The sequence below is a fragment of the Halichoerus grypus genome, chromosome 7 (genome assembly GCF_964656455.1).
Source record: "Halichoerus grypus chromosome 7, mHalGry1.hap1.1, whole genome shotgun sequence".
NCBI lineage: Eukaryota > Metazoa > Chordata > Mammalia > Carnivora > Phocidae > Halichoerus > Halichoerus grypus.
This window is the reverse complement of record NC_135718.1, coordinates 42,726,715-42,798,803: the sequence shown is the minus strand read 5'-3', so window position 1 is coordinate 42,798,803 and position 72,089 is coordinate 42,726,715.

Sequence of the window (72,089 nt, the reverse complement as noted above, 5' to 3'; positions counted from 1 at the left end):
ATATCTAGGGCACTATACCAAGAAGGCATATGATAAGAAGCATGAACCAAGACATGAAGCCAACAGTCTGGAAATGGGGAGTCAAAGCCCAGGATGAACAGGAGGACATGGATCCTACGAAAACAAGCAAAGAGCTGGGGTCTGCGGTTCCTGCTGCAGTGAGCAGAGACACAGGCTGAGGCAAGCTGTTTGTCTTTGGACTGAGTCCTAGTCCATGACTCCATTTCCCACCATTGTGCTAAAAGCTTTCAAATCTATACCTCTAGCCCAGAACTCTCTCTCTGAAGACCAGGACAGAGATAGACAGCATTATCTGAGACATCTTTACTTGGCTGCTCTCCTGGCATCTGATAATTTACTTGTACGAAAGAGAATTAGCATCTTCTATCACTCTATACTCCACTGCTCCTCCTGTGCACCCTTCTTCACTTAACAGGGTCATCTTGTACGGCGAGATTTTTCTGTCATTTCAAAGAATAGTAATGCTAGATGAATGGGTCACGTAAGGCCTGGCATTGTTTTTCTCCCTGTGAATCCTCTCTGATATCAGATCTTTCCTAGGAAACAGCAGCCATTATCTCCCATTTCCTATTATTACCTCCTACCATGTTTTAACAGTTATCTGTATACTACCCACACCCACATCATTCATCTTTGTATTCCCAGAATCTATGACTGAGGTACCTTAGATATTAGATGCTGAATGTCTATCTGCTGAATTAATGGATACATGCAAATCTATGCACTAGCAGGCAAGGCCATGAATCAGAAATGAAACATTACATTTGCCAAAGAAGACATACAAATGGCTAACAAACACATGAAAAAATGTTCATCATCATTAGCCATCAGGGAAATGCAAATCAAAACCACATTGAGATACCACCTTACACCAGTTAGAATGGCAAAAATTAACAAGGCAGGAAACAACAAATGTTGGAGAGGTTGTGGAGAAAGGGGAGCCCTCTTACACTGTTGGTGGGAATGCAAGCTGGTACAGCCATCTTGGAAAACAGTGTGGAGGTATCTCAAACAGTTAAAATTAGAGCTACCCTATGACCCAGCAATTACACTACTGGGTATTTACCCCAAAGATACAGATGTAGTGAAAAGAAGGAGCACATGCACCCCAATGTTCATAGCAGCAATGTCCAAATAGCCAAACTGTGGAAGGAGCCGAGATGCCCTTCAACAGACAAATGGGTAAAGAAGATGTGGTCCGTATATACAATGGAATATTACTCCGCCATCAAAAAGGATGAATACTCAACTTTTACATCAACATGGATGGGACTGGAGGAGATTATGCTAAGTGAAATAAGTCAAGCAGAGAAAGACAATTACCGTATGGTTTCACTTATTTGTGGAACATAAGGAATAGCAAGGAGGACATTAGGAGAAAGAAGGGAAAACTGAAGGGTGGGGAGAAATCAGAGGGGGAGATGAACCATGAGAGACTATGGACTCCAGGAAACAATCCGAGGGTTTCAGAGGGGAGAGGGGTGGAGGGATGGGTTAGCCCGGTGATGGGTATTAAGGAGGGCACGTATTGCATGGAGCACTGGGTGTTATAATCATGGAACACTACATCAAAAACTAATGATGTAACATATGGTGATCAACATAACATAATAATAATAAAAGAAAGAGCCTCCCCCAGAAAGAAACATTACATTTGGCAGAAATAGAATGTGCTGAGGAATGGAGCCACCCAAGAAGGACTTAGAAGAGCCTCTTATTGTGGCCATGCCATGCAGATTCCTTATCTTGTGTTAGGTGGATCCCAGGCTACCAGTCAGGGCTCAACCAGAGAAGCAGAATCACAGAGGTATGGATGTCCTGCAGAAGCCAGGGCCCTTTGTTATGGAACTAAACATACCCCTGGCCCAAGAGTCAGAGAAGCACAGGAGGTTCCAGTGGAAGGTGGAGCAATGGCAGACCCAGTTGAAGCCTCCTGTCCACAAGGTGAGTCATTTGATTAGGAACAGTGTGTGTGAGCTGCCAGATGGCTGCTGCTTCCCTTCTGCCCCCAAATATTTCAGGAATCTTCCTGTGGCCACCCTAACTGAAAACATGAATGAAAGGGAATTTGGGGAAGTGCCGTTCAGCTTACCCACATTGACACCATTTTACAAAGTTACCACACCCAGAAACGTTGATGCTGGAGTTAAAGAGGAGGATCTTGGAAGCTCTGGGGTTTGATTACTCTTATTGTAGCTTGATTCCTGATGCATCAAAACAATATTGGATTTCCTGGGATAATTCCATGGTCAGTCCATTACTCTTAACAAGAACACTCAAGTCTTGGGCTTAAGCTGTTAAGCTTCTATTAATCCATTCAAGCTGCTGAGAAGCAGACTCAAAGTCAAGTCTCACAGAGCCCTTCCTCCCAGAATGGAAAAGGTGAAGGCCAGCTGGCCCTGGCTCAGAGGACAATCCAGTGTTACAGTGCACTGTGAAGCAGGAATAGCCAAGTCCAATCCTACTACTAGGTTCATTTTGCTATATGCACGCTGAGGAGTATCTTATTGAATAATCATAGGTAGAGAGATCGATAAATGGATCTGTATCTAATTATTTGTACAGCTCACAGTATCAGTAATATTTTAAAAATTGCCAAAAATTATGACCAGCCTTAGTTCAGAATTTTTCCTGAGTATCTTCATACAGAGAACCATATATGATAAAATTAACAGTGTCCTCAGCAACATTTTGACAGCACTCACAGTAATAAATTTCACAGGGTTAGTCCTTATAGTGTCCTTAAATTTAATCAAATGGTGCCACACAAAAGCACAGTTTAATAAAGTGGTTTATAGGGATTCAGTATGATATACCTGACTTGGAACAACATTTTAATATATTAAATGGTGTGTTTCTTTTTTTTCCTCATGCTATTTTTTATCCCCTGGCCTTCCCCACTTAAGCCTCAGAGAAAGGTTATTAGAGCCTTATAAATCTTCGAAAGCTTAATCCTGAGAGGACACAGGGCATCAGAAAAAAAAGAAAAGAAAAGCCTTTTTGGTCTGAATATGGCTTCCGCCTCCAGCCACAGACTAGACAAAGTTCCCCAGTCATGGAGAGGAAAAAGGCTAAGAGGGATATGGGCTGGAATAGAGGTTGATGAAGTTGGACTTGAGGTGACCAGACCTCAAGGGGACAAAGAGGCAGAAAAGGAAATAGTGAATCAGTCAGAATATGTTAGGACACATGCTGCAATAACAAACAACCCCCAGATCTCAGAGGCTCATATATATATTTAAATATGCCTATTAAGGGTCATTTGCCATTCCAGTTATTCAGACCTTGGCTGACCAAGCAGCTACCATCTTGAATGTGGCCAGTTACCATGTCAGAGGAAGAAAAATCACTGTTTTCAAACTGAGAATTAAATGCTCCAGCCAAGATGATATATATCCCATATATATACTTAAAACTCACTGGCCAGAACTGGTCACATAGTCTTGCCCAACCTCAAGGGTCCGAAAGTGCCATTCTCTACATGCCTGGAAAGAGGAGAGAAGTGGCTATCTGTGAGAAACATTGATGACAAACCCGGTTAGCATCAAGGAAAGTCCCAGCCTCCATCTGATCAAGAATCATGGAAGCACATCCTGAGCCCATCTGCGAGGAGTTATTGTGATAATGTTATGTGAATTTGACTGCACTAAAGATTGCCCAGATTACTGGTGAAACATTATTTCTGGTGTGTCTGTGAGGGTACTTCTGGAAGAGATTAGTGTTTGAATCTGTAGACTGAGTAAAGAAGATCCACCCTCACCAATGTGGATGGGCATCATCCAATCCATGAAGTGCCTGAATAGAACAAAAAGACAGAGGAAGAACAAATGATCTCTTTCTCTTCTTAAGTTGGGACATCCATCTTCTTCCGCCCTCAGACATCTGAGTTCCTGATTCTCTTGCCTTTGGACTGTGGGATTTATATCAGTGGCTCCCCCGCTTCTCAGGCCTTCAGCCTTAGACTGGGTTTACACTATTTGTCCCCCTAGTTCTCAGGCCTTTGGACTCGGACTGAATTATAGTGATGGTTTTCCTCGTTTTCTGATTTGCAGATGGCGGATTATGAGACTTCTCAACCTCTAAAACTACATGAGCCAATTCTTATATACATCTCTCTTTCTTTTTCTGATAAGGATATATATATATAATCTGGGTGGCTCAGTCAGTTATGCATCTGCCTTCGACTCAGGTCATGATCCTGGGATCAAGCCCCACGTTGGGCTCCCTGCTCAGCAGGGAACCTGCTTCTCCCTCTCCCCCCTGCCACTCCCCCTGTCTGTGCTCTTCTCTCTCCCTCTAGCTCTCTCTCTCTGTCAAATAAATAAATAAATAAAATCTTTAAAAAAAGAAGTATTTTATTTTTAAAAATCTCCTATTGATTCTGTTTCTCTAGAGAACCCTAATTAATACAGTTCCTTTTTGGAGAAGTGCTGTGTATTACCTATACGGAGGTGGTGCTTTAATTTCTTCCCCACTGCAATCCATGAGGGTTTCTATGGATAGCAGCTGGCAAGTTGCCTGTTGACTTTCATGCAGGGGTTACATTTACCAGTCCTACAAGATACTGTTCCATTCTCTTCAAATGTACCCCAGAATTCTAAGACCCTAGACGAGAGAGTGGGGCCAAGGGCACCGTGGCAGGAATGAGAAAAGGAAAGGTTATTTCAGGGAAAAATGGACAGATCTTCCCTGAGGTGATAACTCCATTGTTGTGGCTGTAATCATTCATTTACAAAACATTAATTCAGAGTGGATCCTATCTCTCAGGTTTCATGGTAGGCAATAAGGCATTTTGCTATACTTATTCATGGAAAAATATTCCAGTCTTTGGAAGATGTGAAATAAGGTTGTATTAATTGAACATTTCAAGATTTTCCTCAGTTATAACAATTATATGGTAAACCTGTAAATGGTACTTTCTGTATGCATGCAAGCAAGGTTGTGTGCTAATAAAATACATGGACTTCAGAGTCAGGCAGATTTGAGTTAAATTCTGTCCCTAGAGAACCAGTAATACCTCAGATAATATATTTTATCTCTTTTAACTTTTCTCATCTAAAATGAAGACAGTTGTTTTTTTTTTTTTTATTGCAAGGTTGGCTTCCCTTATTTTTAAATGGAGATCTCATTTGTATTACAGTGTTGATTCTAGGATTAGTATTTTTATATGTAAACTGATGAGCACAAAGCATGGCACATTGGAGAAGTGATTGTCATTATGTGCTGGCTATTATATTTGTTGATCTGTAAGATGTGCATTGATTAGTTTTAACAAACATGCATGCATTCTAGAATTAATGAAGCCTTACAGAGATGAATTAGATGTGGTTTGGGGAAAGTCCCAGCCTCCATCTGATCAAGAATCATGGAAGCACATCCTGAGCCCATCTGCCATCCTGTCTAGTGATGTTGGGGTAAAGAGCATGCAACACTATACCCTCCAGAACATGAACTCAAAATGGAGACGCGTCCATTAGGAGGAATTGGTGAGGATCAATCATTGATAAAAGTGGGTGAGGACAGGAGACTGACCAGGACAAGAAGGAGCTGTCCAACATTGACAGGAAGGAGCTGTCCAACATTGAAAAGAAGCTGAAGTGTGAGTGTACCTACCATGGGAAGGGACAATGCAGAGTTTGGAATGGAAAAAGAAAAAACAATCGAAAGAAATGATTAGAGAAATTTAGGTTAGCTTAATAAATAATGCAGAGACAGACACACATTGGCTTCAGTCTTTGCAACTTTATAACATAATAGGTAATTTGAGAGTTAGGGAGATCCCTGAATCTCAGTGCTATACCTAGAATGGTAGGCGTTCTAATGTATCTCACAACGTATAGGACACAATAGGTATTTAATTAGTGCTTTTGTTGTTGTTGTTGTTCTTCCTGGGTTGGCTTTGTTAGACTATGAGCATTTTACCAGTGGAAATTATGCCATTTAATTTCCTCAATGCCTTCATAAACAATATTGACAAGACATCATACATTACTTTTTACTCTGCAATCTTGCTTCTAAATATCTACCTTCAAAATGAATCATGTATGTGCCCAAAAGTTTACTGCCATAATGTTCATCTCATCCTTATTTACCAGAGCAAAACAGTTGTAAATGGTTAAAATATCCTCTAATCCAGGTGTATGCATGTAGATGGGGGGAGTGAGAGGGACTTCAATAATTGTGGTACATCCATTCAATAAAGTATTGTGCAGGTGTTAAAATCTAAGGTTGAGATATTTAGTCACGTGAAAGGTAAAACACTCTCCTCTCTCTGCCTCGATGAAAACGTGTTCTCCTAGTGTCCTTCATCCAGACCCCACTGGCCTCTCCTTTTTCTGTCTTCTTCATTGACTTTTCCTTCCCTTGCCAACTGCAGAACTCCTTCCAGGGTCTCCCCTGATCTTGTATATACTCTGTTCTCCAACTCCAATGCCAAGACCTGTGCCAAGGTCAATGTTCCGTCTTCATATATCCAGTCTGGGCCTCTCTTATGAACTCTAGATGAACAGATCTAATTGCTTCTTTAAACCTCCACTTGGGTGTTTCACAGCATCTCAAATAATAACAAATGCCCAAAATGGATATCTTGATTTCCCCATTCCTACCCCCTGGAAAGAAAGCAACTCAAAGTTAGTTTTCATCCAACCTGATCCATATTAGCAAATACCACACCCTTCTAGAAACCTTGAAGACATAACTGACCACTCACATCCAAGCCATTATTAGCACAGACATTTGGTCTACCTTCCAAAGTATATCTCAGACACATGTATTTTTCTCCAGGCCAAGCCACAGTGCATAGCTTGTGGCCTGGATTGCTGTAGCAGCCTCCTCATTAGTCTCTCCACTCTGGATAAGCCCCCTTCCCTATGTTCCCCACACAGCCAGTCAATGTGATATTTTAAAATAATTTATCAGACTATGTAGCAAACTCCCTTGCTTAAAATCCATTCATATGACCTCACTGATATGAGGAATTTGAGAAACAAGACAGAGGATCATAGGGGAAGGGAGGGAAAAATGAAACAAGATGAAACCAGAGAGGGAGACAAACCATAAGAGACTCTTAATCTGAGGAAACAAACTGAGGGTTGCTGGAGTGGTGGGGGGTGGGAGGGATGGGGTGGCTGGGTGACGGACATTGGGGAGGGTATGTGCTATGGTGAGCGCTATGAATTGTGTCACAGAATCACAGACCTGTACCCCTGAAACAAATAATGCAATATGTGTTAATAAAAAAAAAATCCATTCATGTCTTTCTGCTTTATTTAAATTAAATCCTCTTGTGGCTCACCAGGCCCTGGCCTCCCCCTCCAACTTGACCTTATATCTCTAACTTTGTAATTTGCTCTGCTCCACCACTCTGCCCTCCCTCCAGTGTGTCACACATACCAAGTTCTTTCCCACACCAAGGCCTTTGGGGTTGGGGTTGTTGTTCCCTCTACCTGGGATAGTCTTCTGATTGTCCCACCTAAAACAGGTCCCATGTGTCACATCACCTGGCTCCAGAAGCCCTGTTCCCCCTGCTAGGCTCCGCTTCAGCATCTCATTCCATTAGAATACTTGATTGTGAGATCAGTTTTAGGTTTATAGGATGCTGTGTCCTTATATACCCATTCAGTTCCAGGAGGGCTGTTGATGCCTGCGCATCCTCAAGCCTTAGAAGGGGTCTGCACGAAGAGGCTTTAGTATGTGCTTTATGAATGAATTAATTAATGCTAAAAATCAGGTTTCTAAATAGTACCATCCCATTCTACTGGTAAAACAAGAAGTACTGAATGAGTGTGTGTGTGTGTGTGTGTGTGTGTGTGTGTGTGTAGAGGGTGGGGATGTGTATGTAAAAAGATTGGAAAGATTAAAACAAAATCTTAAAACAAAACAAAACAAAATCTTAACATTGATTATTACCAAGTGAGGTATTGTGAATGATCTCAATTTTTTTCTATTTCCCAAAGATTCTACAATGCATATATTTTTTGAGTAATAAGAAAAGAATGTTATTTTTAAAAAAGACATAAATTTTAAGTAAAAGTTAAAATTTTTACAGCAGGTAGGAGCAACCTAGCTGATCTCTGGAGGTCATTGATGAATGCTAAGGTTCCTGGGAATTCCTCTTAAGCAGACATAATGAGCACATCCTAGAGTCTGGCCAATTTGTTGATTTTAATTTGCTCAGGAGTGAATCCACTTCCCCAAGGCCTGACTTCTTCCCCCTCCATTTCCTTCTTAGTAGGGTGAAGAGTTGCTGGCCTCCACCTGCCTCTCTCTCATTTGAGCTTTTTCTTATCTCTTGCAGTAATTGAAGAAAGTTAACCCAGGATCAGAGGACAGAAAGGAGATAACGCCTGGAGCTTAATTCAACCTGCATTTTAACAAGCTGGATACACCCCACTGAGGCGATTACAGAAGCCAGCCAGTCCTGCCTTGCCTCCTCCTGCTGAGCCTCTCATCTCTCCACCTGCAGGAGCTGTCCTGCCCCAATTCCCTGGGGCAGTCAGGTGGTAGGGCACTGAGTCACCCTCCCTGAGGACTGACCTAGAACACGGAGTTCCAAGCTGCCGGCCTGGCTCCTTCTCTTTCAGCAGGAAGCATGGTATGCTTCTGGAGCCTGGAGCCCGCTCAGCTTTGCATTTCCAGTTTGATCCATGGGCACTTACCCCCCACTTTAATTACACCAGGAATATTTGAAGTTCTCTGCAGCTGGCTCAGGTTACCTCATGTGACCAGGTTAGTTTTTTTGAACGCTTCTTCCTATAATATGCATAACTTCTCCCTGCTCTTGACCAAATTAAATTCTCTGCATCCTTAGGGCTCATATCGAGAAGCACCCCCGCAAGAAGCTTCCTGGTCGCCCTCTTCAGTGTCCTCCCTGTCCTTCTTGTATGCTCAACTAAAGTAAGTCATTTTGTCCTGGACCAGTGGACACAGTTGGCCTTATCACAGGCACGCTAGCTCTTGCACAGAAAAATCAGCCACCAACTAACACAGAAACAGCATGCCTTCCAAGTATGACGCAAGATGGCTCTGCAGCACCCGGCAGCTCTGTCACCTGGCGCTCCACTGCCTCATTCCCCCATCTTTCCAGTATCTGCAGTATCCCATTCCCCATGTCAGCTCTGGCCCACCAGATCTGGGGGGCGTGTGTTTGGACTGAAGGGACATGACTCCCAGGCAGACACTCAGCAACACTTGCGCTCCAGAGTTTGGAATCATACCCAGGTGACAGAAAGTCTCTGCTAAAGCCACACACATTCCCCACCTTTCTCTTGGCCAGAGGGGGGACATGTGGCACTGGGTAAAATGTGTCTATTTACACTTCTGACTGCTCCAGCATACTGGTTCCCTGAGGGCAAAGACCTGTCCCCATGGTTTGTTGTGAGCATGCCTGGCAGAGCACTTTGCAGATAGCAGCAGAAAGCTGGGGGCGTATTTGGTTCTATTAAGGAGCAAATGGGAGTTGAGAGTCCCTAGTGGTCCTTACTGGAACCCAGAGGCTGGCCCTGAGAATCCCTGTGGGTCCTTAGGCGCAACCTTCTTTGGAGTGACAGATCATCTGCTACCTCACTGTGACTGTGTGGGAAATGGAGCCCCTTTAGTCAAGCCCCTGTGCTTGACTTCAGGGGAGTGGACCTCCGTCTTGGCGTCAGAGCTAAGATCGCATTCATCTCCATGTGTACCTGCCTGTGTGTATGTGTGTGTGTATACACAGGTGCATGCATGCATGTATGTACACGGGTGTATGCATGCGTGTGTGAAGGGAGCTACTGGAGAACTGAATCCCGGGTTTCCTGCCAAAACTCTAGTTACTCTGCCTTCATTTAAACCTGTATCCACCTGTGGGCTCCCCCTCACCTTCTCCTCTAAATCTCCAATGCCAACTGCTTTCCTGGCCGTAAAGATCTTCATGCATTGACATTTTCTCTAAAATTCTCATCCTTTATATGTCAAAGTTATTTCCAGTATTAATCATGATAATAGTAATGGCCAGAAATTAAAAATACAGACAATGAAAATCTTGTATTGAATTTCAATTATGAATTTCTGGGGATAAGAATAAAATAACCATTTGTTTCAACTGTTTTAAAATTTAAACACAAATTTCAACTGAAGTAATTTGAGTTTTGTTTATCTTTAAAATTACCCTTAATTTCTAATTCATTGTTTAAATACAGGTGTATGGACAAAACAGAGGGGTTGGAGACTTAAACTGTATCAGATAGTAGCTCAAAGGATTCCAAACTTTTAAGAACTTACTCTTAGGAGCACCTGGATGGTTCAGTTGGTTAAGCTTCTGCCTTGGGCTCAGGTCATGATCCCAGGTCCTAGGATTGAGCCCCACATCAGGCTCTCTACTCTGAGGGGAGTCTGCTTCTCCCCCTCTCCCTCCCCCTGCTTGTGAGTGCTCTCTCTCTCTCAAATAAATAAAATCTTAAAAAAAAGAAAAAGAACTTACTGTTAAAATTGACGACATATAGCTTCAGTCAATGTGTCCTGGGGACCAAACGTATAACTGGTCTTTCTTTAAATTAATTTCAATGTTAAATATATTTTTATTAAAGTTTAAGTATTAAAAATTTAATAATAATCAGAGCAATTGCTTAGAACTTAGATCACAAAAAGATTTTTTGGGGGAAGAAAATGTTATTACTGAAATTGTTTAGAATTGCTGGAGCATGAGAATAATATTGTTATGGGCTGCATTGTGTCCCTTCAAAATTCGTATGTTGAAGCCCTAACCTCCACCACCTCAGAATGTGACTGTATTTTGGAGATAGGGCCTTTAAAGAGGTAATTAAGTTAAAATGAAGCTTTTAGAATGGGACCTTAATACAATCGGACTGGTGTCCTCATAAGAAGAGGAAATTTGAACACACAAAGCAGACACTAGGGGCACGTGCCCAACAGGAAAGACCATGTGAGGACACAGAAAGAAGATACCATCTACAAGCCAAAGAGGGATGCCACAGACAAAACCAACCCTGCCAACACCTTGATCTTGGACTTACAGCCTCCAGAACTTGAGGATACTGTCCTCGTTCCCCTGGGCATACTTCGGAAGAAGGAAGCCACTGTCACGGGGCATGGTGCTGAGGCCATTTCGTAAGGAATGAGGGTTTGCAGAGCACAGAGGAAGCCCAGGAAGGCACAACAAGGTTGGAAAGGCCACAGATGCTCTCTCTGCAACCTTCAACACATTCCCTGCTTTATTTCCAAAGCAAGTCAGCACTTCTCTAGGACAGAGTAGGGTTAGGAGCCGTAAGTCCTGACCCAGGTGAGGATGGGTTGCTGAGAAAGGCAAAGAATAGAAAGTGAAGGCACAGTTTATCCAGGAGGTGATAGTCGGAAGACAGGGCAGGCTCACACCTGCGGTGACCCTCTCTTTCTCTCCCTCTCCCCCGCCCCCAGTATAGCCATCCGCATCCACACTCACCCACTCACTGTCTCTCACTGATTCAACCCCCTTGTGCTCCCTACCCCTGTACTCAACTGGGGAGTCCCCCTCTTACTCTCCTTGTCCCTCTCTTCCCCTCTCTCCAGTGCTGCAGTGACAATAAGTACATTTACAGTCTGGGCCATTATGCTGCCCCTGGGAATCCTACTGCTGAGTGCTTTCTGGCTGGGAGTTGCTGGAGAGAGGCAAACACCCCAAAGGGAACTCAGACAGTTTTCAATTATAGGTCAGTAGAAAGCTCCCATGGAGAGTGCTCCTCCAGAACATCTGTGGGCAAGCTGGGGGAGGGGCTGGCAGGGGGAGGAGGGCGGGTTCAGCTTCAGTAAATGCTAAGCATTTCAGGTTTCTGTCCTACTCCCCCTAACCTCTACACCTATTTTGACTTGCCTGCAGTGGTATATAAAGGATGATGTGGCAGTGGGAGCCGATGTGTTTATGAAGAGAAGGGTTTTGTCACGGACTTTGAGTTTAGAATTGCAGGAGAATAGTGGTCATAAAAAGCAAACCAACTTTTAGTAGTCAATTTTAGCATCGTTTTTCAATTCCCTGCAGACCGTGTACCCCCTTATTGTGTCCAGCCAAGGCTGACTTCCCCACTGCCTTACCTTTGAGACACGGCTATCCACCTGGACATCAGCTACCTTGCTCATGAGTTAACATAGCCAGTCCCTGTCTTAGGATCAGACCTCTCAGATTGGCACGTCCTCCCTCTAAGCTGTGGACCACTGGGGTTACTGCAGAAAGAGAGATATCTTAAGAACAAGTTGGGGGGGTGGAGCTAAGAGCTCCTCTTCCTCATAGTATTATAGAAATCCTTCAGAAAAACAAAAACAAAGTAGGGCCAACAGCGATGTCTGATTGGACCTGGAATTCTTAGCCTCATAGCAAAGGTGATTTCTCGGGTCATATGGTCATTTTCAAACCTTCATAGGTGTTTATCTACTTACCTCTAGACCATTTCACTTGGCTTTTCCAACAGGACCAGTAAAGAACTCTTCTATATGGATGCGTAGGGCTTCACCCGACTGACTCTTCAGGGTGTCTGTGCTGGGCAAAGGAAAAGAAATGAAAACAAAGTATTGGAAGAAGTTCTGAAAGAAAAGACCGGAGACCCAGTTTGTAATCCTGGCTTGCCCCCTCACTAACTGGGTAATCATGCAAATTGCCTAAGATCTTGCTCAGCTTCAAAAAAATGGGGACAAGAATACTTGCTTAAATCACCAGCGAGTGAGAAAATAATTGACGGGACTATATTTAGAAATGCATACTATAATACCAATTAAAGAAATCACTATCATCATCGTGTAAGATTCAGAATACTAAAGTTAGCATACTTTGAGGAACCAAACCTGAAAGTTCTCTGAGCCTAATCTCTTCAATGTAGCCACAAGAAAACGGAGCATGAGAACAAAGTATCAGGAACATGGACTATGGTGTCAGAAAGACAAGTGTTCCAATCACAATCTATTAGCTATATAGTATGGTAATATTACTACACATGGCATCATTTGCTTCATTTGCATAAGGAAAATAACTCTTTTTTTTCACACTGGTGAAATAAAGAATAAAAGTAGTTACACCTCTTATTGTAGTATTCTGATTTTTCTGTTCCATGTTGTTTATGTGGGATTGTTCCCAGCCTACTCACCAGAGATAGTCAGAGGGACTAAACCTAAACCAAACATTGTTCTTCAGCTCTTTGGCCATGATGATTGGATCAAATATGTATATATAACCTAACTTGATCCAATGAAAAGCACATCTAATGGGGCGCCTGGGTGGCTCAGTCAGTTAAGTGTCTGCCTTCGGCTCAGGTCATGATGCCAGCGTCCTGGGATCGAGCTTCATGTTGGGCTCCCTGCTCAGCGGGGAGTCTGCTTCTCCCACCCCCTGCTCTTGTGCTCTCGATCACTCGTTCTCTCTCTCTCTCCCTCTCAAATAAATAAATAAATAAATAAATAAATAAAAATCTTAACAAAAAGAAAAGCACATCTAAAACTTTTAGTGAGAAAGAGAACTTCCCTTTCTTCTGTTGTTTGTGGAAGGAAGATACTCTGTAAGCTTGAAACTGTGACTACCATCTTGCCACCTCAAATGAAAAACCTACCTGACTGTGAAAACAATACAAAGGGAAACAGAGCTAGGAGATGAGACATGTGCTCCAAATGGCCCATGAGAATCCATGGATCCATCCATTCTAAGTCAGCTCTTCTCTGGTATTTTCAACTACATGACCAATAAATTGTTTCCTGTCTTTTTTTTTTTTTTTTAAGATATTTTAGGTTGAGTCTCTCTTAATTGCATCAGAAAGATAAATTATTAATAAAGTAATTAGAATCAGGAGTGGGCTATTAAAAGTGATTACCTTTAAAATAGTACTAACTGTTTCATTGGAAGATCATGGTAACCCCTCCATTACTGGATGGGAAGTCATTCACTCACATCATGTAGACACAAGCCATACAAATTCCCTTATATCCTAGTACTAAAGCTATGTATCTCCAAAGGTTAGATTTTAAGTAACTCTGAGAGAGAGAGAAAAAAGACAAGACCTTAGCCTCTGTGTGTGGTTTCCAGTCTTCAGTAGGGTTATATTTGTTTTGAATCCCCTTGGAGCAGAAACCAAAATGGAAGCCATTAAAGTCAGGCCTAAGAACACTGACACCTAAAGCTTAGGGGGCAGTAAAATCCTAGTGACAGTTTCATTTTCAAGTAGTTGTAAGAAGAGAAAAGAACCAAGAATGATGGATAAAAGTCTGTGATTACTCAGTTCATAAAAGAACTCTCAGCCTCCATGCCCACAGGCCGTAGAGGTTCCCAAAATTTCTCCTGACCAGCCAACTGCTGAAGCTTGCCAGGCAGGTCTTTTTCTAAATCCAAGTAGATGAAAGTTTTATCTTCATAACTACCACCCTGACAGGCGCACACCATACAGATACATACCATCTGTGGCCTACTCTGGGGCCCAATGGAAACAGGCCAAGATGAGTACAGGGAGCTCATTCCCTCTCAGAATGTCAGCCTGGAGATCACCAGGGAATTATGCTGAGAAGACATGCAACAACCCCCATAAGCCACAGACATCCAGTCTAAATCACTTGTGAATTTGAAATGGAGATACTTGAAATAAGTTTACTGCAGCATCCAATGAGAAGAGAAAACAAGGCGGTACAGTAAAACCATTTTTACAGGTCCACTTACAGTTAATCATGAGGACAAACCAGATGAAGTGTTCTGATCCAACAAAGCAACTTTTCTTTTTTTCCCTTTTTTGACAGCAGCACAAGGTGGGGGCAGGGGCAGAGAGAGAAGAGAGAGAGAGAGAGAGAGACAGAGAATCTTAAGCAGACATCATGCCCAGTGCAGAGCCTGATGCAGGGCTCAATCTCACGACCCTGAAATCATGACCTCAGACGAAATCAAGAGTCGGACACTTAACCAACTCAGCCACCGAGTCGCCCCCAACAAAACAATTTTTCTGGAGGACATTAATAAATATGGAGATACGATAACTGACGTGCCCCATACATTTACCTTCTGAAGTTTGGTTGTGCTAGAAAGTTGGTTGTCAGGATAATCAAGTAGAATTAGTCAGAATCCCAGACTTTGGCCACTTATTCCCACAGACTTTCCATCCTTGTGATTTGGAAGTTTCTTTACCACCCCCACATGGGTTGCATCTTCCACTGTGAGATGGTATATAACAAATACAGGCAAACTTAGATGTGTGCCTTTTCTCAGCCCAACCCCAGTGACAGGTTAGCAGAGAGGATTAGGGGGAAATATTAAGGGGCTGAACTATTGGAAGTGTGAGCATAATCCCCTCTTAGTCTTTTCAGAGAGCTGAGGGCAAGAATCACACAGAGAGCTGTGTGTGGTTTCCTTCTTGCTTCCTTGCTTCCCAAGTCCCAGGCCATTCCACGGGTTGGGTCAGGGATCTGTGTTTCTTCCCTGGTGGTATGCACAGGGCCATACCACAGATTTTTTTTTCCCCCAAATTTTTAGGCTGCACCTTTGTTTGTTTGCTTTTAATCCACTTCTCTTTGAGAAAAAAATGGCCTTAGAAACATGTGCTTTCAGTGCCAAAGGGATCAAGGAAAATCACCCAGTATAAATCTACCTTTCACTTTTGGAGCAGTAAACCAGTTTTGTACAAGTCCTGCTATGACTGTCTTGAATAATGTTGCTTACGTAGGGTCATGCTGCTTCCCCATCAGAAGGGGGTCCACTTACACTCTCCAGGCAAGGAGGGGTCCTGGCTTGGGGCCTGTGCTAAGGTCTCTGGGCCAACAGAGAAGACTGGACATCAGGTCTCGTCAGTTCACGTATCTGGAGCTGAGGGGAGCAATCTGCGCAGCCAACACAGGGAGAAATCAATCCGGACCCCAGTCCTGAAAGGCTCATCTAAAGAAGGGAAAATCTTGCTGCTGATAGTAGTTTCCAGAAAAATCCAACAGGGATCAGGGGATCCTTTGGTGCTTTTCATTCACTTCCTCAGTGAAGTGAAGGAGATGAATCTACAGCAAAGGCAAGATGTTTCCAGGCCTGCTGAAGCAGACATTCCTGCCCAGCCAGGCACTGGGAGACCCCTTTGGTTACCATGGAAACAACTATGGGAAGAGGAAGAGTGGATAGCACACTTTAACTCTGTTTAAATGCAAATTTTGCAGGTAATTAAGAGGCAAACCACAGTAAGAACATTACAGGAGATATATAGTCACTGGAAAGGTAATAAATGCCTGTCTTGAAATGGATATAATGAAAAATTTGACAGTTTGTCTCAGCAAGAGATTCCATCTTTAAAAAATCTCAACCATTTCTATCTTCCCCTCCAGTTTTGGAAATTGTCATTCTAGGGTTTTTTTTTTTTTTTTTAATAATAAAAACTCAGGCTTGCAATTGTTTTTAAATGCTTCTCATTAGCAGGTGTCTCCTATGTTCCCCAGAGCCCTCACTGGAGCCTTTCATGAGCTGGAGCTCCATCGATTTTCAGCTTCAATTTTCCTGTTGTTGTTGAAGAATCAACTGGTCTGAAGGGGAAATTTTCTCTTCTGTTCATTTTCCTTGAGTTGTCCCTTGGAGTGAACATGCATGTAGGCTCCTCAATTAAGAGCCCTCACCCACCCCAACTACCCTCCACAAGCCTCTGATACTTTCCCACATAATTGGAAGGTTCATCTCAATAAGCTCAAGTGAGAGAAAAGGAGAGGATCCAATCAGGGCATATTTTGGCTGGGAATTAAAACTTTCAGGACTTGCTCCCCTTGAGATGAATGGTCTGAATTAGTTCTGAAATGGCAGCAGGCTAGGCTTGTGTGCCTGTACTTAAAAAACGGTAGCAGCTCCTTAATTAGGGTTTCATTGCTTTTTGGCGCCTACACACATAATGAGGGGCACTTGGCTTTGAGTGGAAGGGACTGTGATTGCTGAGAGGCTTTCAGCAGAGTGGCTTCCTCCCCCACACCTCTTAGCACAGGTGTGATGCTTGTTTCCCCTTCAGCCTTTCCCCATGGAGACTTTGGCCAGTTTCTGCCCTACATGCTCTAATCCACATTTTAGATTTCATACATTGAAGCTGGCCACTTTTAGAGTCAAATCAAAGAAGTTGGTGTTTTGTTTTTTTAAGATTTATTTATTTATTTTAGAGAGGGAGGAAGGGCAGAGGGAGAGGGAGAGAGAATCTCAAGTAGACTCTATGCTGAGTGTGGAGCCGGACATAGGGCTCGATCTAAAGACCCTGAGATCATGACCTAAGCCAAAACCAAGAGTTAGACGCTTAACCGACTGTGCCACCCAGGAGCTCCGAGGTTGGGTTTTTTAAAGTTGAGTATTGATGGTAGGGATGGAGAGGAGGGTTTTTTTTTTTTAATTCCCTGCCTAGAAATCTCATTATTTGTATCTGTGTAATTAAAATTAAAAATGAATCATAGGTGGGGCACCTGGGTGGCTCAGTTCTTAAGCATCTGCCTTCAGCTCAGGTCATGATCCCAGCATCCTGGAATCGAGCCCCACATAGGGCTCCCTGCTCAGCAGGAAGCCTGCTTCTCCCTCTCCCACTCCCCCTGCTTGTGTTCCCTCTCTCACTGTCTCTGTCTGTCAAATAAATAAAACTTTAAAAAAAAAATGAATCACAGGAACTAAGAACCAGAAGAGATATTAGAGTTTATCTAGCCTGTGGTTTCTTGATTTGGGTCCATATATTAGTGTCAAGATAATCATAAACACCTTGAAAACTAGAATGCTGCTTACTACTGATGTTAGGCACTAGAATGGATCCATTACACTAAAAAAATAAAAAGATGAAGAACCAATGCTATATTATAACATCTAGTGCTAACAGGTGGTCCCTGTGTATGAACTCTGGGAGGAATGAATGACTGAAACTGTGATTAAGGTTTGTTTTGTTTTGTTTTTTAAAGATTTTATTTATTTATTTGACAAAGAGACAGAGAGAACACAACCAGGTGGAATAGCAGGCAGAGGGAGAGGGAGATGCAAGAAGCCTGATGTGGGGCTCGATCCCAGGACCCTGGGATAATGACCTGAGCCAAAAACAGTTGCTTAACCAACTGAGCCACTCAGGCGCCCCTAAAACTGTGATTAAGGTTTGACTAGGTCTTCCAAAGACAGTCCACCTAGTGCCATCTCCTCTCTCCTTACCCCTACCAGGCAGATAAATACATCATTGAATGAAAAGAGAAAGGGAAAACAAATGACAAATAAACAAGAAAACTGGAGACATGGATTTGGTTTGGGCACATCAGTGATGTCCTTCTATGATCATGACAGCTTAGGACAAAATACTCTCGTCCACAGGGTACCTGGTGGTTGGGAAAGTCCACATGGCAAACATGTATATGAAAGACTGTTGGTGCTCGGGGGCCTGGGTGGCCCAGTCGGTTAAGCATCTGCCTTTGGCTCAGGTCATGATCCCAGGATCCTGGGATCGAGTCCCACATCAAGCTCCTTGCTCAGCGGGGAGCCTGCTTCTACCTCTGCCTGACGTTCCCCCTGCTTGTGCTCTCTCTTTCTCTCTCTCTCTTTGACAAATAAAATCTTTATAAAAAAGACTATTAGTGCAATCTTCAGAGCTGGCCTCAGGAAAGATGGTTCTCCCCCCACCGCAAGTACCGAACAATGTCTTGAACTGACAGTCTCACAACCACATATATAGTAAGGTTTCCCATGTTAGGCCAGGGGCAGCACTGTTAGTGGGGAAAGCAGCAGCTTAGACAGAGCTGCAAGTGTGTCCTACTCTAGGGCGCAAATGTGTTCTACACAGAGCTTCCCCTGACGGAGCTTCTAGCCTGCCTCCAACAACAGGAGAGCATGCTCACCATCTCCAGGCACCCACACCAGAGCCTTGCTTTGCATTTCTTTTTCCAGACTTTTTTTTACCTTTTTACCTGAGAGTCCAAAAACACTTTTCACCCTTGAAACAAATGAATAGCTCCCCCATTTATATGGCATCTGTGTAATCCATCTTGGATTACATGAGCATGTACTGAGTCTTCTGCTTCCTAGAGCTAGCCTCACCTAGGGCATGGGTACACAGTCCAGCCTTCATGACCTATGCAAGCAGTGAGATGCCTGGGCTAAAGATCTTTTTAGGAAAAGAAATGCAGTGGTAATGCATCTGAAAATTATCTAGTAAAAAAACAGTTCCAGGTAAGTAATTAAAATGGAAATTAATGAAAAATGGTCACTCATGGTGAGCCTTAATGACAAAGAGGTACATCATCAACCCAGCCTGCCTACAACCCAGTACCAAGGTGAGGATGGGAGAGCCAACGATGAGCTTTGGTTTGGGGGGTGGTGGTAGTGTGAAGGTTCTTACTGGCCCCTAAATGACTCAGCAAGCCCTAATGAAGAAGGATGTTGACCCAAAACCAGGTGAAGCAAATGGAGCAAAGCTCTTGGGAAGGACCTCCATCACCTGGGCAGGTGGAGGTAAGTTAACCTTTTCGAGATGAGTGTGCTTCTAGGTACAGTGGACCAGAAACCACTGAAACTCCTAAACCTTATTCAAGAATAGATCTCCCAGCCTCACCTATACCAACTTATTTCATCATCTGCCAGATGGGGATACTATTATTTCATTTGTTGGTTTGTTTTGTGGACCCCATGAAATAACACAGGTAGAGATTCGCTCCCAGCACCCAGAGGGTGGTAAGTACTCAACAGAGGGTAGCTCACCTTTTTCTCTAGCGAGATATCCTGAAATAACCCCCCAAACACCATCGGAAAGCAGTGACTGGGAAGGATTGCTTTTTTGACGAAACAGACCCTCTCCGGTGGCTCTAATTATATCAAGAGAGCTTTTATTTTTTATGACAAAAATTAATTTTCAATTACCTCTATTTGAAGATAAACTGGTAAAAAGAATCCCAAAGAGATAGCAGAATAAGATGAATAACAAGGAATCTGTTCCCCCTAATGCTCATCGTTATTACTATTAAATCATCCAATCCGAGTTTACAGCAGCAGCAATTACAGCAGGGACTCATGGGGACTCCCAGGGATGGAAGGAACATCCCATTTTTCCTTTCAGCCCCGCCACTCCCACAGCACTGGAGAACAGTCTCTCTCTATGCAACCATGCCTCCTTGGTGGTAGTAAGGATCTGCTCCCATACCCGGGCAGTGGTACCGCTGAGGGTCTAGGAGACCATCTGAAAGTGCCTCGCCCCTGGTGCTGGTTCAGGAGCAGCTCCTACCTCTCAGCCCACCTGTGATCCAGGCAGAGTTCCCTAGTGCAGCCGGATGGTGACGATGTCTCTGTGGCTTTCTCCTCAAGGCTTTCAGAGCCATCTCTCCAGTCTCAGTCCCAGGTGGTACTCTACACTTCTGGTCACACTAGGCAGATGAGTGAAAGCACTCAAGCCTCTAGCTGTTTTACTTTCAGCATTTAGGTTGAGGTGTGGGCATTGTCAGCCCCAAGGTATAGAAGAAAAAGCAAAAAGTGGCCTCTCCCATTGCCTTCTTCTTTAGGACTAGACCCATGCAGGGCAAGGTGGGAATAAGTTCTAAAGCAGTGCCTTAAGATAACTAAGGAAGAGTGGAGACCCACACATCACACTAAATGCAAAATCCTGGCTTTTATGAAAAAAACATGAAAACATAGATACCACAACCAACCAGATAAAAATGATCTTGGAATAAGCAAAATGTGGCTTCACAGAGAACCAAATGTTGACATAGAAGATAAGCTTGAGAAAAACAGTCTACACACAGCCCCCCATCACTCAAAAGTCCCCCATCCTTTGTGTTCCCAGCATGCTGGGCAAGCCTCCACTAAAACCCTCCTTGTTCTGGGGGTTTGTGTACATGTGTTTTCACTACTGAGATCATAAGTAGCCAACAATACACCTTAGTTATTGTAATGCACTGAATGTTTGTGTCCCCCCCCCCAAAGTTTGTATGTTGAAATTCTAATCCAAATGTGATAGTATCTGGAAGTGGAGCCTTTGGAAGGTAACCGGGTCTTGAGGATGGAGTCCTCATGAATAAGATTAGTGCCCTTATAAGAACAGACCAGAGAGCTAGCTAGCTCTGCTCTCCACCCTATCAGGCTACAAGAAAAAGATAGTTCCCTCACCAGACTGGGTCTGCTGGCACCTATATCTTGGATGTCTCAACCTCCAGAATGATGAGAAATAATGTTTGCTGTAGAAGCCACCCAGTTTGTTACAGCAGCCTGAACTAAGACAGTTATCTTAGAATCTCCAGTGTCTGGTAGTACCTCTAATGGGTATGGATGTTTGGGAACTGTTTATTGAATGAATGGACAAATTTCTGGCTTAAATATGAGAATGGGGTAGGGAATGAATGACAAAGCAGAACATGAACATTCAGCTCCCAAATGGTCAGTATCCCAAGGATGGGCATCAATAATTACAGATCTAATAAAAACTTTGCAGAACTGAAAAGAAAATATTTTTGAAAATCTGAGATGAGGGTGCCTGGGTGGCTCAGTTGGTTAAGTGACTGTCTTCGGCTCAGGTCATGATCCTGGAGTCCCAGGATCGAGTCCCGCATCAAGCTCCCTGCTCAGCAGGGAGTCTGCCTCTCCCTCTGACCCTCCCCCCTCTCATGTTCTCTCTCATTCTCTCTCTCTAAAATAATAAAAATAAATAAAATCTTTAAAAAACAAATAAATATGACCTCACTGATATGAGGAATTCTTAATCTCAGGAAACAAACTGAGGGTTGCTGGAGTGGTGGGGGGTGGGAGGTATGGGGTGGTTGGGTGATAGACACTGGGGAGGGTATGTGGTATGGTGAGCACTGTGAATTGTGTAAGACTGTTGAATCACAGACCTGTACCTCTGAAACAAATAATACATTATATGTTAAAAAAAAAAAAAAGAAGATAGCAGGAGGGGAAGAATGAAGGGGGGGAAATCAGAGGGGGAGACGAACCATGAGAGACTATGGACTCTGAAAAACAAGCTGAGGGTTCTAGAGGGGAGGGGGGTGGGGGAATGGGTTGGCCTGGTGATGGGTATTAAGGAGGGCACGTTCTGCATGGAGCACTGGGTGTTATACACAAACAATGGATCATGGAACACTATATCTAAAACTAATGATGTAATGTATGGGGATTAACATAACAATAAAAAAATTTTAAATAAATAAAAAAAAAACTAATGATGTAATGTATGGTGATTAACATAACATAATAAAAATAAATAAATAAATAAAAATCATAAAAAAAACAAATAAAAATCTGAGATGAGAAATTTAGGAGAAATTTAGAGAAATTTCTACTCTACCACAATACCACATGGACTGATCTAATTGTCTCCATCCAGGCAAATATAAGAACCTTTTAGAGTAACTGTCTCCATGAAATCCTACAGGCAGACAAGCTGGAGAGCAGCATGGTAAAAGAAGGAAGAAGGAAAAGGCAACCTCCAGGTCCCAGGATTATCGTGCAGAAATTTTAGAGAGAGAAATTCTCTCTCTCTAAAATAATAAAAATAATAAAATCTTTAAAAAACAAATAAAAATCTGAGATGAGAAATTTAGAAATTTGGTCCATCACATGCTGGACAGAGTTAATAGTAAGGAAATATGCCCAAGCATATCCTACAGGAAGGAGGGAAATGATTTCAATTTCAAAGATAAGAAAGACTCCTGGAAGCTTTCAGGCCAAATAGGAGGAAAAAATACTTACAAGAGGATCTTCAAAAAGATCCTTTGACTTACAAGAATAAAACCCTGAGCATTCCTAATTCAACAAAGAAAATGGAGCAGCTCATCTTATAGCCAGACAAGGTTTTGAGAAGAGATTGCCTCTTTTTGACATAACCTGTTATTCCTGGGAATTGTGGTACTCTCCCACAGGACTTACATCTTCAAAGACTCCAGGTAGCATGGCTGAGAACCAGCTGCCTCTGCCTTTGTGGGAGGAATGTGAGCCCCAAGGCACCTTGTCACAGCTCTGGAGCTCTGGGGTCCCACTGAGCTACCACCTGTCCCACGGAGGAAAACCAGAGGAACCAGCACAGGATCTATGATTGTGCAGAAAACATCTCGGGTCTCAACTGTGGTCCCTGAAAAGGCCTGCTTGCAGTGTGGACTCCTGGCTGGTGTCTGGGAACTTATATTTCAGGAAGGTTTCCACCATAACCTGATAAGAGCAGCTCACTGTGCTGTTTGTGTGAACAGTGTGGTTTATGCTGAACAACTGCTTTCCTTCTGGGAGTCTGGAATTTTGGCGCATCCAGGTAGAGGCTGCCAGTGGGATCAGCCCCCAATAAAAAAACCTCTGCACTGAGTCTCTGAGTTTTCTTGGTTGGCAACACTTCACACATGTTACTGGGGGGATTAAGTATGTCCTAGGTGATTCTAGTGGGAGAGGACCCTGAATACTGGAGGCTGGCCTCCTCCAGACTTTGCTTCCTGTGCCTCTTTCCTTTGCTGATTGGGCTTAGTATCCTTTTGCTTGTAGTACATCACAGCCACAAGGATGACTATGCTCTAGTCCTGCCAGTACTCCTGGCAATGTCGGTCCCAAATCCCTGACTTTTCTACTCTACGATACCACATGGACTGATCTAATTGTCTCCATCCAGGCAAATATAAGAACCTTTTAGAGTAACTGTCTCCATGAAATTCTACAGGCAGACAAGCTGGAGAGCAGCATGGTAAAAGATGAAGGAAGAAGGAAAAGGCAACCTCCAGGTCCCAGGATTATCGTGCAGATATCTTTAGTAAGAGAGCAGCCCAGAGATGATTCTTGAAAGCTCCACCAACATGTCAAGCAGATGCTCAACATTCTTCTTGAGCACCCGCGTGTCCTGCCAGGTCCTTGCCCATTCCTGCTGGGATGATAAAGAGCTTTATATACCCTCTAAAACATAGGCATTTTTTTCCAGCTGTGCCATCTGGTTGTTTTTTTCTTTTTACAGGCAGTCAGCAGAAAGACTCATCTGTTGAGACATAGATGGGGCACTGTGGGGGGATGGAGGATAGCGTCTATGTATGTTTGTGCTCATCTGTTTATGGGTTGGGCAGAGGAGCTGCAGGGTGGTTATGGCATGTGAAGAATATGTGGAAAATATTCTCAGACACATAGGAAAGATTAGGCCTCAGAAGGTCCCTGCAGTACGCCAGGAGTGGTCAGCCCCAGCCTCCTCCCACCACCACCCCCCCAACCCGTGCTGGGACCTATTAGGCTAGCTTTGCTCATGTTCTGAGACCAAACCAAGCCAGCCCATGAAATCACCAGCAATGGGGCTCTGTGGTACCCATGCCTTTCCCAAGTCAAAGCTGGGTGTCCCTGAGATGAGAAAACCCTATTGCCATTGGGATGGTCAAAGACACAGTACCCAGCTCTCTCAATCAACTGGCCATTACAGTTGGTTACTTTGTGAAAACAGCTGCTGTCAATATCTGCCCAACAACGGGGATTGAAGCACTATTTTTTTTTTTTTTAGAAATCTATTACAGACTCAAGAGACTATTGAGAGGCAGTCTATGGCCCTGGCTCAGCCCATATAATCTGAAGTATCTCTGAAATACCCCAAATATTTATCTAATTATACAATAATAGGTACTCAATAATGGTAATTGCTTTTCTATAGGTCTCCAAGGAAGATGGTTCTTTGACCTTCTTTTAATTGATATCAAGTGTTATTGAACATTTACTGCATATCCAGGCACTCTGCTGATCCTAGTTAGGTTGTTCTCCAAAGAACTGAGCTTCTGAGAGTATTGTAAAGGCTACAGCAGTGAAGTGGAATGCTCATGGATTGATCCCAGGTCAAGCAGACTGCATGTCTATGTTCCTTCCTCTGTAGCAGAATTTCTCAACCTCAGCACTATTGACATTTTGGGCTAGATAATGATTTTGTGTGGGTACTGTCCTGTGTTTTGTAGGATGTTTAGCAGCATTCCTCACTTCTACTACCATATAACAGTAGCATCCTTTGAGTTATGACAATCAAAAAATTCCCAAACATCACCAAATATCTGCAAGGAGGGGAGGAAAACCCCCTTTTCCCACTCCTACCCTATGTTGAGACCTGTAGCAAGCTGCCTCTAAAATCTGGTTACTCAAAGTGTGGTCCAGGGACCAAGAAATTCAGCATCCACATCATCTAAGATCTTATTAAGAAAGCATTTCATGCCTCTTCCCGGTCCTACAGAATCAGAATGTGCATTTTAACAAGATCCCCAAGATGATCCAAGTGTACATAACAGTCTGAAAAGTGCTGTTTCAAGCTATCATGTGGTCCTGTGTTCCCAACAGATTTTCCTGCACAAATTCAGTTTCTGGAAGTAAGATTCCTTAGCAGATTGCTCATAGATCGAGTCATATTGTTTCAACCAAAGACTGAAAGATTTCGTCAAAAGATCCTAGATGTTTTAACTATCTTTGCTTACCACAATATTTTCCTAAAGGCAATCATCTTGGGATAGGGTAAGTAGGGCACTAAACTTTGATCAGTTTATCCATTCATTCATTTATTAACTTTTGTCAAGGAAGTTAATTGTGCAAGGCACTAGAGATACAGGGAGTACAGCAGCCTGGGCAGCCATCTGGAAGCTCTGCCACTCTCCATGATGCCCAGCATGAATCTCAGCTGCTGGATGCAGATATTTCTCTGCTTTTCTTTGGTCTCAGCCCATTGTTCACGGTCCATACATTTCTGAGAGCACAATCTGGACTCATTGTACCTGCACAGAACCAGCAGTGCAAGAATTTATGGGAAGGGGATCTTGACTTTCAATCTGTCTATTAATCTGCTTGAAATGCACAATAAGGGCCAGCCAATAACCTTATGGTTAATAGCTGTCTGATTCACAAAGAGAAAGGCTTAGTCCACCATCCACTGCTCTGGAGTAAAAAGAACTGGGAGCATTTGGGCTTGGAAATCAGAGTTGTTCTTTTTTTCCTACCAAGAATCTGGCAGAAACAGTTTGAGCACAGTACATTCACTGTCTATTAATGCTAGATGGTTTTAAAGTAAAGCTTGGGTTAAGGAGAGGGGACTCTGCCCTTAGCACCATAAGGCCATTGTTAGGGCAAAGACTAGGCTAGATGGTCTCCTGAATGCAATTCATTCTCATAAAATTAATATTAAGCCCAGGTTGGAAGTTCCCTGACCACCACAAATTTTCTTTTCCAGAGCTCGTTTGGAATCAACAGAGTAAATTGTGAGGCTCTGGGATTTATAAGACCAAAAGACTGGAAAGACTAACTTTACTGTCAAATAGCAGGAAGAGAGTGTGTTTCAGGACATTGAGAGGCAGTCACCTGATAGAGAGGGCTGCAAGCAAGAGGAATACAGGAAGATAAGGGAAAATGATGTGACCCAGGGAAGGAGGGGAGGCACTTTCTGAGGCATGAAGCTTTGTGCCCTTTGGGAAGTTCAGGGCACAACATGCTCACAACACTCGCCTTGCATGGCCTTGAAAATATTTCACTAGGTAAACCTGTCAGACAAGACTGCTTAAACTCCCTTCTGGGTTAAGCACGTTTTCACTTTGGGAAAGATGGAACAGATGTTTTTCAGAATGGGAGAACACCCCCCCCACACACACACACACCAATCATCACCCAAAGGTATTAGCTCACGTAGTCTTTCTGTACAATGTAGAAATGGGAAGTCTCCACCTACAGACATCTACCAGTTGGGGAAATAGTAAAAAGCCTGTCCTCTCTAGTACTGTGCCTATACACAGGTGCCAGTATGCACAGTGAGCCATGATGATAGATGGCAGATAGATAGGTATAGAAAAATATATAAAGATATTCATTATATGCCTGTATTATATAACAGAATCTCATAAACACAGGTTTTTTAAATTAATTGCTGGACCTTCAAGTTGAAAGGCCATTAAGAGAATCTATAATGTCTCCATTTTCCATATTTAAGCTGGCCCTTCACTGCCTTTTCCTCAAAATTCATGGAATAGGAAATTGTTTTAAAATTTTATTAGTAAGACCCAATTCCATCTGTGCATATATAATTTAGAAAGATCAAATTTCATGAAAATATATGACAATTAGCCAAAGACATTCTTTCAGTCAAATATATATATTGGATGACTATGTACCAAGTTCTATAGTTAGCATTAGGAAAACAGAGGTGAGAAAGTCACACTCCAATCTTGAGGGGATGTGGTATCTTGAGGAAAACAGAACTGGGAAGCAGCATCTCCATTCCAGTGTATTAAAAGTGCTGGAATTAAGGTACTAGAGGGGTCCTTCGTGCTAGAGGGAACCCAGCCTTCCTCATCTCCTATCTCTTGGTGGTCAAGGTCCTAGAGAGTCTTTGGTCATGCAGAGAACAGAAAGATCAATCTGTCTTGCAGTCATTTGGAAGTTTTATTTGTTTTGTTTCTTATTTGTTTTAATCTCATGATGCTCTTTGCCATCATGGGAGCAGACTGGATCATGGCTCAAAGTACTCCATTTTAGTAGAGTGTGTGTGTATGCATATTTATATATGCATGTATATACACATATAGTTTATATATACATATATGTACACATATGTATGTATGTATATAACCATCATGGAATGCAGGTATTAAAATAATGGAAGAAATCTGATATCTCCCCTTCAGTATTGTATAATCCCCTCCTGGTTCAGGTTTCTTTCATTATTTTAATACCCACATCCCATTATGGATTGCTGGGGCGTTATCCAGAGAGAGGTCTGAAGCATAAACTTCACTCCATCCCTGGACAAGATGTCTGTACTCAAGAGCCTTATCTGTGATCTAATTTGCTACCTTGAAGGCCTTAAGCATTTTTGAAATGTAGCATATGGCTGGAAGAATTAACTTGTCTTTGTTTCTGTTTTTCAGTTAAGTGAGAGCTCTCTACTTTCTTGGTATTGAGAAGAGTAATGCCTCCAAATTGAACAACAGTAGACGAGAGGAAGGAAAGTCCATAACATGGCCTGAGACCTCAAGCAGAGGTATAGGCAAAGCCTCTTGAGATGAGGAGCTTCGATGATCACAGGGTGGCATTCTTTAATGGGTAGGTGAATGAAGACTGATAAAGTGCTATGACATGGTATTATCAAAGGCAGATATATGCCAGGTGCTCAGAGCTTTAGCACAGAGATTAGCAGAGCTTCCCTACATCTATCTGGAGCCCTCTCAGCATGGATGAAGTGCAATGGGATCAGAGGGAAGAATAACCACTGAAGAATCCTATAATTATCCTAAAAGAGGGGATGATTACAGCTAGGGGCTATGATCCCTGGAACTGACTGCTAGAACACATTACCCAATACAAGTAAAGGAAAGTTGCCTAGGCGTATAAATTATTACAATAGACAGTTTCCCTGGTATTACTAACCCTCTTCCTTCTGATTCACTTCTGGTATTCTCTGATGGCCCATATGGTATATTGGTGCTGTCCTTTCTCCAACATTCCCCAGCTTCACCCCACCCTTCTCTCCACACCATCCTTCCCTCCCAGGTCCCTGCCTCACCTACTACAGTATGAGCAATGGTCAGTTCTGCTTCCACAACATCATTCAATCATCTCCCTTAGGACTGTCCCCCCCTTCTATTCCCTTTGCCCCAAATTCTTGGTACCTTTGCATAATAATAGAAATTCTCACTTAGCTCTTGAATTTGTCCATATCTGGGTGGGCCTGGAAAAAGAGGATTTTCTATTTGGTGGCCAAGTGTTCTGAGCAGATCAGTCACCTTTAGCATTTGAACTAGACTTCAGTGGGTCCGTAGGAACGTGTTGGGTGTAGAAAAGGAAGAAGTTCCTCTGGGCAATGAAGGCAGCATATAAAATGGCATCCAGATATGGGAAGCGCATGGGGGCTGAGGAAGAAGGGAGTGGAGAGGCAAGGAGAAGCTATAGCACAGGGTTTAGCAGGGGTAGGGCATGGTGTGTATGTAAAGTATAACTATGACATCCTAAAGACAAAGTCACCCTTGGAGAAATGTGAAGGATGAGCTAGAGGCAGAGAGACAAATAGAATGTTATTCAAATAATCCTGGAAGGCCTGAGAAAAGACAGTGGCAAAGCAAACTAGGGCTTTGAGAGACACTTCTGAGATTAGAGCAGTCACAGCTATGATAGAAAAGTTATCAGCGGTTAAAGCAAAAGAGGACTTGAGAATGCCCCATGAGACTAGTAAATTGATTTAACTGAAACTTAACAAAAAATAGGGCTGGAATGCACCCCCATGTTTTAATACCACTCTAAGCCTGCAAATGGGAAAGTCCGCATGATTTTGCCTCAGATAATGCTGAGGCTATTTTGCCTGCCAATGTCTAGAATGTTCTTCTTCGTCAAAGAAGATGCCAAGATTTTGGAAAAACCAGGAAAGGAATGATTCCTCTACCCATAGAATAGCCTTGGGTTTTAATATGCTATATGCTATTCCACCAGCTCTGGGGAAAATTACCATAAAATCACTTTTTTTTGGAGAATTGCCATGTGATATTTAATGTCAACCCAGTCTCTTCTTTATACTACAGATGCCCACTGGGCCTGACGTGGACTCCTCGGGTGGTCAATATTTATGAAATCAGGCCAAGTCGTCCAGATGCAGTGGCGATGGCAAGCCAGGCAGGGCCAGACTGGGTTCCGTTCCATTTGGGTCCTTTGTGCCAGGGCTGCTGTCTTTTCTACAGGGAAGCTACTGGCAGGAAGCATCCCCAAACACTCAGTCACAGGGCTGTAAATTTCAGCGAGGCTATTCAATATTCATGTAATTACCCCAGAAAGCACATTTGACATTTCATAAATACAGCAGAATATTTAACATTTGTCTCTCCCTCTCTGCTACCTAAGCATACATGGGGAAAAATAATCCCCAGGGATCCCTGCTGTCTGAAATGGCAACAGTTATTGAATCCATAAATTTGATGGATCAAAGTCTTCCTTCTTCATCCCTTCCATAATTTACAAGTGGAAGTGCGATCGTATAAATGAGGCGGCCATGTTGTCCTTTTGCATGGAGTTCTGCCTACAGCTCCAGTCCCTTATGTTTGGATGTCTTCCCCAGAGTGAACAGTACAAACCCACAGACCGCCCGCACAACCTCGTGGCCGTAGCACAGGGGCATGGGTGGGGAAGCCCCCAGATGCCCAGGGGGCAGAAGGCAGTGTTAATTACAGCCTCACGCTCTAGCCTCAGAGCCACTGAACACGAATTCACTCTACCAGGGACTCTGGGATTCTGCAGTTGATGGGAGGACTCTGGTGCCTTACACATTGCACACCCCCCCCCACTGCAAACACACACTCAGGAAGCCAGACTGCAGATCTCCAGCCCCTCACCTGAGAGCATATCACTGAGAGAAGAAAAACACCTTGTACTAATCAAGCCCAGCCTTCCGTGAGCCAGTGCTGAAGACGGAGCCTCTGTATGAGAACAGCTCATCCCACGGTTGGCTGGTGGTGCTCCAAACGCAGACTGGCTCTTCATGCCAGACTGGGGAGGTACCCAACTCCTCTCTCCAGGCTGGGAAGCGGGCGTCTCTCCTCCACGCCTGACATGAAGTGATGACCTTCTCCACCACCAAGAAGCTGATGAAGATCACGGAGTGCCTGTCCAGAGTCTAGGTGTTTTTCCCCCAAAGAAGCAACAGAAATGGTTTTTCATACTTGAGGTAATAAGATTAACAGATCAGAGATTTATTTTCAGAACTATGAATTATCTCCACTTGTCTTTGTATTAGAGATAAATTCTTACTATGTAAAATGTGTTTATATATTATATAGGTATAGGTATGTATATGTAATATGTATCTATGTGTATGATATGTGTGTATTATATATGTGTATATGTGTATATATATCTAATGTGGTGCATTTGAGAGTAAGTTAATGTATGCTAACGTATGCATATGTTTAAATATACATATGCATGCATATGTTTAAATATACATATGCATACATATGTATATGAATGGTTGTAAATGTTAATACATGGATGTGTATACAATCATTATGTGTAGTGGTAGTTATGGTTGTATACGTGCTTTATATATGCAGAGATGAATGTATGGAAATAAATGTATGCGTGCACATGAATGAATGTGTATGCATGTGGTTCTATGTACATGTAGTCTAATAAGAGTTTATATTTAGTTTAAATGTATACATGGTTAAATATATGGTAGGCACTAAGTTTTGTACAGATATCATCTCAGATTATTCTCCTATCACCTTTGAAAGTCTATAATTACTTTCATTTTATCGATGCAGAAAGTGAGCATCAGAGAGCTAGAAAGATTTGTCCAGGATCACACAGGTAGCAAGAGGCAAAGTTGAGATTAAGTCCCCAGTCTGACACACTGTAGACCCAGTGCATCAAATGTGTGTGTGAGAGATGTAGGAGACACGTGTATATATCTCCGTGCACGTTGTGTGGGGAGGTGTGTATGTGTGCATGCATGTGTGTATGAAAGAGGTCCCCTGCACTGGGGTCTGTGTGCACAGACAGGCCTTGGCAAATGCATGCAAACGGGACCCCCTTACATGCCCCTGTGGACTAAGCCACACGCACTCACTGATCCATTTAGTTTTCTAAAAGCCCTTCCTCCCCTCAGCTGTCCCTTCAGAGGATGACTGTCTGTGGCCCCGTGGCCCTTTAAGAGCTGCTGCTGCAAATGCACAAGCAACCACCAGACTCAGATGGTGGCAAGGCCCCAATACACCCCCAGCACATTCCGGAGGCCTATGGAGCCAGGGGCTAGGAGGGCCCGGGGCGCCAAGGTGATCTCTGGCAACAGAGCAGTCCTGTCAGCTTGCTCCTATTCATGAAGAACGGGGACACCTTCCGGATGAGCTGTGATCCCCCCTAAAGTGAGGTCATAAGGTCTGAGTGAGTCAGTAATCACAACAGGAAGACCACCAGGTCTCCGCCCAGAGTGGCTGGTAGGAGAAAATGAGATAAGAGAGAAGTATCTGGCGTGAAGCCACACGGACACGGTGCTCTAAAAGCCAGGGTCTTCTTGCTGAGGGGACATGTAGCATTTCTGCCCAACAGCGAGGAGGGGATTTTCTATTCATCTTATTTCTTTGAAATCAGCTCATTTTGTATGTGAGATTCCACTTGTGATCTGCCTCCATGTCCAGGTAGGGGAAGGGAGGAAGATTCCCAACCCAGCAGCCAATCCACAGTGACAACCCAGGGGGGTGGTGTCTCCCACGAACCTGAAGGGAGGTGGAGGGGTGCCAGGCTCTGTGGAGCATCTGATTGCCAAGCTCATCTGGGGCCTGTCTCGAGCAGGGCTGGGGATCCCATGCACGCTGGGATGGGAAGTTGTCTGCGAAGGAAGACACAAATGCAGTTGGAAGAAACAGAATCAAGAGACTGTGTGGTCCCTAGACAGCAGGCAGTGACCTTGGTTCTTGATTTTCTAGTTCTGTTTGTTCGCTCCCAGATGCGGCCCCATCCCTTGAGCTAACTACAGTATCTTTCCAAAAGAACCTCTCTTTTGTCCATTGTATTCTGAATGGGTTTCTGTTCCTTGCTACTCAGTGGTGCCTGAATAAAAAACACTCAGCCATTTCTAGGGGACTATGAGTTCTAGAACATTCCTAGCATTCTCTTCTACTGTGAGTGGGGACACACCAAGTCTGGCATCCCTATGTTCTTTACCATGTAGTCTATGGGCTTAGTAGAAAACTTTAAAGGTCAGGGTATCCTAATATCACTGAGCAAGAAAAATACCATGACAATTTAACGTGCAGTTAAGGATCCTAAATTTTAAATATCCTCAAAATCATCCATCTCCATTTCTCCTGAAGATGTGAGAGCTGCATGTTTTGTTCTAAAAAAGACACCATGCAGGTAAATATCATGGGTGACATATGACACACATGTGTAGGCAAAAGCTTGTGTCTCTCTGTTCTTTAATATATAAATAAAATTAGTTAAAATTTTATGCTATTTCTGTCTTGAAGTTTAATACTTCTCTGATATTTTTGTGAGTTCCCAGGGGCTTTTATGTTTATGTCACTCACCTAATTTCTAGTTTGTGCCTTTTTGATACCTCACCTCTTCCAGTGATTTACTTATCTCTGCCCTGAGCTGCCCTGCCCTGGATCTCAGCCCCTGTCCCTTGATTTCCCACAAACATCATTCATGCATTTGGGCTGTGCAGCTGCTTTCCCTGAAGGGGCATGACAGCACTGCATAAACAACAGCCTAAAAGCCAGTGACAGACAGCTCATCCTCTTCCCAGCAGCCTTGAAGGCCCCCTGCCCACTCTCAAGCCTCTCCCTGGTGGCAGAGTGGTTCTCCACCACTCCCCGAGCTCTCCTTCTCCTCACCCTCTCTCCTGGTTCTGCTCCACCTGTGGCTCCGCTCCTCCTCCTGTTCAGCTCTTCTGCCCATTTCCTGTAATCCCTCTACTATACAGGTACCTCTCCCTGATACACTTCAACCCATTCTGACAATCCCTACAGGGCTACCAATCATATTCAAAAAGGCCCAATAAGGTTTGTTTTTAAACAAGCACCATTCTCTCCCTGACCGGAATTCTGCTCCCAACATCCAGAATAACATTATTTCCCTCCCCTTTGCACAACCAACTGAAGGAAACGAGGCCTTGTAGAAGAGCTCCGGGACCTCCTTCTGTCCCCACTCTTCTTTGCAGCCCCATCCCCTGGCACTGTAACTTCTGACAACCTTTCTGCCTGGAGGCAGAACTTCACATTCCCCAGAACAAAGCCCAGGCCTTGCAGGGCTCAGCTCCTTCCCACTGGGCCTTTCCCTCTGCCTGGAATACCTGACCTTTTCAACTGTCAAATTCCCCTCATCCTTCTAAATGGAGCTCAAATACCACCTCCTCTGCAGCTTCTCCCCCCAGTACTGGGGACAGAGAAGGAAGTAGATGCTTCTGCCCCTGAGTTCCTTCAACCCGCGTTTTCATCTCTGAAACAATCCCCCCATCAATCATGATGTACCTATTTAATGTCATTTCCCCCCTTACTAGGAGAGCCCTGCATGGAGGGGCCAGCACTCAAACCCTTGCATCTCTGCCTATTTTGCAGTTGGCAAATAATTGCTGCTCTGAAAATGTGATTTAAATGGATGTATAATGGAGAGAAGGTGATACGTACACAGTGCTTACTCTGTGCCAGACATGTACTAACTCATATCCCGCATGTCCTTCATCACCACGACACTGGAAATAGTATTGGGTATTTTACATGTGAGCACCCTGAGGCTCATCAGAATTACTGTACTTATAAAAGATGTGTCAGGTAGAAAGCGCTGGAACAGAAATCTGAATGCAACCCAGGCTCCTAACCATCATGCTGGTCTCTAAGAAATGAAAATTTTGTTTGAGGGTGGGGAGTGATGGAGGGGTTCTGCATGGAGCATGGTTTCAGGTTCGCTCGGTCGTGAGCAAACATTGACGACGGGGCTGTGTTGATACTGTGTTAGAATCGCAGCACACAGAGGCCACTGTGTTCTTCTAGAGCTGGGACTGCCAGGCTCTCCAAAGTCAAGCAGCTTTGGTGGGAATTCCTGATCCACCTTCCAACTGCAATAGGAAGTATCTATTGTAACTACAGAGGACTCCAGAAAGGGCAGCCATTTTCAGTCTCACTGCCATGTAGTATAATATGGGAGAAAGACACACACATGCACACACACACAAGCAATGGTTACCCCAGGCTAGTGGATGCTATCGGCCCCGCAGGCTCATGTGAGGCCACCAGTTGTTATAAGGACTTGGGGTATACCTTGGCCATCCTAACGAGTACCCCCAGTACGCTGACTGTAGCCAAGGAACAGAAGGCCCATTAAGGACCCAGAACCATGACTGTGGGCCTCTGGCCCTGTTGGACTGACCAGTTTAGATGGAAGTTGACACTTTCTAATGCTTTAATGCCATTCAAATTGCATCCTCTTTGCCAAAAGAAATGTTAGCCTCTGTGCTAAAATCAAACTCTAAAGGCCTCATAAAAACATTCCAGTTCCATAAGCCAATATTGACCTGAGGACATTGAGAAGCATGTGTAAAGAAAGTCTGAGTCCATGGAAACAAAAATTCACCGCTCTCATATGTTGTTAGACTCATCATCCAGTAGCCCGTGTGGGTCTTCTCTTAATGAACACACGGGGAGAATATGAGTTTGCTCATGATATTACTCACAAGGGAGGAAACACTAACTACTCTGGGGAAAGTTGAGTATGTTTTTCAGCTTCTCCTAAATAATACTGATAATATTAATTTCTGGTGGTTATCAGCTAGCTATTGCTGTATAACATAACAGACCACAACAAAGTTAATCACTTAAATAACAAGTGTCTTATTTGTCAGGAGTCGGACAGGATGGCTAGGTGGTGAGTTGATCTCAGCTGGGCTTGCTCACACATGTGTGGTCAGCTGGCTGGTTGGGAGGGACTTGCTGGTCCAGGATGGCCTCAGCTGAAATGTTCCATGTGGTTTTTTTTTATTTCCCAGCACATTTGTCCAGGCTTGTTCTCCTGGTGGCCGTGAGAGTTTAAGAGAAAAGTGGAAGGGTGCAAGATCTCCTGAGACTTACAACTGACACACCATCACTTCTATTACCGTCTTTTGGCCCAAACAAGCCCCAAGGCCCACCCAGCTTTCAGGGTAGAGAAGTGAGTATCATTTCTTGTTGGAGAGCTCTGCAGAGTCACATTGTCATCCATCTACCACAACTGTCCAGTATCAACAGGATGAATGGGTTAACTACCATGTGTGAAACACTTCAGACCCACTCTTACCTAGTGATCATTATCCCTACCTTTATGATGAGAAAACTGCGACTCAGAGAAGCTAAGCGACTTGGCCAAAACCACAGAGCTGGAGATTCAGAGCCCCAAGATTTGAAGCAAGATTTCCTTGACTCTAAAGCCTGTGCTTTTTCCATTTCACCAAATGGACCTGACAGCACTCCACACTCTGAAATATTGATGTGAAGAAGCAACTGTGCTTGGCTCTGGGTGTTCATGAGGGATGTGTGACAAGGGGGAGGATTAGCCCAGGCTCTGGGGAATAGGCAGTGTCCAAGCAAACAGGCCAGCACAATGGAAAGAAAAATGGCTTTAGAATTAGACACCCCTGGGTCTAAGCAGCTATAAATCTCTTTCTTCATCTGCAAGACTGTGATAGCAGATACTCCCTCACAAGACTGTAGGAAGAACAAATATGCTCCGGGCCCCCTGGTTTCGGGGGCAGGCTCCACCACTGGCTGGATGTCTAACCTCAGAGAAGGTGCTTTGCTTCCCCGTGCTTCAGTTTCTTCAACTATACGATGGGCATGACGAGTATCCTTGCGTCTCAGGGTCATGGTGAAGATTAAATGAATTAACATGTACACAGCACCTAGAATATCTGGCACCAAGTAAGTGGTATAGTAATATAATCATTTATAAGAAATGTATATTTGGTCATTCAGATGATCAAAATATATGTCTCAGATATATTTAGTCTTCATCCACTGTACCTAAAAATGCTTCAGAGCCATAAAGGTGAAGTGGGTGTCTTGTTATTAATAAAGATGACTTTTGGACCCCACCCAAGGATGGGGGGCTGATTGCCAGGAGGACCAACCATGTGATTAGAGGTTTGAAACTTTCAGGTACACTGACCTCCTGGGATGGGAGAGGGGCTGGAGGTTGAATCAGCCAATGACCAATGACGTAGTCAATCATGACTATGTAATGAAGCCTCCAGTAAACCCAAGAGAATAGCTGTTTGGCCCTTCTTGGAGAGCTCCCATACTTGGGGACCCAGAATGCTCCTCTGTGCCACTGCACTGGGTCCCAAGGACCATGAAGATGGAAGTTCATTTGTTCAGCACCTCACCCTATGTATCTCTTCATCTGGCTGGTGACTGGTGTCCTTTATCAGATCCTTTAATAAGCTGGTAGGAATAAGTGTGTCCCTTAATTTTGTGAGCTGCTCCAGCAAATTAATTGAATGTAAAGAAGAGGTCATCGGAACCTCCAATCTGTAGCCAATCAGAAGTACAGGTAACAGCCTGGAGCTTCTGACTGGTGTCTAAAGTGATGGATAGGGGGCAGTCGTAGGGTAGAACCCTTCATCTGTAGAATATGATATTTCCAAGTAGATAGTGTCAGAATTGAGTTGAGTTTGAGGACAAGTTGCTTGAATTGCTTGGTGTTACAGAGGGGGGACCCCCCACATTGGAATTGGGTCCAGAAACCCAAAAAGAGGCATATAACAATCAACACGCAAATATGTATACATACCTATGATGACACAGAGTTAGAAAGGGTCATACAATGTCAATGCACTAAACCCTATAAAGAACCTGGTGAAGAGCTGAGCATAGAGTGTTCTTGGTAAATGATGGCTGCACCTTTACGGTCTGAGCAGACTGAAAGGGCTGACAATCAAAATCAGACCCTGACCTCAGGCCTTCTGTAAGGAGTTGGTGCTTCTGCCCAGCTTGGGGGCAGTGATGGAAGTGGGTTTCAAAGCTGGTTTATGTGAATATGCTTGGAGGTCTGTTGTCCCTCTGAGGGATATAACTGTCATGCTCTTTGGAGATATGTAGCTCAGGAGGTTGCTTATGTGTAGTTGTTGAAAACTAAGGTAAATCAAGTATTATTAGGAAGAAAATAACCATTTCATACTCATGCATAAATACACACACATCTACACAAATGAACACATTTCTAAATGGGGACTTGGTGTTAGTTGAGGGGAAAGTGGGAAAAGCTGATGTTATGGGTTGAATTGTATCCCCCTGAATTCAGATGTTGAAGTCCTAACCCCCAGCACCTCAGAATATGACTGTACTTGGAGATAGGACCTTTAAAGATGTGATTAAGTTGAGGTGAGGTCATGTGGGTGGCCCCTAACCCAACATGGCCAATGTCCTTATAAGGAGAGGATATTAGGACATAGACACTCACAGAGGGAAGACCATGTGAGGACACCAGGGGATGATGGCCATCCATGAACCAAGGATAGAAGCCTCAGAAGAAACCAACCCTGTTGACACCTTGGTCTTGGACTTCTGCCCTCCAGAACTATAAGAAAATTAATTTCTATTGTTTAAGCCACTCGGTCTGTGGTACCATGTTAAAGCAGCCTGAGCAAATTAACACAGTCAATAATGGACCATTAACACCATCACAAATTCCTGGAAAGAATTTCAGCCTGCTTTTCCCATGTCAGGAGTGCTACAGATCCTTGAAGTAAAGGGTGGAGGGTCTGGCCCACAGAACTGTGGGGGAAAGACTGAGCTAGAGGCATATTTCCATCCTCCTCATTCTGCGAGGTCCTTCTGATGCAACCCCCCTTTTCCTGCCAGTTGAACCGCTATTTCTGTGTCTCCTCCCCTGGTCTGTGCTCATGATCAGCCTTTGGCTTTAGCCCACATCCTGGATTTTCAGCTGTGGCACCAGCCCTGCTCCTCCCAAATGTGCCTTCCTGCTCTTCTCCCACTGGACACAGCAGATCTGACAGACACGGACTCCTGTGAGTGATCCCTGCTCTTTGCCTCTCTCCTGACTTCTGGCCTGAAGAAGTGTGAAAGCAGAACGTTATGCGCATGTCCATAATACCTGCCTGTTCTGCGGGGGTCCCTTGGCTTGGACCTCACTTCACACTAACATGAACAAGTTGACATTTCTGAGGTTAATGATCCAGTTGCTTATAAGACAGGTGGGGTTTGAAATCAAACAGCTTACAGGAATTGCAAGGCTGTGACACAGTCTTTATTATGCTGCTCAGTAGCATCCAAGAAAACGAACTTGTCCTTTGGCACCAATACAACCATCTAGGACCTGTGTCTTCCGTCTAATTTGCGCTTTGAAAAAATGTCCCCAAGTCTTCTCACTTCAGCAAGTGTCTCATGGTTTTTAAATTGATGTCCATCGTGATCCAACTTGTTGCAATTACTGAAGGTAAGCTAGAGACTTGCTGGGATTGAAGAATGTAAATTGCTTTGCAAGGAATGGTCTGCAATGGACAACAGTGAAATTATGCTGAGTTACAAGAAAGATGAAAAAAACACACTTTTTTTTTACTGATTATAATTAAAATTGGGAGCTTTTCAATCACATGACAAACAGCATATCACCATTTTTCTCATTTCCTGACATTAAGAGGCAGTGAAATGTGGGGGATCTTCTGCATCTCTTCCCACCCCTGACATCTCTGGAGAGTCAGTCCCTCTTCCTGTCTGCCAGGTGGGTCCTGAGTCAGTGCAGCCACCCCAATACTGACATAACCACACCACACTGACTTCCACAAAAGGCCCAGTCTTCCTGTTCCTGAGCCTCAGCTGCCTCTTAATGCAGAAGAATATGCTGAATTTCACCTCCCTGTTTGATTTTCTATTTTTCCCTTTTTAGGTTGCTTGTACAAATTAAAAAAAAGTAAGGCAGGGTAGTACTAACACATTTAAAAATGCAGTTGTAAAAATAAAAATAGTCTTGCTTCTCCCCACCTCCCAATCTCACTGAATTGAGCATTAGCAGTTGGGTCTGTGTGTATTCTCCCTCGCCCTTCTCTCTGATTGAATGAAGATATAAAAATATATATGATGTATAAATGTTGTTTTCCATTTGCATTATTTTACAGAAGTGTGAAGATGTTGTCACACAGCTCTGCACCTTGACTTGTTTTCACATACTAACCCTTCATGGCCAGCCCTTTGACCCACACACGTGCCTCATTCTTCCTTTTAAACAATAGCATGAAATTTCAGAGTAAGAATGTTTTGTAGCTTATTCAACTATCCCCTTCCAGTGGATATTTAGATTGTTTTTTCTTTATGTTTTTTGTTTTTCCATTTGCTTTGGATACTGAAAACATTGTTATATTAAACATCCTTGTACATATATGTTTGTACTATCAACTTCCAGAAGGTCGAAATATATAGATATTTTCAATTGCACTTAAAACTCCAATATTACTTTCCTAAAAAGTTACATGGGTTTACAGATCCATCAGCAATGTGTATATTCCCCCAAACCTAAACTCATGCAGGTATTATCCAGCTAGGCAGCATATCAAGATGTGGGAATTTCTGATATATTTAGGAAATTAACCTTTAGTACCGTGTGCAATTTCAATTTCCAGCTACGAATGCCTCTAAATTTTCTTTTAACTTAAATTAGTTTTACATGTATTCTTTCACTTGGAAGAGAAAGAGACCTGACTAATACATTATCTATTTTGCTATAATAGTATTTTTCCAAGTAATAGACTCTGAGTTTTCTTCCCTAAAATATGCCTCTATCCAACCATTCAATAAGTATTCTCCTAAAGTTTCACCTAGAATTTTTTTTTGTTGGGTAGTTTTTCTACTGGTTTATTGGATTAGAGATAAGTGTCCTAACAGTTTAAGATTTTCTTGAGAGCAAGAGGCATTGAACATGTTTTCAGGTCCATCTGCCTGTCAATGCCCTGTACTCTATATTTCACCCAAAAGTAGTGCAGGAGACATTTGTGGGGAAAAAGGAAAGGAAAAGAGATGGAAGAAAGAAAGGAAGAAGAGAGAAAAAGAGAGAGGGGGAGGGGGGAAGAAAAAGGGAGAAAGGTTAGGCGGAAAGAAGGAAGAAAAACTAGAAATGTGTTTCTAATCCTTTATTTAAAAATTAATTTTTTCCGTATTAGCCAGGATGGAGATGTTAGTCCCTGAGTCTATCACAGCTTTCATGTTTGCTAAGATTTGAGGGGCTGCCTCTACTGATGGTAACTATTCTTCTGTATTTTCCCTTCTCTTTTCAAAAGTTCTGACAAGGGAGTCAGGCATATTTGAGTTTAAGATCCTCGATCTTACATTTATTGGCTGGTTATCTTAAAATACGTTGCCTTGTTTGCTGAGCTTGTTCTCCTGATTGTCCAGTGCAGCTAACAGCATCATCCTGAGAGGGTATCCATGAGGCTCCAGTGGGATTACAGAGACAAAGGACTGACCCAGAGGGTGCAGTGGAGCTGCATGCCAACTGTTCAGTCACTCCTGCCCCCCAGATTTGTTTTGACTGGCCTCTTCTAGCATAGACATCTTCAAAAAGAGAAGACATCAGAGTGTGAGGAGGCTTTCACACATCTCACGTCCCTGCCCCCTCTCCTTTCAGTTTCCATGTTTATTGGAGCCCCCAGTGTGGCTGGGTACCAGGCTGCTCTCTCTGTGTTGTGGATTGTCATCTAGGACTTGGCATTCCTTCAATTCTTCTGGATCACAGAGCTCCTTGAGAAACTGGTGAATGCATTGGATCCTTACCTCAGACAGAAGAACACAAAGTTTTTCATAACTATGTACATGCTATGTGGGTGCCACAGACACCCCATGTGAAGCTCATCCTCAGACCTCATGTAAGGGGGATATGGAGAGTGGTGGGCAACAGGCAAGTCCCTCCCCTGCATCCTCCATGGTAGATATTCTATATCAAATGCAAGCTTCCATGGCAGCAATATGTTCATCAGCCAGCATCTGCCCCATTGGCACTCCACATTTGAATTGTAGGGCCTCACCTGCAATGTAAATGGTAATGCCCATGTTGAGATTGACAGAGCTGACTGCCCATTCTCATCCAGCAAGGGCTGGATGGAAGATTATGTCTGGGATAGATGGGGATAGGAGTGTCCAGCGGTTTTCCCATGCTTTCTCTTTTTCTTACTTGGAGGCATTTCAATTAGAGAAAATACAAACTGGCTGTATCTTATTTAAACCCCATAACAAACCTGAGAGGGAGGATGTTGTTCTTTATTCCAGATTATGATGTGGGAGCCTGAGAAAGAATGTGACTTGGTCAAGGCAGCATCAATAGGAAAAGGAATCAGGAACCAGACCCATGCTTAAATTCTGTGCTTTAATATTCCAGTGTGGTTTAGCCATAACCAGGCTGTGGTGCATGTTCTAAGACTTAACAGCCTAGTAATAAAAGTAGGATGCTAACCAAGAAGAAGAAAGAAGGAATCCATCCTCAGGAGTGGTTTCCTAAATATCCGGGGACATATCCAGAGGACCTGGTGTTAAGGCAAAATGTGTGGGGCCTCACTGACCATCAAGATTCCAGGAAAAAGAATCTAAATGAACAAAAATGAAAGAAACCTTGGGGAAGAGTCTCAGTTAATATATCAGTGATATAACAATGCCCTGTCCAAGCTCAATCATCCAAGTTTTCATGTGACTTCCTTCTGAGAGCCATGCCTGTGCTGGTGCTAAGGATGGGGAGATGATCAGTGCATTGTCCTGATCTCCAAAGAGCTCACAGCTTAATAAGGGGCAGATAGGCCCAACATAAAGAAATAATAAGGTATATACAAAGTGTATATGGGATGAAGAGAACAATTAATTGTGCCTAAAAGTGGTGAAAATCCCCTAAAGATGGTGCTATGACAGCTGGGTATTAAAAAAAAAATGTAGCTGTTTGTCATGCAGAAAAGGAAAAAGGGAGACATTCCAAGCAAAGAAAGAACATGTAAGTGGAGAGTTGTATGTATTAGTAACAACCACTAACATATCAGGGGTTTAAGACAACAAAGATTTACATTAGTTTACTTAACATATCCAGTGAAGGCCTGGGATGGGGTTGGGAGCACATGGATGCTGCTCCACATGGTCACTAAAGGGACCAAGACTGAATAGGTGATGACCCGCGGGTCACGCAGGAGAAACACTGGCTGTTAAGTAATGCAGCCTGAAAGTGACACATTATTCCCATTCCTATTTAATTGACTAGAACTAGTCACTAGACCTCACTTAACTGGCAGGGAAATGGGAAGTGTTTTCGCACAATACCGAGGGAAGAAAGAAGAGCCAGATCTGCGTGCACACTGGCTATCTCTTCCAGTTGTTTAGAAAAATGTGAAAGAACTGGATTCACTAGACTGAGTCATATGTTGGGAAGATACCAGGACAGTGTGCACTGAACAAATGCTTTTCAATCATTTTTGACTCTAGTTTCTGTAAATCATTTTGCCCTCACAATTGAATAGGGAAGAATGGTATGTGTTTGTATAAGAAACAAAGGAAAAACTTAATATTCTTTTTAGTGTTCACAGACCTTCAGAAGGTCAAGATCATATAGAGTCTAATCTAAGAAAATGCCACATGTGGGGAAGAGTATATCGGGGAAATGAAGAGACTAATCCTATTCAGAAAAAGTCTTTGAGGTAAACTTGGTGAGAGCTTGGAAACCTGGTTTCCCAACTTGGTAACTCTGACCAACTATCTGGAAAGCATCTGACCTTCTCCAAAGTCTACAACAGGTACCTCAACCTGGCATCTTTCATGGCACCAGGGGACAGTAGCTCCTCTGAGTCACTTCCCAGCTGTCACTAGGTCTTCTCGGCCCCATAGCCCTGCCTCTCACTTCCCACTCCCCTCCCTCAGCATACCGTGTTCTGGTCTCTGTGGAACTTCCTAGCTCCCCCTAGACCCAAGGCTTTGTTCTCTCCCCACCATTACTCAGGGGCACACATGTTCTCTCCTGGTCTTGACCACTTTCATATTCTCTGCTTCACATCTTAGGGCATTTTCCCAATACTCTTCTGTCACTAAACCTTTTCTTCCCTGTTTCTGCCCCTCTGATCAAGAGTGGTACGTCAGGGAAACCACGTCATGCTCCTGCCCAGCCCCAGCCCTCAGCAACCCCACCTGAGCAGCTGTAGGAGTCTCCCAGCCAGCCTCTTCACGCTCGGGCATGCTCCCGCCCATCCACGCTCCCCACCTCCACTGGACCCGAAGCCACAGAACACAGTGGTTAAAAGTGCAGGCTTCAGAGTCACATTCAAGTCCTAGTTATTTAACTTCTTTAGGGCTCAATTTCCTCATCTGAAAAAATCTGGATAATAGCAAGACATATGTTGTTAAGTTGCTGTGGTTGTTAGATGCAATGATGTACAGAACACTTAACAGAGTTCCCATCAAAGTGTAAGCGTAAGACATAACCCAACCATCATCATCATCATCATTACCACCACCCTACGCTCGGAATACCAGTGAGCCCAGCTTCTCCTGGTAACTAGCCACAGAGCGTTGTGAACCTCCATGTGCACCACAAGTTTAGGGAGGTGATGATCTGGCTCCGAGCTCCTGCCCACAAGCCCCAAACTGGCATGCCAGCCCCTGAGCCTGTGGCCCTCAGGCTTAGCACCATGACACTAGCACAGCAATGGCTGGGAATCGGATGTCATTGCCTGGCATGAAAGGCCATTCCTGGGAAGCCAGAAATCACAGGCACATGGGTGAGGCTGAGTTTGAAAAGCCGGAGAAGCAGGCAGGTATCAGAAACAAGAGCTAGGAGCACCTGTTACCTTAGAGATAAAACTAACATCAGCCTCTCAGTCTGCAAAGCTTCCTGAATCCTTCTCTCGCGGATGGATAAAATTCCTGGTAAAATAAGACTCAGGGAAAGTTCTGAATCCATCTCTAGCACTGTATTTGTCACAAACACTTGATTCAACAAACCTGGCTTTGAGTGCTTACTCCTCGCTCTGGGGATAGAACGTGAAAGAGAGTCACGAGGGCCCTGCTCTGTGGACTTACCCTTCAGCAAGAAGGGTGGTAGATAATAAACAGGTGAGACACAAGTAAGTCATAGAATTTCAGAAGACGGTCAGTTCTACAGCTGAAATAGAACAGGGTAAGGAGAAGGAGGCTAGAGGGAGAGGGGATGGTTCGGCAGGTGGGAGACGGAGGAGAACGTGGCCATTGGGAAGACGCAAGCCACTGTCATCCAAAGCTTGTGTGCATGCAACCAGGACACACAAAAGCAGAGCAGTGTGGCGGGAGGGCACAACTGTTGTGTGCTGGCATCTAGTAGACACTCCACAAAGGACAGGTGTTACTGTGTCATCAAGGGTGGCCCGGGAACAGAGTTTCTGGCCTGGGTGAAAAAAGAGCCGGATAATAATGCCAAATTGCAGACACCCCTTTGGGAGGGCAGAGGGCGCACTGGAAGCAAGCTTGGGGTGGCCGTCCCCTGCCTTCAGCGATGCTGCGGCTGCCCGGACTGCGGGACTTCAGGTGAGCGCAGCTGGCTGCGAGCCAGGAGGCCCTTTTTATATTAAAGCACAGACATCGGTTTTGTTCTCCTGTCAGGTCATAAGCAAGGGGGCACTGATCTCAGAATATGAGCATCCCTGGCTTTGGTGTGAGCGAAGTGCCTGAGGACAGATGATTGTCACCGCACAGGATAACAGATAGAGGCGCGCGGCCACCCCCGTGGACACGTTGTGCAGAGGAGCAGCCTGCAGCCTCCCGCGTGCCCCGGGAAGCTACATGAAAACGGCCAAGCCAGAACATCTGGTGAGGTCAGGGGCCCAGGCCGGACCCCTCGGAGTCTTTGTTCTTGCTCGCTAATGGTGCTCCTGCCGGCGTCACAGATCGGGGAGGAGGTGCCCGGGCGACGAGCTCAGGAAGCACAGGTTAACAAGTGCACATCCCCATGCAGCACGAGAAAATCAATTAGGAAAGGCCAGCAGGCAACCGCCTGGCCTCCAGCCTCCTCTCCCGGTGCCTTCCCAGGACCTGGGGCAGATTTGCTGGTTTCCTGTAAGCTGGATCACAGGCAGCAAAATGCATTCTTGAAAACTATGAAGGAGGACACACGGGGCCTTCCAAAGCGCTCCCCTCTGCAAGGACAAGGATGCTGCCTGGAATGCTCAGCTCAGGCTCCAGGGAGGGGACGCTGGAAAGTGAGAGCCAATATGTATAGCTCACTGTCATTCTTTTCTGGGGAAAATTTCACAAATCTCATGTTGTTTCAAAAGGGCCTATGATCTAACAGAACTTTAAGAGCATGGCTCCTACAGTTTCACTATTTCGTTTGATAGCCAGAGCCTGGGAATCACTTCTCAGGGGAGGGATCTGTCCGCTGAAGGGCTGGGAAGTGAAGAAGGATAAAGGGCCAGGCACTGTACCAGCTGCTTCACACCTGGCATCACATTCAATTGTCCCTCATTAGCTACAAGGTTTCATTACTTTCCCTGATTTATAGACAAGGGAACTAAGGCTCCAAGCTGTTAAGCAGCTTGTCCAGGGTGGACACACGCTATGATAAAATTTGGACCCAGGGTTGTCTGATTCCAAACGGTGCCTTTCCTACCTCATCACAGGGATTCTTTCAAATAATAGGGGCAGAGGATTTGGACCTCGGGGTATGATCCCATCAACGCACTGGGTCCATTCAGGTTGCCCCCACCAGCCCATACGAAAGTCTGCCCTCCCTCTCATGGTACGTCCTTCCGGAACCTGTAGGTGCTTGGATGGATCAGGGAGTAACGGTCTTGCTGACATAAGAGTGGCGTACAGGGAACCCAAAGAGCATTCATCCCATTCAAATCCCCACTTTACAGATGAGGGAATTGGGGCAGAACCTGCAAACAACTTACCCAAGGTCATGTTTGGTTTGGGTGCCTGCTCTTGGCCAGGCTGGCGGGGACATCAGCCTTGACTTGCCCCATGGGAAGGGTCTCTTCTTCTTGTTCTATCTTACCTTCTCACACCACCTCTTGGCTCTCGGTCAAACCTAGAGAGTCTTGTTTCACAGTTCAGGTGTTCTCCCAGCCCTTTTAATAAGGAACTCTGGACAGAGCATGGTCTTGAAGTCAAATTACTCCCGATTCAATTTCTCTCTGCCAAGGCTGAGCCATGTTACTTTGGGCAAATGTCTTAACTTCTCTGAGACCCTCAGTCTCTTTTTATTCCCCCTCAGTCTCTTTCTATAGAAAATGGGGGGGGGGTAGAGATATTCATCTTACAAGGCCGTTGTGAAGATTCAATGAGATCAAGCATACAGAGCACCCAGTAGGTGCCCAATACATGATAGATACCTCTCTTTACATACCTGCCTTTCTCGTGGCTGTGGCTGAGCCAGCGGGGCTGGCTGGACTCAGAGACACTGCACTCCTGGCCCCAGGTAGAATCCTTGCCCTTGGGCTGGTCACGTGCTCTTCCCTTGCCAGGTGCTCTTTAAGAGGAACCAATTTCACACTTCCAGATAGATCCACACTCCAAATTGTGTTTGTTTTAAAATAATGAATAGTGGCATTATTATCCCCACTGCTCTCCAGGGCGCTCCGTGCTGAATGTATTCCTTTTGCATTAGCAGAGCTTTACTGCGGCAGATAAACGAGCAGGTGCCTGAGCTGAATGCACCGAAGAAAGGCTGGCCCACCCCGCCTGCTTCCCAGTCTCTCCTGGTGAAACCTTCCCAGGAGGCTGCCAGCAAGGCTTCTGCTGCCTGGGGTAGCAGTCAAATGTTTCAGCAGGCTTCCAGAACACTGAGCAGATGGCAAAGGAGGGAGCAGCCAGGTCTCTGTCATCCCCAGCTTCTCTCTGACTCTCAGGTGGCAGCCCTCAGTGGCTGGAACTGTTGAGGAAGCCATGAAGGAACTGAGGGAAGGGCAAAAATCCTATCTTGCATGAAGCAAATCAATAAAAAAGTTGCCTATGCCCCAAACACCAAGCAAACTCACGTTTGCTCAAACGCATGACAATGACAAGACGTGGCTAGTTCCAGGGGGTCATTGGTGCAATCCCTGCTCAGAAAAATTACAAGCCAGGGGAGTCCTGTTTCAGCAGGGGTGTTTTTCCTTTCGTGGCCTCGACCCAAAGCACATCTCCTGGCATCCCATAGACTTTCTGTGTCCCAAAGCTTCTGCAGTTTTTAGGAGCAGAAGCTGAGGCTACTCTTACTGCCTCTCATTCCTTGCCCGTGGGTGGGTGGGGGAAGAAATCACAGAGGAGCCTCCAGCTGGATAGGCATTATGGATGGGTATGCAGTTTAGTGCCGGTCAAGGCTAGGAAAAGTGGGGGATGGTATTCGTTTTACTTACTAGTATGGGCTGAATTGTGTCCTCCCAAAATTCAGTCTTACCCACCCCACCCCCCCCAGTATCTCAGAATGATTTGGAGATAGAGTCTTCAAAGAGGTAGTTAAGTTAAATGATGTCATTAGGGTAGGCTCTAATCCAATATAACTGGTATCGTTATCAGAAGAGGAAATTTGGACAAAGGCTTGCACAGAGGGAAAACCACAGGAGGGCACAGAGAAGAGACTGACATCAACAAACCGAGCGGACAGACGTCAGAAGAAACAACCCTGCCAATGCCTTGATGTTGGACTTCTAGTCTCCAGCACTGGGCGAGAGGAAATTTCTGCCTAGTCTGTGGCACTCTGTTATGGCAATTCAATACAAATGTCATCTTCTCTGCCACCCTGCAATGAAAGACGTGGTTAGGACAGGTCTGAGCCCACCGGGAGGCTGGTGATACAGGAAGACTGCACACTTAGGATGTTATATTCAGATACCATTGCACATGCAGTTAGAGAACTAACTTGGCCAATTGAAGGAAGGAGACACCCATTATAAAACATTAAATGGGTGTTCTTTCTTGTACCACCATCCTATGACATCTTCTTCATGCATATGGTTTTTAAAATTCTGGGATTATATTGCACAGATTTATCTTTGCTTTATTTTTGTAAAACCATTAATTTGCTCCAAGGAAACATTTAATATCTATTATTTTTATGACCCTCTTTTCAATTTCTTCATGTTTTTAATATATTAGGAGCCTAAAAAAATAAGCATATCTTAGACCTCAATTAACTTCTCAATGTCCCTATGGGAGTTTATCTCTCCTTTACCCATATGCTTTCCCTGGCATCTGTCATGTTTCCCATCTCTGGTATTCCTCTTTTTTCCTGCATGTGTGACCTTTCCAGGACTATGGAATGAACCTCTGCAACACATCTAAGTTTTTAGGAGGAGGAGGTCAGAGCAGGTGACCCACCCAAGGTCAAAGATTCTCCAATTTGCAGGTGACACTCTACACTTATTCCCATTGATTGGAACCAACCTGTGTTAGGAAAAAAGTGCTGTTTTGCCTGGCTTTATTCTTTGCACACATATTTCCCATGAGAACCTTGTAGGAAGAGGTGACTTGTCAATGGCACCTACAGCTGACTTGATTGTTCCTGGATCCTCTTCCCAAATATCACAAAAATATCAGCTGAATATCTTCAAACAGCCCTAACATCCAGCATAGTTACAGCTATAACAGGATTAACATTTTGCATCTATTCAAAAGCCCTAATAAAAAGGACCTCCGACCAAGCTGAGGGATCCTGAGGATGCAGAGCTGAGCTTTTACTGATCTGTGCATTAATTGTTGTCTGTCCCATGTCTTATATCAGCCAAAGAAACAGAGTTGCTTCTACCTAATGAGACCCACGAGCCAGAAGCATTCAGCTGATGGTGTGTCCTTGGGCTTCCGGCCTTCAATTTACTTTCCCTTGCTTGCAACCTCTTGAGTGTGAGTGTCCCATCCTGATGCCAGTGTCTTGACTCATTCTCTGAGAGGTCTGCCTGAGCATCTCCCTTGGGCTGGTTTTGTTTAGCAATCGCTAGAGACCAAATCTGTACCAGGTCTGCCTAGTTTCTCAGTCTCAGAAATGTGACATGACCTAGAGCCCTTTGTGTAATGTTAAGCAAGGTTCTGGCAGAGCCCAGGGGACCATTCTTAATATGTAGGGCTTGGGTCCCCCCAGGACTATTACCTACTCATCCATCTTTGCTGAGGAATCCCTAGCCTTCAGTCATCCCAGGCTGTACAAAGAAAGGATTTCGGATGGAATTTGAGGCAAGAAGGCTGACTTTTTTTTTTAAATAAGTGCCTTCTACCTCCCCACATCAAAGCTCCAAGCCCCTTTGTATCATGCCCTCCTTGACTATGGTACCTGTTCCCTAGAGAGGCAGGAAGAGGGCACCTAATAGACCCTGGGTCCCAAAAGGCACTGTCAGAGTACATTCTTCTAACTCAGTTGTTCTCACACTTTAGCAAGCCTCAAAATCACTGGACAGCCTCTTCAAACACCCTCCCCAGACGCCTCCTTCAGAACTTCTGATTCCATACATCTGGCATGGAGCCTGAGATTTGCATCCCTCACACATTCCCAGATGATGCCCATGCTGCTGTTCTGGGCCCACACTTTGAGAACCACTCCTAGAACTCACTTCAGGATAGAATCGCAGTGCACACTGGAGGCCATGCCAGGTCTCACCCACATGTCTCCACTTCAGACTTGTTCCATGGTGCTCCTTTCTGAGACTTTGGCCTTCTGTTGCAAGAACTCCTTCAGAAATGCTTCTTCCTTGTCCCAACACAATATTCTGGGGCTTCTCTGAGTGGAGTGAGGGGCTGGAGTGGAGTGAGTATCTTTATGTGGCAGGTTGAGTGGGATTTCTTTTTGGGGAGTTGTTCTCCACAATTCTGTGTCAGCCAAGAACTGGGGTTCCATGTCCCCAGAGATCTATCTGTTTCACTCACTCAGAAGCCTCTAGCCTCATTTCCTGAAGAAGCTGCCTTTTCTAGACTACCAAGGAAATATCTCCGTGCTCTTTCAATCCAAGAAAGAATCAGAATGGCCTTTGGGGAATTTCATCACTTAAATGAAAGCAGTGAGGTTTGGGCAAGAATGAGATTATGTGACCCAAGTATATAATTCTGCCACTAGCAGTAGGCATTTCTGCATTCCAATAGCTGTAGGAAAAGAGAAGTAAATCATAAGTCTAATTCAACTCTTTTCCACCATGCTTTCCCAAGCAATCATCATGTACTGTACACTGTAGAGACCCAGAGATGCTTGGTGACTATTGCTCCAGAAGTTCCTAAGAATGACCACAATGAAATCTGCACTACCATTACTGTAGGACTCTGTGGCAGCAGAAAGTGCTTGGGCATAGTCCACACGGCCTTCCCATCACAAAGATTTGCCGGAGTCTACATGCTGGGCCCTGCTGTGTGCACTGTGGATCCGGAGAGGACAGAGCAGGAGCTCAAAGAATAGCAGACAGTTATGCCGTCCATTAGAGTCCTGTTAGAAAAGAGATGGCACAATCACCCTTTGATAGTTTTAGGAGAGCTTAGCAACAGGACTCTTTGCAAAGACATAGGCGGGTTTTAGGAAAAGTGAAACAAATGATGGTGCAGTGTCCTCTTTGGTTTGCAAGAGCAGGATGAGCCTTCACCTCCCATAAAAGAGTGAAGTATGAAGGGAGGACCTGAAAGGAGCCAGGGCCTTTAAACCAGGATGTAGCCAGCCTGTGATGATGCCACCAGAAGGAACAGCCAGAATAGATGTCTCTCTTCTTCTTCTCCCTAATCTCCTACTGGGACTCCCCATTGGACAAACGCAACCCAAAGCCAGTGGGCAAAGTAAATGATCAATGAAATCCATATAGCTCAACCTCCAGGGACACAGAGCAGGGTAGAGAAGGGTGGGGAGCAGAATTAGAGGGGCAAATGGAAGATGCCCAGCACATTTCCCAAACTACTAGTGCTGTATTTGAGAGAAAAGGAACCCTGAGGACAGGCGTTTGATTCCAGATAGGAAGGTGGGGAGAAGTAGGAATATACTCCAATGAATAACTACCGAACCTAGTATCTCTAGTACTCTTTCACGTGAACTAAAATGTGGCTACATACTTTACAGATTATGAGAAAAAAAATTATACCAAATGACTCATTTCTCATTACAATGAGAGCTCCACTTCCATATTCAGTACTGGGAAATAAGAGAGAGGGGCATTCATTAAGAAGATCAATAAGAAAATCTCATAAGGATTTGGAAAAAAAAGTTCATATTTCCTGTAGGTCTGAAAGGAAGAGGAAGCACTTCAATAGGGAGAAGGTCATAGCATGTTGGGTGTAGTTTGAACAAAAGTATGCAGTCGGAAGAATAAAGGTGTATTCAAGGATTGGAGAATTGCCAGGAATGGTGCAATGCATACTATGCTGGGAGGGAAATGTGGTGAGACTCATATGAAAAAGTAGACTGGTGCCAAATTGGGAAGATTTTGAAATGCCAGACAAAGAATAAGAGACTTTATTATGTATGCGACAGGGTGTGCTTGAGCGGGGAGTGACTTGCTCAGTCTGAGATGTGCTGTGGCACCTCACTAGATATCACCAGTGGAGGACAGACTGGAGGACACTGACTGCTGGCTGCAGAAGGTCAGTCAAGAGGCAAACAGTAAAGAGGGAAAATGACTGTGGACAGTGGAAGGAGGAAGAAGGGACAGCTGCAAAAAACAAAAAAGGTTGGCATCAAAGCACATGGGCACCTAGACATCAAGGTGGGGTGAAGAGGGAGAAACCAAGCATGCCTCTGCAATTTCAGTATCTTTCTATGAAGATGTTTATGTCCTTCTCATTATAATATAGCAGGGTTATTTGGGAGAGAAGTATAATTCAGTTATAGAATTAATTTGCTTCAAGACTTCCAAATTGAGATGCTAAATTTGGTAGCTAGAAGTATGGATCTGATATGAGAAACTGCAATGTGGTAATGGGTTTTTCAAAGGAGGGAAAAGCAAGACAAGGAAGCTGTAGTCTGGGACCAGTTAAGAGCTTGAGATGTCTGACAGCTCTGGCCTGGGAATGTTTCTACAGATTGCCTGACAGATACAATGATGAATGTTGAAGGGGAAGTGAGGAAGGAAGGCTCCAGTAGTGAAGAGGATTTTGAACTAAGTAATCAGGATTTTAGAGGTGCCATTTGCTAGATGCTAAAATGATCTAAGGTAAAGCAGAGGAAAGGGGTAAATGTCCCTGGATTACAGGATAAAGTTGCATGGAAGACCAGACCCTTCCCAGTTTGAAGTCCACTCATCTCTCTGGCTCCAACTCACCATTTTCTTGCTTTTGGAATGAGAATGTATTAGTTTGCTATTGCTGCTGTAATGAATTCCCACAAACATAGCGGCTTCAAACAACCCAAATTTATTATCTTATGCTTCTGGAGGTCAAAAGTCTGAAATGGGTCTCCCAGGGCCAAAACCAAGGTTTCCTTAGTGTTATGTTCCTTCTGGCGACTCCAGAGGAGAATCCATTTCCTTGTTTTTTTCCAGCTTAGGAACTACCCGCATTCTTTGGCTGATGGCCCCTTTCCTCCATCATCAAAGCCAACAAACTAGCATCTGCAGTTCTCTCTCTAATTATGACTCTCCTGCCTCCCTCTATCACTTATAAGGCTGCTTGTGATTACATTAGGCCTACCTGGACGATCCAGGATAATCCTCCCATCTTAAGATCCTAACCTCAGTCATACCCGATTTGCCATGGAAGGGAATCTGTTCACAGGTTCTGAGGATTAAGATACAAACATTTTGGGAGTCCACTGTTCTTGTTGTCACAAAGAATACACTCTTCCCTACTTGGAATGTCCTGGAATATTCCACACACTTTTTTTTTTAATTTTATTTTATTATGTTATTTTAATCACCATACATTACATCATTAGTTTTTGATGTGGTGTTCCATGATTCATTGTTTGCATATAACACCCAGTGCTCCATTCAATACGTGCCCTCTTTAATATCCATCACCCTTTAACATAAAGCTCAAATAGTACTTCCTCTAGCATTCATTCAGTGACACCCCCAGGCAGAGTTACTCCCTTTCTTCTCCCTGGTATGGCAGGATCAGATCCAGTTCTCAGATCACCAGGCAAGTTCTACTGTCACTCTGACCTTCCCCTCTGACTGTGAGAGCAAGAAATTTGGTTCAGGGGTGCCTGGGTGGCTCAGTCGTTAAGCATCTGTCTTCGGCTCGGGTCATGATCCCGGGGTGCTGGGATTGAGCCCCGCATCAGGCTCCCTGCTCGGTAGGGAGCCTGCTTCTCCCTCTCCTACTCCCCCCACTTGTGTTCCCTCTCTCGTTGTCTCTCTGTGTCAAATAAATAAATAAAATCTTTAAAAAAAAATAAGAAAAGAAATTTGGTTCAATCATATGCCCAAGGACCAGCACAGATCCTGGTTTTCAGGATGGATAGATTTTTTTTTAGGAAGATAAGAAGGAAGAGAAAAAGAGGAGAAAATGGAAAATAAGAGAAAAATGGGAAGAAAAGTGAACACGGTTGAAGTCCTCTCTGAGCCAGGCCTTTAATATATTTTCTTGGTTCATCCTCCAAACAATCCAGCATAACAGGCATTGTAACCCCTATTTTACACATGAGCAAACTGGGCTCAGAAAAGACAATTGCCTTGTCCAAGTTTGAGCTAGGAAGCTCTGAGCTGTCCACAGCCTGCCTGGCTTTACTACCTTATTGTCAACATTATCCCTTTGGTGGACCCCACCCCAGCCACACAAGATTTCATGCTGTTCCATGAAACACATTAACTCATTCCCAGCATAGTCCCTTTGAATGTGTTGCTCTATCTGCTCAGAATATTCTACCCTCCGTATATTCACATCACTTACTCCATAGCTTTAGGTTGTCTGCTCAAATGTCCTCTCTTTATCAAGGCCTTTAATGACCTTTTTCTCTCTAATAGGTCCTTCCCCCAAATACTCTCAAACTCAATACTTTAGTGCTTTTTTCATCATAACAAGTTTTGCCAGCTGAAATCAAATAATATATTTTTTATTATGAGATAGAGGTCCAGGGAGGCAAGGATTTGATCTGTTTTGTATGTTTCTACATCCCCCAAACCTAAAACAAGTGTCTTGGAATATGGTAGGTGATTCTCAATAAATATTTATTCAATGAATGAATGAATGAGGTGAAAAATACCATCATGACACACAAAAATTGAGAGAGAAAATTCCAGGAAGCACAAACTAAGGAGGAAGTTATTAGGCATTAGGCATTGGTGCTGATTCTTAAGGTAAGATTAGGGATAATAGAGGTGGAATATTCCATTTGCACCAGGACAAAGTATGGAGTTTGTCAAATGTGTGAACCTTCCATAGAACATTAAAGACATGACTCAATGTGTACAGGCATTTTGTTCCCTGGTGGCCAGCTTAATTCTGATCCAAATGACACCTAACATTTTGGAAAGCAGGGTTGTGTGGCCATGGATGTGGCTCTGGAGCCAGGCCAGCTTGGGCTTCATAGAGACACTCTGCTGCTTATCAAACTTCAGCAAATCAATTACCCTCTCTGACCTCAGTTTATTTTCTCATATAATTAAGATGATAAATTCTAGTTTGCAGTGTTTTCCTAAATGTGCATTTAGAGAAGTTATTTAAATCACCAGACACTTAGAAAACGCTCAAGAAATCTTAGTTCTTCCCCTTCATCCCACTTTCCTAACTGGCCTAGACTCAGTCTAGTTTTTTTTGCAAAGTGTGCTGACATGTTTTTATTCTCAGTAATTTCTTTAAACTTCAGGGTTGGATCTAAAGATTATTACTGTCTCCTTCAGCTGCCCCAAGGGGATGGCTGTGTTTTAATGGAATTACATTCCTCGACAGTGCCTACCCCGAAGGGCTGTAACTAGGGGCAGCCATCAGCCCCTGCTGTTCCTCGCTCGACCTTGAGTAAGGAGGGCATGCGGTTTCCTTGGGCCAGCCAAGTACACAGGGAATCAGATGATGTGAGGCCAGCCTGAATTTGGCTTCCTGTCAGCAAGCCTGCCTCCAGCATCCATCCTCTCCCCACGGACTAAATGTGCCACAGTGGGAGAGAGTTCCTGCAGAACCATACAGGCCCTTGGGCAAAAAGCTGATCCCATTACCCATCAGTCTTCATTACAATGAGAGAAATTAGAGCTGGAGAGTCCCACGGGTGCCCAGAACTGCCTTCTCCCCTTTCCTAAAATGCGTTGTTCCCACAGTCAGCCTATAGCAATGGTTTCTGAGAACACAAAGGCTAACAGATTTTCTCACGAAAAAATCCATTTCAAGGAGTCCAGCTCTCATCCCTTCCCGGGTTTCTTCCGTCACTTCCTGCTGTTTAATCACAGGAAAGAAGCCAAAGTAGATGCTGGGATTACTTCTGAATTAGAAGGGCAGACATCCAGCCCCAGACCACAGAGCCTGGCGAAATGCATATCCAGGTTGAAATGCAGAGCCCTGGTGAATCCAACCCTCTAAAACGGCTGGGACTCCTGCTTTCCCCCAACCTTTCTGAGCACAATAGAAAATCAAGAGATGAGATGCTCTTGAGCAATGGTTCTCACAGTGGGGTTCCCAGATCAGCAGCATCTGAATCACAGGAGAATTTATTCAAAATGCAAATTCTGGGACCCCAGTCTAACCCACTGGACCCAAAGTTCTGAGGGAGAAACCGAACCATTCCATAATGATTCTTATGTACACTCAAGTTGGAAATCCACTGGTCCAGAAATCCTAGCTCTTTGCAAAGTTGCTAGGACTCTGGGAGAAAGGGAAAGCTGTGGAGAGAAGTACACGTAGTGAAGGATGAGACCTTATGGTCATTGGGAACTGGCTGGCTCAGGACAGACCACTGGCTGACACTACCCTGAAGCCCACTCGTAAACAGCTTTAACCAGAAAGACCCCAGAAAAACATAAATCTGAGAGTCTGGTTCGAAGTTACAACGAATTTCCTAGCATCCAGTTTAGTTCTAGTTGTGGGGATTGTGAATCATGACCCAATATCACCTTTGTGATGACCCTCATTTTTCCCAGTACCAGATTATAACATGGAAAGGTAGAATATCCTAACCATCCATCCCTGAGGTTTACTTGGGCTTTCCCTTTGACAGATTCTTTTTTTTTTTTTTTTTTTCAGTTCTATCTGCCTCCATGTCCTTTGGTCTTAGTTCAGTCAAGCCACCAGAATATCTTCATTTAATAAACCATGGGTCTTTTACCTTTTCTGTACCATCTCTTACTTTCTGAGAAGAAGGGAACAAATTAAGATTTATTCATTTGATATTTACTATATACTGTCATTTCACCAAGCCAATGACACATTATCCCATGTAATACCCAGACAACCCTGCAAGGTAGGCATTCTTCTTCTTCGTTTTTTTTTTTTTTTTTAATGAAGCAACTGAAACTCCAGGGAATTCCTTACTTGAATAAAGAGCCTGCCTGCTATGGAATGGAGCTGTGAGTGATTCTGCCCCCCACAACTTCTCTCTCCATGTCTGGCTCCAAAGCATAAGCTTTCTTTTTATATTGACAACTTTACTACCTACAAGAGTAAATATATAAATCATCTAAGTGCATTGCGTTAGACGAATAACTAGTTTATACTGCAATAACAAATACATCTCAGTAGCTTAGCACATAAACTATAGTTCTCACCCACACAAAGTCCACTGCAGGTCTAGAGGTTCCACAGGATACCCCTTCCAAGTAACTCAGAGGTCCAAGCTGTGAGGGTCCAAGGTGACAGGATAAGGGAGTCATGTGGTTGCTCTTACTGTCTCAGCCTGGAAATGATGTGCATCCCTCACAATTCCTTGGCTAGAACTGATGTCATGTTTTTCCCTAATGAAAGGAAGGCTAGGAAATGTTGTGCTCTTATGTAACCAGGAAGAGGAAAAGACTTAGTGAACACAGAGTATATTCTTTGGAAACTATAGCTTAAAGAAAATAATAAAATGAATATACAGGTACTTATCACTCAGCTTAACAAAAACTTCTACAGTATCCTAGAAGCCCAAATGTGCTCCATTTCATCACCCTCCCACAGGAAAATGCAATCTTAAATTTTGTATTGACCAATCAATCCCTTATCATCTTTATAGACTCCAACATTTGTCTGTACTTTCTAAAAAATAGAGATTTTCTGTTCTTGAGCCATATATAAACAGAGTCAAAATGCAGATATTCTTTTATGGTTGCTGTTTTGGCTCAATATTATGCTGCTGAAATTTATTCACACTGAAACATACAGCTCTAATTTATTTATTTTCATTGCTTGCCAGTATTGTATTGTATAAATATACCAACATTTATTTGTCTGTTCTACTGTTGAAGTAAATACAGATTTTTTCCATTTGTTTGGTATTATCAATGATGGTGATATGAACATTTGTGTATGTATATTCTCATGAACTTTCTCAAGAATATTTTAGAGTATATACCAATGAAATTATTTGCTAAGCTATAAGGTATTCTCATTTTCAGTTTCACCAAAAAATGACAAATTGCCTACCCATAAATTGAATAAGATCATAGTAAGTGTTGTTGGAGATATGTAGCAATGAAGACTATCATCTACTTGAACAGAAACATATAATGATAAAAACCACTTTGAAAACAGTGTAGAAATTAGTGCCATGCTCAGAAGCAATATTGTTTGGGATAAAAGGATAGTGAATGAATAAGGCATTCCATAAATCTCTTGGTGGTGATGCTGGCAAAAGTACTGGGATATTAAAGCAAGTCCATACCTAAAGCAAAATGTTTAGAATACAAATACATCCATGATGGAAAGCCCACTCATGATGGAAGAGGTCATTGTAATTAATCTGCCACTAGGTAGACGACTGATCCTCTGTAAGATGTGATTGTACTGGAGGCTTAACATTGGTCTCTGTCATTGACAGGTAAACACATAAAAGAAAAGATGGCTAGGTCAGTTTTAGTCAGGGGAAAACTGTGTTGTCAAGTCCATATATAATCCTCCATCCCTGCTACTTTGGTTTCTTCATTCTTGAATTCTATGAACAAGTACTTTATTGGCCAAGAAAGGAGGTCAACTATAGCCACAGTTTTGTCATTTTGTCACCCTGATTATTGAAAGACTCTTCTTCGGTGGATTCCTTCGGATGCGCATTCACACAAAGAAAATAAGTATACTCTCATCCATGCCCATGTTGAGAGATCCTTCCCTATACCTTTTTTAGATTCTTTGTCACTAATCTTCAAATCTTGTCATTCCAAGTCCTTGACCAGTAGGCATAAACATTAACCATTGCCCATGAAGCACTGCACATTTATACCTCTGAAAATATCCTCTTTCAAAGTGAGGAAACAAATCCACTGACCAAAGCTTTGCTCATTGAGAGAATATACTTTCCCCACTATAATTTAGGGCTGCCTCTGATTGGGGCTATAAAAACTGGCTGGTGTAGGCACATTGTCAGAACCAATTATAATCAGGAATAAAAAATCTGGCCACAGGAAACTCCTCTAAGTTTGAAGACATGAGTTGAAGGAGAGATGTTAATGTGAAATAAGTAAATGCCGTTGGAATTTGAATCACCTGTTCATTCAACTCACTTGTTTTTGTCAGTGTCTGCTTAATCTTGACTTCACATAAACTACTTCCAGGCACAATTAACATGCTGCAGAACATGACTGACATTACAGCATGATCAATTAGATAGCAACTCAAGACGTCATTGTCATATAGTCAGTTACTACCAGGTTCCAGGAAGGAACCAGAAGATGTTTCTCAAAAACAAAACAAAACAAAACAACTCAACACCAACAACAAAACTTGATGAGTGCCATTAGGAAAAGGGTGAAGTTGGCAACTATGGCAACTACAGGCTCCCATCTCTCCACAGAAATACTGACAAACAAGCAAACACAGTAAGAAACAACTTTATTAGGGGCACCTGGGTGGCTCAGTCAGTTAAGCACGTCTGCCTTCGGCTCAGGTCATGATCGCAGGGTCCTGGGATCAAGCTCCACATCAGATCCCTGCTCAGCGGGGAGTCTGCTTCTCCCTCTCCTTCTGCTCCTGCCCCCAACTCGTGCTTGCTCGATCTCTCTCTCTCTCTCAAATAAATAAATAAAATCTTAAAAAAAAAAAAGAAACAACTTAATTAGAACTTGAAAATAGTCAAAAGCTTACAGAACCAAGCAAATGCTGAATAAAGAAAACTACAATTCCAAATGAGTAGGAAAACTTTGTGACATTTTTACTTGCCCTTGCTTCAACCCCCTTCCCAGCACAAGTGTGGTCTTAAGGACTACAGCATGCTTTCTCAATAGGAGCTTATGTTCAACACCGTTATTCATTAAGGAATGGCAAATCAAAACCACAAAGAGGTACCACTTCACTAGTCTGGCTATAATTTCAAAAACGGAAAAGAACAAGAGTTGACAAGGGTGTGGAGATACTGGAAACTTCATATATTGCTGATGGGAATACAAAATGGTTTAGTTGTGGGGTGCCTGGGTGGCTTGGGCCATGATCTCAGGGTCGTGAGATTGAGCCCCATGTGGATGGGATCCATGCTGGGGAGGGGGCCTGCTTGAGATTCTTCCTCTCCTTTTCCTTCTGTCCCCCACCCATCGCTTATGCTCTCTAAATTAATTAATTAATTAGTTAATGATAAAAATGGTTCAGTTGCTATTGAAAATAGATTGGCAATTTGTCAAAAAATTCAATAAAGAATGATCATATGACCCTGCAGTTCTCCTCCTGGATATATACCCCCAAAAGGTAAAAACAGGGACTCAAACAAGTATATGTACATGCATGTTTATAGCAGCACTCAAAGGTAGAAAAAATTCAGGTGTCCCTTAACTACTGTGAAAATGGATAAACAAATTGTAGTATAGGCATGCAGTGGAATATCATTCAACCAATAAAAAGGAGTAGAGTACTTATACATGCTACAACATAGATGAACTTTGAAAATATACTAAGTGAAGAAGTCAGACATAAAGGTCTGGAATATCATATAATTCTGTCTATGAAATTTCCTTAGTACATAAATCCATAGGGACAGAACACAGGTAGGTGGTTTCAAAAAATCATAGGAAAGAGAATGGGAAGATTCTGCATAATGGGTAAGGGATTTTATTGTAGAATGATGGAAATGTTTTGGAACTAGAGGTGGCCAATGCACAACATTGTGAATGTGATAAATGCCATAATTGTTCTCTTTAAAATGGTGAATTTTATGTTATATAAATTTCACCTCAATTAAGTATAAAAGGAAGGTAGGATAGTTATCTCCAGACAATGCATGTCTTTGCTCCATAATCCTAGTGATTTTGTGCTGTTACCCTCCTATCGCAGTTTACTAAGGGCTTCATAGAGCATCCTAAGGCCAACAGATGCTTCAAGTCCCACTGGATCTGCTGCATTGTAAGGCACAAGTGACAAAATGGGAGTCCAGCCCTGCTACAGAATCTCTTTTGCTGTGTCCCTCTCAAAACCAATGGATTCTTGGATTACTTAGTAATGGTTCATAGCAGACACTCAAATGAGGTACATCTAGTCTTCATAACCCAAAACTACACACAAAAAATGGCTCTGTGTCTCTTTCCACGGTCAGGGACAACATGTCCCTTATTTTGGAAAAAATAACTCAACATAGACCACAGGATCTCTGAAAACTTCATCCATGTGTCAGTCCTCAGTCATTTTGTTGTTGTTTACCTCCCACTTCCTGCCCTTTATTTCTATTTCACAATGGGGATGGTAGTGATATCATTGATCACATTAAAGTGAGAAGACAAAAATATGATAAAGTTTTAGTAACAACTTCAAAAGTTAGCATTTTTAAAAAATGATGCCTGTGGATGATGATTTAATTCATTCATGCAAAAGTTATATTTATACAATGAACATGGCTTTTCATGTAGATCAAATGACTGATTTTCTAAATTGATTTCATTTATATTTGATTTCAAATTTTCTTAGGAATATAAAAAGGGGTACAAAATAGTTGCTAATAAGTTATCTTCAATAGCAGAAGGTAGATTTTGCAAATAGTTAAAGGAGGTAAGACTTATGTAAGTATTATCAGATGCTTCAAAAAGCAAACCAGTCAAGTTAATTCCAAGAATGGGCCAAATTTTCGTTCACACAGAGAAGCTACAAAGGCTGGTTAGAAGTTCATTTTGTTGAAGGTAAAACATCTGATGTTACTATGAATGCAATTTTAAATTCAACTAAAAATTCAACTTTAAGAATTAATTTGTTTTTCAGCAAAAGTACAAATAAAAATTTTAGTGAAGCACAGCCTCATGACAAGTAGAATATTTTTACTAAGTTAATATACCAATGGAACAAAAATGTACTCAGAACTGTTTGCAGTACGCACAATTCCTAGCTGCTTTCAAAGAAGCATCAATATTCTTTTTTTTTTTTTTAAGATTTTATTTATTTATTTATTTGACAGAGAGAGAGCGTGAGAGCTGGAACACAACAGGGGGAGTGGGAGAGGGAGAAGCAGACTTCCCGCCAAGCAGGGAGCCCAAAGCGGGGCTCGATCCCAGGGCCCTGGGATCATGACCTGAGCTGAAGGCAGATGCTTAACAACTGAGCCACCCAGACGCCCCAAAGAAGCACTAATATTCTAAAGATCAAGGTAAAAATGATAGAAAAAATTGATAAATGTTTACACATACACAGAGTAAATTAATTAGAGAATTAGTGTGACAAAAATGTTGACTACAAAAATTTGAGCCTGATAGCACGTATTTTCACTCTTTGTTTCTTAACATCAACCAATTTTTAGTGATGTTTGGGCTTTTGAAGAACTACTTTGTAAATCAAATGTCCTACAATGGTATTAAACATTGTTTAAATCAACCTTCTATATCTGGCATGCATTTTATTAAAAATCAGCTGTAAATCTTTAATCAGCATATTCAACAAGGGGGGTACAAAAAAATTCAGCCTTTGAATTTTCAATAAATTGAGACTTTTGAAAGTCAAGCTTGCAAACAGGTACACATTTAAATTTAATCCTACAAAAGCAAAAGTGAAATTGAAAAAATTAAACAAAGATAATTCAAATGGTGTTCAAGATTTAAGTTTCAAATTCTGTAATTATTCTTTCAAATATCTCAACTGTGGGAAGGATCTTTTGATAGAGCTTCTATTTTTGTTTCAATAAATTGATATTTAACACCAGAGCAGAGTGAAATTGAGATGGCCTCTGGTTTTGGAGCATCTACATTTGGTGAAACATTCAACAGAATTTGACAAGATTTTAGTTGTAAAACTATTTTTCAAAGAAAGGTACACTTGACTGAGGCAAAGTTACAGTCCTGTGAAAATATGTAGTCTAAAATAGACACCAATTTTATTGCAAAAATTAGAATTATGAATAACTCCCATTTAAACTGCTAAATGTAAACGTTATCTTTGAAATTGCCAAGTATCTCGAAATGCTTGTAAGACAGTACTTTTTCATTTAAAAATATTATGGTCAACAGAAGAAGACTAATTCAAAAACTGCAATTTAAAATTTATTAACCATAAAATACAACCTTGAAGAACTTTTCAGATAATTTTATTTTAATAATTAATTAAAACCATATGAAAAAATACAATATTTAAAAATCCAAGTGAGATATATAAAGCTACAAAATTGCTTAAGGTACAAGAGCTATGCCAAGAATACATTCTTTTGTTTAATGTTACTTTTTTCATTGCAGATAATCAATATAAAGTTTTTGTTTTCATGTACACAGAAAGACAGCATTATTTTGTTTTAGAAATAATAATGAAAAATATTTTTAAAATAACTATTTTATATATCTATGATAATGTAATAAATCCAAGTTGTTAATCAAAAATGATCAAATTTTATTCAGTAAATTATATGGTCAGCCTAGCCATCAACTTCTGCAATGCCTGACCTTGAACTAGCAATCATCGAGTGCCAAAGATGGATCATCATGTTATCTCCATGACCAGCTAAACAAATACAAATAAACATAAAGCATGAGAGAGAATATAGCTTGGGGGTTTAAGAGCATGGATCCTGGTGCCATACCACTGGGGTTTGCGGCCCCAGAACTGCCACGTTGTAGCTGTGTGACCTTGCTTCAATATCCTCATCTGTAAAAGAATAGTCTTAACCTTGTGACAATCAAATCAGTCAATATATCTAAAGCATTTACACAGTGTATAGCGCATAGTGAGAACACAGTAAGTGGGGCCGATCTCAGCTTTATAATCCAAATATTTACATTACGACAGCTTTGTTAGAATTCTCTGCTATCCACCATTTCCCTTCCATTCATATTGATGTCCTTAAGCCCCTTGTTTCCATAAACATGGGAACTGTCACTGGCTAGCAACTTGAATTCCACAAACTCCCTTCCCTTCCTTGTATCCCTAGCCATTTTTTCAGTTACTCTGATTCCTTTCATATTTCAGCCTGCCTTGTGGCAAGCCAAGCTCCATTTCTGACTCTCTTTGCTTGATTTGCCAAATCTGTGCCTCAACTGTAGCGTATCTGCTGCAAGGACACTCCTGAACCCAATCTGCCAACAGATAAGGAGGTTGTATGTATGAATCAAAATTCTCTGATGGGACTTGCACAGGCTCAAAGGAAAACTACAATGGATTTCACCTGCCACTGATTTCCAAGCAAGAAAACAACAGATTTATGGATGGTGTTGTCGTTAACAAGCCCCCAGGCTCCAGTCCAGTAGTACTCTTGTTGTGCTTGAATCCATGGGCTGTACTAATTACTGAGATGGCTTCACGTGTGATTATGCCAAACACCACCTTTATTTGTCTGGATTTAGGATTCTAGCAAAAGGGAAACAAGAATGGCCTCTAGCCCAGGGATGCATTTGCAAAAAGACAAAGCAAACAAAAGGAGCAGGAGAATGACTGGCCAGAAGTTCTAAACAAATGCTTTCCTTTAATAACACTCAGTAGTGAAACAAACACTGAATGGGATGACTGTGCTTGCCTCTCTAGGTAAGATAAGCCAAGTGTTTTTAGTCAAATTCTCATCTGCTTAGAGAGGTTAAGCCTTCCCGGGTGCCAGGAAGTGAATTCTCATTCTATCTGCAAGTTGTATGGGCCTCTGGGTCTAGGTAATTGAATCACAGGTGGCACCCAATATTACAAAAGCTAAAGCCCTAATAATAGAAACATAGAGTATTTCCTCCAGTTTCGGAATCCTGGGAACTCCAGGAACAATTTCTCTTCTCTTCCTGAGGCATGCTCGTGGCATGTTTGTGACATGTTTCTTTTATCTGTGTTCAAATATATTCACCTTATGGCTAAGAACTGCCATCCTTCTCTGTTCCTCCTTATGCTGGTTCCCTTTTCCCTATTGGTGATGACCCTCCTACTCTCCCCTCCTAATACTTGGCTTGTTGCTCAGTCTGGTCTTCTCTCAACCCCAGGCATTGGCCACATTGCTTCCTAGTTTCCTGTTGTGATGTTCCAGCTCTTTTGGTTCCCACTTTTATGCATCCACCCAACTCTTTCCATGACTATGAAGTAGGGAAAATCTCTCCTCTTTCCCAGAATCCCCTTGAGGAGAGGGCTCTTATTCTGCCACAAGCAGGGCTGCCATGTACTCTTTCTAATCTAATCTTTGGGTCTCAATCTTTATGATATTCAACCCCAGTTGAGTAGACTAGACTAATCAACCCCAGCACTCATGCCAAGCTTACATGCCAGATGTCCTTTTTGCTTTGATCATTCATTCAACAATCATTTCCTGAGAATTCACCTTGTGCCATGCTCTGAGTTAGAAGCTAAATGTATGGATATGAAAGAAATCGTTTCCATTTGTATTCATTTCCTAGGCTGCTTTAGCAAAGTACCACAAACTAGGAGGCTTAAATAACAGAAATGTACTGTCTCACTGTTCTGAAGTCCAGAAATCCAAAATCAGCATGTAAGTAGGGTTGGTTTCTTAAGAGGCTCTGGAGGAAAATCCATTCCATTGCTTTGTCCTAGTTTCTGGTTGTTGCTGGCAATCCTTGGCATTCCTTGACTCAAAAATGCATCACTCCAATCTCTGTCTTCACATAGTCTTCTTTCATGGATTTGGAGTCCACCCTAGTCCAATATGACCTCATCCTAAGTTAAGTAATTATATCTGCAAAAATCCTATTTCCAACTGGGTTATATTCTGGGGTTCCAGGTGGACATTAATTTGGGGCTAACACTATTCAAGCGAGTACACTGCTCTTAAGGAGCTCACAGTCAAGTGGTAGATCAAGATAATTAAGGAAGAAATTACCACCCTGCTTAATGTGAGCCGTGGGAGAAATAAGCGAGGATGCTATAAAAGCATGAAGGAGGATCACCCACCTAACTTGGTATCAGAGAAATTTTTTTCTAAATAGTTATATTCTTAAATGAGAGTGGAAAGATAAATTAAAAAATCCATTAAGGCAGGGCCATCTGGAAGGATTATCAGAAAATACTAATGTCCCAAATAGATACTGGTGAACATGAATCTAAAGTTGCACCAATGTTCAGGTTTGTCTAATGTTCTGTAGGTATACCCAGTAGTCCTGATGCAAGAAAAATGAAGGCAGATATTTTTATTTATCCAGGCTTAGGGAATCATTTAGGGACAGAGGGGAAAAGGGGATAAGGGTATTAGCCAGAATGCTCTGTAGAAAAAGAATGAATTTGAAAGGACATTGATAGATGGGATAGCATAGAAAAGCAAAGGTCTGTCATCTTAATAAACTGAAGGATGTGATAAAGGGCCTAAATGATAGAAGGCATAGAAATTGGAACTCCGAGGTAGTAGGATCCAGAAATGGGAAGATCCCAGCTGCAAGGAGGTTGGATGAATAGTTTTGTATGTGACCTGGAGTGAAAGTAGGTCTTGGAGGTATAAAAGACTGTAGACCAGGTGGCCAAATCACTCAAATTGTGATGAATAACTAAACTGATGTTAAAAAGAAAGCAGCAGAAATTTTTATATTTGGACATCATGAGCCTCAAACAATAACCACCATAATTGCTAACATTTATGAAGTGCTTTCTGTGAGCCAGGCAGTAATACCTCTATTAACTTAATCCTCAAATGTCCCTATAGGGGATCTACTGTTATTCTCCCCAATTTACAAAGGAGCACTGGTCAAATAACCTTTCAGTAAGCAGTACAGCAGGATTTTCTTCCAGGCTATCTCACTCCCAGTTGTACACATTTAGCCACTGTTGCAAAGGGGGGGGGGGGTGAATGTGAATATAGAGTGATAGATTGAAAGGGGCACTGAAGAGTAAAGGGATGGTGAACACCTGCTTAAGAGGGTGGCCAGAAATAGGGGATGTGGGGGGTGCCTGGGTGGCTCAGTCGGTTAAGTGTCTGCCTTCGCTTAGGTCATGATCTCAGGGTCTTGGGATTGAGCCCAAGAGAGTCTGGCTCCCTGCTCAGCAGGGAGTCGGCTTCTCCCTTACCTCTGCCCCTCCCCACTACTTGTGCCTTCCCCCCCTCCTTCTCCCTCTCTCTCTTTCAAATAAATACAAATAAAATCTTAAAAAAAAAAAAAAGAAACGGGATGTGGAATCTTAGCTTTAGGAAGATTCAGTGAGGACTTTGATGATGGGCGGGTACCTATTTCACATATAACAAGACCTTAAAGGCTCCAGTGCTCGACAGAACATCAACAGAGCAAAGGCAGATTTTGGGAAACAGAAGAATCTAAAACAACCTGGGGTTGAGAAAAGGGGCTTGTGCTGTATGATAGTGTAAAGAGTTGTGTGGATGTGAAGCAGGATGGATTAACTAGTTTTAAGATTTCACAGGTTAAATATAAAGACATTGAGAGTTTAAAAGTAAAAATAACAAAATATTGTATAATGTAAATTAACCAAAACTCTTATGTAGCCTGACAAAGACCCAGAGACAGATTTATTAAAGAAAAAAAATGATCATTTATTATGATAAAGTGTCATATAACAATTCTATATGTCTAGGAATATATAAAAATTCAATTTATGAGCCCAGTAATACACTCTCAAAATAAAAAATTAAGCAGCAAATATTGACAGAATTATGTATTCTAGTTTAATCAAGTAAGTAACCATATTGCAGATAATGGGACTCATGTTTCTCTTCAGGAAAGAAAATTACAAATAAGAAAGCAGAAGAAACTAGAAAGTACATTTAGGTTTGGTTTTCATTGGGAAGTATGAGTACAAACTCATGCTTTTTTTTTTTTTTTTTTAATTTTATTTATTTATTTGACAGAGAGAGACATAGCGAGAGAGGGAACACAAGCAGGGGGAGTAGGAGAGGGAGAAGCAGGCTTCCCCGCGGAGCAGGGAGCCCGATGTGGGGCTCGATCCCAGGATCCTGGGATCACGACCTGAGCCGAAGGCAGACGCTTAACGACTGAGCCACCCAGGCGCCCCCAAACTCATGCTTTTTTAACATGAAAAGAGATAAACAGATTACATAGATAGATGATAGATGATAGATAGATAGATAGATAGATAGATAGATAGATAGATGATAGATATGGAAGGAAGGAGGGGAGAAGAAAGGAAGGGAGATTGCCTGGAAGCAATAACACAATTATAGTAATAAACGTACCTAAACCCACATCTTAGTTTCTAGATACATTTTCAACTAAAAGGAACCAGACCTCTTTGAAGAATGGTCAGGTTCCAAGGTGGAGGAAGAGAAAATACAGAATCAATCTGGATCATCATTCTGTCTTATTAAGTGAGGAAATATATGAGATATAATTCACATAACCTAAAATTTACCATTAAAAGTTTTAAAGTGAATAATAAGTGGGTTTTAGTATATTCACAAATTTGTGAAATCATCATCACTATATAATTCCATAACATTTTCACACCCCCAAAAAAAGCCCCAAGCCTGACAGCACTGACTCCTCAAATCCCCTTCCCTGCAGCCCCTGGAAACAATGAAACCATCTTCTGTCTCCATGGATTTGCCTATTCTGGACATATCACATAAATGGAACCATATAATATATGTCCTCTTGTGTCTGGCTTGTTTCACATAGCACAATATATTCAAGGTTTATCCATGTTTGGTATGTATCAGTATTTTACACAGTTTTATTGCTGACTAATAGTTGATTGTGTAGATCTACCATATGCATTATCTATTCATTAGTTGAGTTGTTTCCACTTTGTGGCATTATGAATAATGCTGCTATGAACATTGCTGTGGACTTTCCCCAAATGTGGAAGCATAAGAGGTTTGAAGTTGGATAACTCAGCTTTGGAGGTGCTGGTAATATGCATTGTTCATTACATCACCTTCCTTGGTCTTCTCTGCTGGGCTTAGTGTGGGATGGGAAACAGAATCATGGGTAAACCATTTGCCAAGGGCAAAAACTGACCTTAAAATTTAATTTAATTAATGACTCATCCTAACCCATTTCAGTCTTCTGGATGGGAAAGCATATCTGAGCTTCTGCGTCTAATCAAGAGTGACCTCATGAGGGTGTCTGGGTGGCTCAGTTGGTTGGGCAACTGCCTTCAGCTCGGATCGTGATCCCGGAGTCCTGGGATCAAGTCCCGCATTGGGCTCCCCGCTCAGTGGGGAGTCTGCTTCTCCCTCTGACCTCTGACCTCCCTATACTAAAACCCACTTATTATTCACTATTATTGTGCTCTCTCTCTCACTCTCTCTCTCAAATAAATAAAATCTTTAAAAAAAAAAAAAAGAGTGACCTCATGAAAAGAAAGACAGGCGTGCTCTGAAAAGTCATAGAGCTCCAGCCTCATATGATAGCTACAGGGCTGATTCACTGTATACACTCAAATTCAATAAATGAACATGAAATGTTTTGGAGAATGTCAGTGACTGTATCTCCAGTATTTTCCTGTGTTCACTTTATCCATAAAAAGGGGGGGCTTTTCTTTAACTCCCCAGAAGATGAAAATATTGGAGTGAATACTTGAGCTCTTCTCTGAACTCTTATATTTTCTCTTGCTGTACTTAATTAGAGTCTAGGGCACTCCCTAGATTTGAGGGAGCACTTAATTTGCTCCAAAGCTATAATAATACACCACCATCCCCACTTCCTCACCTCCCCCACACACACCCCTTTACTTCCTGACATGTGGATGTATTATAAGAGCATTGGACTCTGTTTTCTTACCTCATGCACTAAAACCTGGGCAAGTCTTGCTCCTTGCCCTGTCCTTCATAGGAGAGAAAACTGGTGGCCCTGTTTTGCCTTTAGTTAACTGGAACCCTTATACTTAAGGATTATAGGTGCATTGCAGAAACACATTAGTCATAAAGATATTCGTGTTTTTGCTTTTACTCTGTTAGAACTCAAGAGAGAAGGAGAGGATATCTTAGTCACTCTCTCCCAACTTCAACAAAAGCAATTCTGTAATTCAGGCTTTCAGAGATTCCAAATCAAAATTAGGTATGAAACAGTTTTTTAATATTGCAACATATCCCCGTAGATCAGCTTCATCTTCTATCAAGAATAGAATGGAGAGAGAGTGAGGGAAGACCTAGGAGAGAGCTGGTGGAAGGGAAGGGAAGGGGGTGTCAGAAAGCCTGGGGTTTTAGAGCAGGTCCTGCCTCCTAGTTCTGGCTGGTCAGCCCCGGAAGGAAGTGTGTGGGCTGGCTGTAGAATTAATTGAATTTCACAACTTGCCTCCCGTTCCTGCTGACACAAAGTGCCTTGCAAGGAGAGAAGCATCACAGGAGGCCAATGCAATGGCAAGACCAAGGCTGGGCACTGCTGTGAGCCTTTCTTTATACAACTCCTGGCTCAAAATAGCTTGCCTGTTAGCACCCCAGGCGAGAGCCCCCACAGTCAAAGCAGGAAGAAATGTGCCGTCTCTAAGATACAGGCTGCCCTCTGCTTGGAGGGGAAGCCATAGACCCGCAGTAGCCTTTCCCCTCTCCGAATCACAGAGACCTCACCTGTAAAGAAGGTATTCTGACCACATGAATCTCAAGTTCCTTCTAGCTGTGACACTGTGTTTATCTCGGGATCAACTCAGGACCTCCGTTAGCATCAGTCCCCCATCCCCATGAATGTGCAGAGTCTGACATACTTAGGACACATGCTTCTTGCCTCATTTCTCCACTTAGATATTGACCAAGGGCAGAACACAGTTTCGTTACCAGGTACCTTACATGACTTTATGTAGGCTGCCATCTGCCAACTTCACAAAAAATAATGTAAGGGATGAACGAGGAGTCCGATTTTACTAATGAGATAGAGCCTCAAAGAATTTAGGGGACTTATCCAATGCCTACAAATTTGTAAGAAGAGCTGGAATTAAAATTTACACAATAAAGCCCAAAGCCAGGGGCCGTTTCCACAGAGCTCTTCTACCTACGTGAAAACTGAATTGCTTCCGTGACCATTCCCATGCCCATGTCATTACTAAATATATGTTTATTAATGAATGGCTGTCTAAATGAATATATGATTTATTAGTTTAAATATATTAGAGCATTTGATCAGTGAGCAGAAACATTATTGCTAATAACATTTTTTTGCCAACACATTCTGCCTTCTTCAAATAATATTTCTAAAAATACTCTGGGCGACCTTCATTTATTCACGCATTCATGCATTTAAAAAAATGGCACCTACAAGATGTAGGCACTGTGCCAGGGGTTGGTCCAAAGAAGAAATGCTCCCTGAATACATAGCACATACTGTCTTGTGGGAGGACAGCCTAAATTAAATGAATGTGAAGTCACAGTAGGGATATGTGCTGGGAGGGAAATCTGCCCTGGGAGCGAAGAGTGTGTTCTGGGGAGTCTGGCTTTCCTGTGGGTGTGTCAGTGCAGCTGAAATTTGCCCGATGTGCAGGCATTCACATGGTGGAGGGGGCCAAGAACACACTTGGTGCAGCAGGGAGTACGTGCAGAGGTGTTTCAGGAGGAAGGAGCTTGATCCTCTGCAGGAACAGAAAGGAAGCTACAGAGGCCGAGGCGAGCCTGTGAGGGAGATGAGGTGCACATCTCACTAAGGAAAGAGCCAGGCTTCTAATACTCATACCTGCAAACTTTGCTGCGCTTACACTCATCTTAACACCCTCAGGCACCCTTACTCTGGGGAGCTCCTTCTTTTCAAGGCAGATCCCTCCATTCACGCTCTGTGGCTCACTCCCGCCATCTTCAAGGGCTTTGGTTTTGTCGTTTCCTCTGGGTTCAACATCACTGATTTCCCTTTCTCTTGTGCAGAATTATTGTTAGTATGCAAACACACCTTACTGTCTCCCACCTTAAACAATATCGAGACACACATTCCTTTAACATCTGCCATAATGCTTTCCTTTTTCTTTTTATAAATTTTCTTTAAGATTTTATTTATTTATGAGAGAGAGAGAGAGAGAGAGAGCAAGAGAATGAGCGGGGGAGGGGGGCGGAGGGAGAGGGAAAAGCAGACTCCCTGCTTAGCAGGGAGCCGACGAGGGGCTGGATCCCAGGACCCCAAAATCATGACCTGAGCCCAATGCAGATGCTTAACCAAATGAGCCGCCCCAGGCACCCCTATAAGGAAGATTCTTTATAAAATTGTCTTCATTAGCAATTTCCAACTTTTCATTCTCTCTCTCTCACTCTCACACACACACATAGAGGCACAATTTTTTAAATTGGAAAATATAGCACACATTTATACAAATCCAACAACCAATTAATTACCACCCAGGTCAAAAACAGAGTAATGGAAACAGTGTCACCACCTTACAAGAACCACTCCCCTCCCCCCACTCTTCCCTGTTCTTCTCTCTGCACTCCAAAGTTAACTATTTTTATTTTACTTAACACT